The following is a 72,089-nucleotide window of genomic DNA, read 5'->3' as shown; positions in this document are numbered from 1 at the left end:
TATCCGATCCCGTTAACGGATTGGGTATCGAATATTGTTCCCGTCAATAAAAAACAAGGAACAATAAGAATCTGTATCGACTATAGGGATATCAATCGAGCTTGTCCAAAAGACAACTATCCTACGCCTTATATCGATCAAATTATTGATGATTGTGCCGGAAGTGAGATGTTTTCCTTCATGGATGGTTTCTCAGGCTATAATCAAATCAATATTCTACCTGCCGATCAACCAAAAACGGCATTCATTTGTCCATGGGGGACATTTGCTTATTGCAAATTACCTTTTGGACTTAAGAATGCCGGGGCCACTTTTCAACGGGCGATGTCTTATGCATTTCATGACATCAAGCACATTGTGCAACCCTATCTCGATGATTTGCCTGCTCATTCTTTACAACGAGCTGATCACCTTGTCCACCTACGAGCAATCTTTATGAGGTGTAGGCATTATCGAATTCGGTTGAATCCCCACAAGTGTGTTTTCTGTATAGAAACAGGTCGATTGCTGGGATTTGTTGTTTCAAAAGCCGGCATTCGCGTCGATCCCTCGAAAGTCGAGGCTATCATCAAATTGCCTCCTCCTTCGAGTTTGCGCCAACTCCAAAGTTTGCAAGGGAAAGCGAACTTTTTACGCCGATTCATCCCAAACTACGCCGAGGTCACTAAAGGTTTTACACGGTTGTTGAAACAGAACGCACAATTCTTTTGGGACGAGATTGCCCAACAATCTTTTGATGCATTAAAACACGCGTTGACCCATGCACCGTTATTGCATCCTCCCAACTACAACCAGGACTACTTCTTATACCTCGCAGCTTCGCATTCCACCATTGGAATGGTGTTAGTTCAAGAAGATGAATTCAAAGCAGAGCATGTGATATATTATCTTAGTAGAACCTTAAATCCCACTGAGTTAAAATATTCGCATGTGGAGAAATTGGCCCTGGCAGCCGTTCAAGCTGTCCAGCGTTTTCGTCACTACATTCTTCTCCGCAAGACTACAGTTATTTCGGATTGCAACCCTATGATTTATATTTTGACAAAACAACTGCTAGGGGGCAAGTACTCTAAATGGATTGTTATCCTGCAAGAGTTCGACTTGGAGTTCGAGAAGTCCAAGTCTAAGAAATCTTTAGTTTTTGCGGAATTGATGTGTGATTTCCCGAGTGCTGACACAGAGACTGTGGCAGAGGAGTCCATTGCGGACGAATCTTTGTTTCTTATTAGCACTTTAGATCCGTGGTATGGGGATATAATCATCTATCTCCAAACCCAAACCTTTCGGCCTGAAGCTTCCAAGGAAGACCGTCGAAAAATTCGGTTTCGATCCCAGCAATACAGAATTATTGGAGATACACTTTATCGCCGGGGGGCAGACTTAGTTTTTCGACGTTGTTTAACTCACGAAGAGGCTGAGAGAGTTTTGAATGATTGTCACTCTGGAGCATGTGGCGGTCATATGTCTGGGTATGCCACAGCTCAGAAGGTGTTGCGCGCTGGCTATTTCTGGCCGTCTATGTTTAAAGATTGTATCCTTGCTGTCAGAACATGCCACAACTGTCAAGTGTTTGATCGAAAGATGCGCGCTCCACCTGCTCCTCTCCACCCTATAATTGCCGCTGGTCCATTCGCCAAATGGGGCATTGACTTTATTACTTGTAACCCTCACTCGGCCGGGGGGCATGCGTATATCATCCTCGCGGTTGATTATTTTACAAAATGGGCCGAGGCGATGCCTACATTCGACGCAAGCGGCAAGACAGCTGCAGTTTTCGTATTCAATCATATCATAACTAGGTTTGGTGTCCCACAAGCAATCATTACTGACCATGGGAGCCATTTTCGAAACGTCATGATGACTGAGCTTACAAGCCAGCTTGGTTTGCGCCACGATAGCTCTACTCCTTATTATCCGCAAGCCAACGGTTTGGTTGAGTCAATCAACAAAGTTCTAGTCATCATGATTCGACGGATCATTGGTATCCATCGAACGAATTGGCATAACATGTTATTTTCGGCGCTATGGGCATATCGAACTTCAGTGAAAAATTCAACAGGTTTCACCCCTTTCCAGCTAGTTTATGGCTTAGAAGCTGTGTTACCTATTGAATGCGAAATCCCATCACTTCAAATGGCTGTCGAATTACTTCCAGCTACTTCCGAAGAGGAGAAACGGTTATTATACTTGGCTAAATTAGATGAGACTCGACGTGACGCTACTTTAGCTATCGAGACTCACGCGAAACGAATGAAAGCTCAGTACGATAAAAATGTAACCCCTCGAAGTTTTTCGGAAGGAGACCTAGTACTATTATATGATCAAGCTAACGATAAGCTAGGTGCCGGAAAATTCGTTCCCATGTGGCATGGGCCCTACATTGTAAAGCGAAAGCTAGCAAAAGGGGCTTATGAGTTAGTTGATTTTGATGGGGACTCTTTGGGTAAACCCAGAAATGGACTTTACCTAAAGAGGTATTATGCTTAAAATGATGGGTATGGAGAAATTTTTAGATAGGTTAGATTTCCTTTCTAGCTAGCAAGTGTGTTAGTTTAGTCAGTGTGCTTAGCTTAGCGAGTGTGGTTTTTCGTCATTATTCTGGCTTATCTTGGTTTTACTCTTGATATTGTAGATGTCGACGCCTCTCCAAACATACATTGGATTTGCTGATGGTGCTTGTCGTAATACACGGAATATCTCTTCCGCAGCTTGGGTTATCTATTCGCCCTCTGACGAGTTAGTTTCTATGCATGGGGTAAGCCTCGGTCAAACAACGAATAACATTGCAGAATACAGTGCAGTGGTTGAATTATTATCCGAATCTATTTCATTTGGAATTCGACGTTTGATAGTGAGGTTAGATTCTGAACTTGTTGTATTACAGCTTAATAGAGTTTATGCCATTAGAAATCCTGTGTTATTAAGGTTGTTTTTGAGAGTGCGTCTCTTGGAACGTGAATTTGATTACATTGAATATCAACATATTCCAAGGTCTTTGAATACATTAGCAGATGCAATTGCTTCTCGAATGTTGGACAGACATTTACGATAATCATGCAAGTAAATTTAAAAACATTTCATCACATATGTTAAACAAGATAAGCCGGTAATAGTGATATATATAGATAGAAGTGTGTCAAAAAATATATACATCGTCTTCGATCATAGGTTTAAAACACCTTATGATCGGCAAAATGATAGTACAAAAAGTCAAAAATGTCACATGTGACTACAAAAGTGACTAGTCAATCACTGGTGGTGCTCTCTGTACGACACCACTGCGCGGGCTACCTTACGCAAAAATCTCCTAAACGGTCCAGGGACCGCGACTACGAAGCGCTGAAGCCTGATAGGAATGTCGTCCATAGTAGTCTCAGGTATATCTGCCGTGAGACGCTCTAGATCATGCTCCAACTCAGCTAGTACTTCTGCTGTCGCATCCTGTGGGGCCGGTACCGGTGCAGCTGGATGTAGTCTATCATAAGGCCGGAGGTTGGCTGGACGCTGTGGACCAACATCTGCATTTTGAAAAAGTTTACTATTAGTTTTGAGACGATATATATAAAAAATACAAAAAATACATAACTAGAAAACTTGTGAAAATAAAAAGTACCTCTGTCGTCCCATTGTTCTCCCTGTGGAAGAACCATGTCCGGATCACCTCTGAAATCCATTCCGGCATACGGAAAGTCCTGTATCACAAAAAGCTGGCCCTCTAACCAGTCAAAATAACTATCTGAGAATCGAACTACTGTCGCGCCCTCGTCAGGATGCCGGGCCATCACCGCAACCCATCGTATCAGCTTTGGCTGCCGAGGACCCAAGATATCAACAGTGAGTTGCTGAGGGATCAGCATTGGAATTCTCTCCAAGGCAAAGCTCACGACTATAGGCCCATATCCAAAAGTCTTTAGTCGTCCGTTCTTTGCCTTGGTCAGTTGGCTCTTCATATGAGCCGACACAGCTTCACACCAGTTGAAAATGGTGCCTTGGTAACAGTCAATTGCCATCCGCATTTGGGATCCGGAAGCAATGTGTAAAGCGGCCGCGCCGCAAATTCTGGTAACCGTGAACGCTATGACTTTGAGTTCCGGTAGAGTGATGTGTTTTATCTCTATGCCTTTTGAATGGTGAGCCCCACGTGTGCACCAATCCTCGCGGAGACTATCAAGGGATTGGCCACCCGGCCTAGTCCCCGCAAGACTGAGTTGCTCACCTCTGTTTGGCAAGCCAGTGAGAAAGTATACATCCGAGGGCTCTATCTCGAGCTGGTGCCCTCCTATGTAAAAGCATTGTTCTTGTACGTTCCATCGCTCAACCAGCCATTCCAAGAATCTTACCTGGCCCCTCATGCCCGGTATGGTCCAATATTTGTATAATCCGCATGCTCTTAGGGCATCCAGGGAAGGTTGATGATTTATTGCAGCTTCATCTTCCTCTACATGCTCTCTTTCTCTCCAGTCTAACATGATTAATGCCCTGCATATCAAAAATAGCAATTAGAAATTGATTTGGGAATTTTTGGTGGTTTTTTGAGAGAGTTGGGGTTTTGAAATGCGCGTTTCTCGGAGGACGCACCCCGGCTTTGTAGCACAGGGCGCCCGGACGCAGCTGGCCTGAAGGCGGGCTGCGTCTTCCGACCGTTTTCCCGTATGAGAAAAAGTCGGGGGACGCAGGTCACCCGAAGGGCACCTGCGTCCGCCGAGAGGCGCATTCCAAAACCAAAACCCCCCAAAAAATGAAACTAAGACCTAAAAATTAATTCTAAACGGATAGAAATGCAGAGTAGGATGTGTAAAATACCTGGATGAGACGGCGTTCGATTCCGACGGTCAGATTTTCCGCAGCGACCACGGGAAGTTTCTTGTCAAAAGCTCCTTTTTCAACCTCAACAGTGAAACGGTAAAAATGACATGGTAAAAGGTCTTTTTATAGGTTTTTTGGATGAATTAGTTCATTTTTTACCATGAAAAGATGTTTTTGAATGTATTTTTGCCTATTTTAAACAGGTATGAGTAATGTGTTGCTTTTGTGCAGGACAAAGGGATTTCGAGGGAAATTGTAATTTTTCACAAACAAAAATATCAGAGTCATCTTTTAAGCCCTTTTCTGACTCCTAAAACATGAAAAGATCGCCGAGTGTTTCTTTTTCACTCGTTAAAACGGAATTAAAAGACGGTCCCCTTTTAGCTCTTTTCTGACCGCAAAATCAGGAAAAGATTGCCGGGTTTTTGTCGTTTCGAACTCGATAAGGAAATAAAACGACGTGTCCTTGATCGCTTTTTACTTTTCAGGTCAACGACACTATTATGAAAGTACTCCTTGGTCGCAAGATCAAGCGGTTCCCCCAGGTATTATTTTATACTTTTTCGGGCTTGAGGGACACAAATATACGAAAAAGTTCAACGTGGAGTCTCCTTTAGTTTTTTCAGACTCTCTAAAATTGAAAAACGCCGAGTTTCTCCTATACTGGGCTCGTTAAACTTTTACAGTAGAGGACCTGTTCAATTACAAACAGGAACGAACCACTCCTTCCTAGGGTTCGAATTTAAACTAGGTTGGACTCGTCCGAAGGATGAGCTTATAATCAAGCATATGTTATCCTCCTCAAGCTTGTTAAAAATAAAGAGGTACTTGCCAGAAATGGTGGGGGAAAAGAGAGAAGAATGAACCTGTTTGTCACCTTTTGTCTCAGAAGAAACTTTATTACCACTCTTGAACACGACACTTTTCATTCACCTGGGTTGGGAAATCTTTTACCTCACAGTTGACCAAATCACTTTGAAAGTCTTTAACCGGGTTTCGGGGATTAACTTTGAGTTATTCGTCACCAAGCCATCTGTTGTGTCGTTATGTGTTCAAGAGGTCTGCAAGCAAAACTTTCATCTGCAAAATACTTGTCATCCATTTGACCATCCCTGAGTCAGTCCTTACAGCAACATTTCTTCAACTTGAACAATGATTTCGTGTTGCGGGCTTGCCTGCAACGGGTCGCTTTCTATCGACATCGACACATTATCTAGAAAGATGACTTAGGAATCGACAGTACCTTGAAGTCTGCATGCATCAATGGCAGGTTTCTCGCCTTTGACGTCAGTTTACATCATTGACTTTCGATCAAAGGATTCCGTGAAGTGTTCGACATCAAAACATCTATTCACATTTCACGGGTTGTGCTTGGTACTTTGAGAACCATTGACATTACTGGTGGTCTCTCTCACGCTTGTTAACAGTTTACATCATCGACTGGTAATCAAGTGGTTTCTAACATGTTCGACATCGAATCATTTAATCACATGGCTAGAATCGTACCAATTCGGGAAGTAGAAGTGAAGACCCTGGATCTAGTTTCTACCATCCAGGCTGCGAGGAGTTTTGTATTCATTATCTATGTAGACTAATCATAAACAGATGGCTGCGTCCATACTGTGTCTACAAAAGTCTATAAAAATGATGTACTGCAAGATCATTCCTGTATCAGAATAGTTAGTCCATTAGTTAAAGTTTTGAATCTGAGTATGGGAATGCCTACCTCAGTGATGATATAATCTTATCCATGTATTTTGTGTTGAAAATTGCAGGTTCCAACCAGGCCATCCACAAGACAATCCTTGAAATGATAAAGCGCTTCACCCTTCCTAGAATTACAAAACCCTATTCTATTCCAGGCTTCGCACTTTAGGGGGCAATCTGTTACACTAAAAAATGTCACCTTGACTACTTACAGTTAGTATGGCTCAAATCAACAGTCATGCTACCCTCTTAGGCAAGTCTCATGCCTCTGTTATCCATCTCAAACTCAAAGAAGAGAGAAAGTCTTGTAAAAACTATGTTTATCTCTGGGGTCGCAGGTTCTCTCTAGCCTTACCTGCGGGGACGCTGACCATGTTCACAAAATCTGCGTCCATGGACGCTCTGTATGTTAAGGGACAGGTGCGTCCCTCTGTAAAAGGCAAAATGCGCGAGTTTTATCTTGAAAAAGTTACTTGTGGTTACTTCTAGAACATTCTAGAGGTCGGTTTGATGAAATGGATGCGCCTCCAGTTGGTTCATGTATCTCTATTAAGGGGGAACTTATCCCATCAATAAGGGAGCTATCCCACCCAAAGAGGGGGATGATCCCATTGATAGTGGACCTGAATAACCTCTTTACAGCACTATAAATAAAGGCATTGAGCCAGAAGGAGAGGAGGTTGGAGCTATACATTTTCTTTGGGTAAATGCTGCAGGATTTAGGTCTTCCATTAGAGCCTTTGTGAGGAGAGATTGTCTTCACTTGATTCTACTTGGGAGAGGGTGAGCTTTGTCAAAGTAGAGGAAAACCCTTGATGGACCCTGGGAGGAACTTGCACAACACCAAGGCCAGGTTGTAAGAGTTTCTTTGTTTCGTTATTAATACAAACTGGTTTATTTTTCTCAATAGCTTGTGTTAATGAGTTATTTCATGTGTTCCTTGGTCTGCATGTTGAATATATGTTTTATTATATGAAATGCAAGTGCTTGGTAATTGTTTGATTGTTTGTGGTTGCAGGAATTGACTTGAAGGAGGAGCTCATCCGGATCGTCAAGAACGGACTTCAACAACAGCGTTTTGGAATAAGGTAAGCCTAAACACTTGTAGTTTTCATGTTGTAAAAGGTGTATTTAGAGAAAGATCACTCCATTTTGTCTTGTTTGTCATTAGAATGTCTTAGACTTCTAGGAAGGTCAGTCGTGTCCGCACCCTTGACAAATTCCGTGTGACAAGCCTCAACGTGTATTATGTCCATACAGTGTTGGAGATCGCTTGGTTCTCCTTCGCTAAATCAATCCCCGACGATTCTAAAGGCCTTTGATGGCCATGGATTTCATCCTTTTGGCATTCTACAGGATTTGCCTATAGGGGTTGAAGGAAAAACCGTTAATATAGATATGGAGGTGGTTGATGCCCCTCTAGATTACAACCTTCTCTTGGGTCGAAGTTGGTCTTACGCTATGACAGCAGTCGTTTCATCGGTCTTTCGGGTTATAAAGTTCCCTCATAATGAAAAGATTGTAACAATAGACTAGCTGGCTTACTTTTCATCCGACCCAGCCTCTTCTGAAACTATTCAACATGTCGGAAAAACGACTATCCCGTATAAGGATGTTGGAGTAGGACTAGTTAAAGATGCCAGTTTACTGGGAACTTTTCCTTTTCCTCCGATCAACGCATCGTCTTCATTTGCAACCATTCATATGATTACGTCAGACACCATTGTTTATGATGATCCTTGGATCATTCCTTCTGAATTTGAGATAGACTCATCTGGTGATGTCATGCCTTTGAGTCCGTATGAAATTGCGTATGAGGCCGTGCAATCGTTTACCGACCCATTTTCAACCGAAATTGACTTCATGAATGTGGTCCGTGAGGAATCACTTTTCACATCAAGCTTGGATTTAATCATGTTTTCTGAACTTGTTCACTCTGATGAGCAAATTCGTGAAATCCTATGTGTAGATGATTTACCATGGGAAGATCTTCATCACAGATCTTCGTTTTTACCCGAGAATGAGCATTTTGAAAATGATTTCTCATCAATTTTTATGACTAAATATGTCAAGGAACCTCAGAATCCACTAAAACATCCATATTCAGAGTTAAATTTGGGAAACATCTCTCGAACTATTCTTATTGACATTTTGGTTAAGCCTGGAATTGTTGAGAACATTCATATAGGTGCCTCGTGTACAGATGACGAAATTCAAATATATAAGGCCCTATTTCAAGAATTCCGCGACGTGTTTGCCTAGTCCTATGAAGAAATGCCAGGAATTGATCCCGCGATTGTTGTTCAGGAGATCAAGACTTACCCGGACGCTAAACTCGTCCGGCAACCTTTGCGCCAGATTCACCCAAGAAAAGCTGCTGCAATTAAAGCAGAAGTTAAAAAATTACTCAAAGCAGGTTTCATTTATCTAATCCCGTTAATGAATTGGGTATCGAATATTGTTCCGGTTAACAAAAAATAGGGAACAATAAAAATATGCATCGATTATAGGGACATCAATCGAGCCTGTCCAAAGGACAATTACCCAACTCCCTATATCGATCAAATCATTGATGTGCCAGCAGCAAAATATTCTCCTTCATGGATGGTTTTTCTGGATACAATCAAATCAATATTCTACCTGCCGATCAACCAAAAAAGGCTTTCATTTGTCCATGGGGGACATTTGCTTATTGCAAATTACCTTTTGGGCTCAAGAATTTCGGAGCAACTTTTCAAAGGGCCATGTCTTATGTGTTTCATGACATCAAGCACATTGTGCAACCCTATCTCGATGACTTGCCTGCTCATTCATTACATCGAGCTGATCACCTTGTCCATTTATGAGCAATCTTTATGAGGTGTAGGCATTATCGGATTTGGTTGAACCCGCGCAAATGTGTCTTTTGTATAGAAATGGGTCGATTGTTGGGGTTTGTAGTTTCGAAAGTTGGCATTTGCGTCGATCCCTCGAAGGTTGAAGCTATTGTCAAATTGCCTCCTCCTTCGAGTCTTCGCCAACTCCAAAGTTTGCAAGGGAAAGCAAACTTTTTACGACGATTCATTCCTAACTATGCCGAGGTTACAAAGGGTTTTACCCGATTGTTGAAACAGAATACTCCATTCTATTGGGATGAGATAGCTTAGAAATCTTTTGATGCACTCAAACACGCGTTGACCCATGCACCGTTATTGCATCCTCCCAACTTCAACCAGGATTACTTCTTGTATCTCGTCGCCTATCATTCCACCATTGGAATGGTCTTAGTTCAGGAAGATGAATTCGGAACTGAGCATGTGATATATTACCTTAGTCGAACCTCAAATCCAACTGAGCTAAAATACTCACATGTGGAGAAATTGGCATTGGCAACTATTCAAGCTGTCCAATGTTTTCGTCACTACATTTTACTGCGTAAGACTACAGTAATTTCAGATTGCAACCCTATGATCTACATTTTGACCAAGAAATTGCTAGGGGGAAAGTACTCTAAATGGATTGTTATCCTGCAGGAGTTCGACTTGGAATTTGAGAAATCTAAGTCTAAGAAATCTTTAGTCTTTGCAGAGTTAATGTGTGATTTCCCGCGTATTGATATGGAAACTGTGGCAGAGGAAACCATTGCGGACGAATCCTTGTTTCTAATCAGTACTTTAGATCTGTGGTATGGGGATATCATCGTTTATCTCCAGACCCAATCCTTTTGGCCAGAGATATCAAGGTCAGAACGTCGGAAAATACGATTCCAGTCCCAACAATACACGATTATTGGAGATACTCTTTATCGCCGTGGGGCGGCCTCTATTTTTCAACGTTGCTTAACTCATGAGGAAGCTGAAAGGTTCTAAATGACTGTCACTATGGAGCGTGTGGCGGTCATATGTCTGGGTATATCACAGCCCAAAAGATATTGCGTGCTGGCTACTTCTGGCCGTCTTTGTTTAAAGATTGTATTATTGCGGTCCGAAAATGCCACAACTGCCAAATTTTTGATCGAAAGATGCGCGCTCCGCCTGCTCCTCTCCACCCTATAATTGCCGTTGGTCCTTTTTACAAATGAGGTATCGATTTTATTACATGTAACCCTCACTCGGTCGGGGGGCATGCGTATATCATCCTTGCGGTAGATTATTTTACCAAGTGGGCCGAGGCGATGCCTACATTTGAGGCAGATGGCAAGACAACTGCAATTTTCGTGTTCAATCATATAATTGCTAGGTTTGGTGTCCCACAAGCGATAATCACTGATCATGGGCGTCATTTTTGAAACGTTATGATGACCGAACTTACAGGCCAACTTGGTTTGCGTCACAATAGTTCAACCCCTTATTATCCACAAGCTAATGGTCTAGTTGAATCCATCAACAAAGTTTTAGTCATCATCATCCGACGAATCATTGGGATTCATCGGTCGAATTGGCATAACATGCTATTTTTAGCGCTTTGGGTGTACCGAACTTGAGTAAAAACATCAACAGGGTTCACTCCTTTCCAACTAGTCTATGGTCTGGAAGCTGTGTTACCCATTGAATGCGAAATCCCGTCACTGCAAATGGCCATCGAGTTACTTCCAGCCACTTCCGAAGAGGAAAATTGTTTGTTATACTTGGCACAATTAGATGAGAATCAACGTGATGCTGCATTGGCGATCGAGACTCATGCAAAACGTATGAAAGCTCAGTATGATCGAAATGTGACCCCTCGAAATTTTTCGGAAGGAGATCTAGTCTTAGTTTACGATCAAGCTAATGATAAATTAGGTGCTGGAAAATTCGTTCCTATGTGGCATGGTCCCTATGTTGTCAAGCGAAAGCTAGCAAAAGGGGCCTATGATTTGGTAGACTTTGACAGGGACTCTTTGGGTAAACCCAGAAATGGTCTTTACCTGAAGAGGTATCATGCTTAAAGAATGGGTCTGGAGATTTTTAGTTAGGACAACTTTTCTTTCTAGCTGGTGTGTTTTAGTTTAAAAAGTGTGCTTAGCTTAGAAAGTGTTTTTTTTTTGTCATTATTCCTGCTTATCTTGGTTTTACTCTTGATATTGCAGATGTCGATGCCTCTCCAAACATACATTGGTTTCGCTGATGGTGCTTGTCGTAATACACAGAAAATTTCTTTCGCAGCTTGGGTTATCTATTCGCCCTCTGACGAGTTAGTATCTATGCATGGGGTAAGCCTCGGTCAAACAACAAACAACATTGTCGAGTATAGTGCAGTGATTGAGTTATTATCTGAATCTATTTCATTTGGGATTCGGAGTTTGATAGTGAGGTTAGATTTTGAACTCATTGTATTACAGCTTAATAGAGTGTATGCCATTAGAAATCCAGTGTTATTAAGATTATTTTTGAGAGTGCGTCTCTTGGAATGTGAATTTGATTATATTGAATATAAGCATATTCCAAGATCTTTAAATACATTAGCAGATGCAATTGCTTCTCGAATGTTAAGTAGACATTTGCAATAATCATACATGTAAATTTAAAACCATTCCATAACATGATTTACAAGATAAGCCGGTTATAGTGATATATATATATATATATATATATATATATATATATATATATATATATATATAATATATATATCTATATATATATATATATATATATATATATATATATATATATATATAGATATATATATATATATGAGTGTGTCAAAAAATACATCGTCCTCGATCATAGGTTGAAAAACACCTTATGATTGGCAAAAATGATAAGTACAAAAAACAAAAATGTCATATGTGCCCACAATAGGCGATCATCCTATCACTGGTGATGATCTTGATAAGAAACCACTGCACGGGCCACCTTGCAAAGGAACCTCCTAAAAGGTCCTGGGACCCCACTCACATAGCGCTGAAGTCGACGAGGAATTTCATCTATAGTGGTCTCTGGAATATCTCCTGTCAAGCGCTCGATATGGTCCTCCAACTCGGCCAAAACCTCTGCTGATTCGTCCTGTGGGGCTGGCGCAGCTGCAACTGGTTGTTTCCTCTCATAAGGCCGGAGAGCGGCTGGTCGCTGTGGACCCACATCTGCATTTGAAACTTTTGCTATCAGTTTTGAGACGATGGAAAAATAATAAAAAAATTAAAATAAGGAAAATGTTGAAAATGATTTTACTTGAGTCATCCCACTACTCTCCTGGTGGAAGAGCCATGTCTGGGTTGCCACGAAAATCTACCCCAGCATAAGGGAAGTCCTGAATAGAAAAGACCTGGTTTTCCAACCATTGGAAATACTCAGGTTTGAATCGAGCAACCTCTGTCCTCTCGTCCGGGTGACGGGCCATAACTGTGACCCATCGCATCAGTTTGGGCTCTCAAGGAAGCCCAGCTCCAATAGTAAGGTGTTGCAGGATCAACATGGGAACCCTCTCCATACCAAAACTCACAACCAAAGCCCCATAACCAAAGGTCTTTAGTTGTCCGTTCTTGGCCCTGGTCAGTTGGCCTTTCACATTGGCCAACACAGCATCGCACCAGTTGAAGATGGTGCCTCGAAAGCAATCAACTGCCATACGCATCTGGGATCCAATGGCAATGTGTAATGCCGCACTCCCGCAAAGTCTGGTGACAGTAAACACGATCACCATGAGTTCAGGACGGGATATGGTTTTTATGTCTATCCCTTTGTCTCTAGCATGGCTGTTGCAGAACTCTAGCCGGAGGCTATCGACAGACTGGCCACCTAGCCTAGCCCCAAACAGAGTCAAGTCTTCGCCTCTCTTAGGCAAACCAGTCAAGAAATATATGTCCGTCGGCTCGATTTCGAGCTGGTGGCCACCAATGAAGAAGCAATGGTCCTGTATGCTCCATCTGTCAACCAGCCACTATAAGAAATCCACCTGAGCCCTCATGCCAGGTGTTGTGGGGAAAAATGCCTATTTAGGACGATCCTATCCACCTAAGGTGTGATAGCGCCTTAGCAACAAACGAATGCAGCTATCATGATTTCTTCCTTTATGAAATATGAAAGAGAGGAGATCGGCAGACTTACCGTTATCTTCCAGTTGTCCCTCGAACTAGATCCTCTTCTCTTTGTGTGTCCACAGCTACTTGCCTCCTCGCTCGATCAAGAGGACAGCTACTTGAATCCCAAGAGATCACAAGAGAACAGCTACCTGTGACAAGAGAACAGCTACTTGCAACAAGAGAAGAACACAATACAAAGGCAAATATACATATTCATAAATGATTCAGGATTAGAAGTAAATCAAATATACTAATGCAATTACACAAAATACACCAGCATATAGGAAAGAATCAAGATAGCTTTATTGAAATTAACAGTGTTCAGGAAGAGATACAACCCATAGGGCTCCAACCCAGCATCTCCTTCCCAGCAGAATGGACTTCCTTCTTCAGCTCCTTTCAAAGCATAACACACCCAATATTTCTAGCCACAAACCAACAGCAATTCTTTGCAAATACCAAATTCCAGCCCCCCTAGACCTCATGAGAAAGATCTATATATAGGGATATTGGAGAAAGGATGAGTCAGCTTGATGCTGGTATGAAGCTGACTAGTGTCCTCTCCCACTTCAGTTCTTGAGTCCACTTGGAGGTTCTTGCTTCCACTTGGAGATTTGGAACCTCTTACTCATCACCAGTCGAATTCCTTGATCCAAGTGTCATTTTGGAAGCTTCCTGGGCATTGACACCTTGAGGAATGACTCTGCCACATGTCCAAACTCGCCCAGCGCAGGTAGCCTTCTTTGCAGTTGACATTCAACGCAGGTAGACCGTGGAGCACTTGACATTCAGCGCAGATGCTCAGTGGAGCAGTTGACATGATCCAGAATTTCCTTGTTTTTGAGTGTTTTCAGGTGGAGAACTTTTGTTCAGTGCTGTGGTTTGCTGGCCTTGTTCCTCTACGGGTAGGAACAACATGTTTAGGGACTTTGGATCCCTTGATTATTTACATTTCATGCTCAGTGATGCAAGGCACAAAAATGTCTATAACAGTTGCCCCCTAAAGTATGAGGCCGTTTATCGGGTGAAATGCTTTATCTAGGAGGGTCCGAAGTTCATCCATCTGCTGGGAGGAGACCTGTAATGAAATACAATACAATACATTATGATTCATTCTGCTTTCATGATCTAGCTGAGGCGGGAATTCCCATGCTCAGCTTTATAAATTCATTTTTGTACATAGAACAGACGGTCGTCTGATGGTAGACTGATAATTTTGGTGAAAATTATCATCCTTTTAGTAGGATGATCATCTGCTGCAATGATGTACATGTCAAATGTCTTTATTTTTCCTGAATATATATCGCAGCCCGGATGGATTAAACTAGATCCGGGGTCTTCAAACTCGTTCGATCTTCACTCTAAGTACAAGTCGATCCATGTGAGAATTGTGCTGAAGTCGAACATGGAAAGACATCGCTTGATTACCGGTCAATGATGCAAACCGTTAACAAGCGCGAGAGGAATCACAGATAATGATAATGACCCTCAAGGTACTGCAGTAAAATTCACGTGGTGTAAATAAAGGACTTGGCGTCGAACACCACGCAAAATCTTCTGGTCGAAGGTCATTGATGTATACCTGTCACTGGAAGTGAGAAACTTGCCATTGAGGCATGCAAGCTTCAAAGTACTGAAGGGGGTGTTCCTAGATCAACTCCTTGGATAATGAGCTGATGTCGACAAGGAGCGATCCGTCAAAGGAGGGCCTTAATGAATCCCACATCAGTGACACGGAACGGAGCTAATGATTTTAATGGGGGTGAAAACAATCTGTGACATATGATTCAGGGTGGCGGTCATGAACGGATGAAGGATAATGTATGGCAGTGGATGGGACCCGGTTGACTCTTTCTGAATTACTTTTCTTGAACATATGGCGACACTGATGCGATGGATCGGTAGCATTACCCCAAATATGGATGGTATGGCAAGACCATGGTGATGTGACCGGTGAATGAAACAACCCAACCCGAATGTGATACGGAGGAAAAGTGTCATGCTCAAGAGCGACCTGCTACCATCAAAGTTTTCTTGATCTTTCCCAATTTTTCCCCAGTCATTGCTGACCAGTACCTCTTTATTTTTGTCATGCTTGAGGAGGATAACATATGCTTGTTCTATAACCTGCCCTTCGGGCAAGTCCATCGCTACGTTTTAACGAGCTTAGCGATAGTGAAACTCGTTCTCGTCTAAAGACAAGTTTGTCACTATTTAATCATTTTAACGAGTCTAACGACAAGGATAACTCGGTCCTTTTCATTCTTAGAGAGTCTGAAAAGATACATAAAGTTAACTCCAAAATTCCTTTTTCGTCATCTAATCCCTTAAGTTCGAAAAAGTATAAAACAATACAGAAGGGATGAGTTTTCGATAACTTTAACGAGCCGAATAAAACAAGCGCTCGACCTTTTTGTGCAATAATCCCTCAGGTCCAAAAAGATTAAAATCTAGAGGAGGGATAGCTTTTCCTGTCCTTTTAATGAGCTGGAAGGCCAAAACTCGGCAATCTTTTCATATTTTATGAGTTAGATGAAAAGAGCTTAAAGAAGACTCGTCTTTTGAGGAACGAGTGATAAACAGGGATAGCAACTGATTCGAGGTACAGGTTGGAATTTTCCAATCACGGCAGTGTCACAAGGGTGGCTAGGTGAAATCACTCTTCGCAGCTGTTCCTCAAAATGGGTAAACAATCATATGGAGGTGAACGATCGGCCAAGTGAAAATGGAGGTGGCAGGTGCAAACACGACCAAGGATTTTATGGCTGATAAATTTACGATCACAGCGGTTATTTACCGGGATAGGTTCATTTTTTAGTTAAAAATGAGCTTAAACTCTAGAGGAAACATTGCTCACTGCTTATATTTATTTTTTAACGGGCATGAAGACCGTGTTAAAACTGCTCAGATCTTGCATTTATTTTTTAACGAGCATGAACTTTATGCTAAAACTGCTCGATCTTATGTTTATTTTTTAACGAGCATGAACTATGTGCTAAAACTGCTTGATTACATAGTCAAATTTTGATTTTTTACCATAAATAGCTTTTCTCTTTTCAAGGATAGTACTACATTCTCAATTGCTGCAACAAACTTTGTTAGAAATGAATAATATTTGCATGAAAATGAGATTATAACCCTAATATTCCGCTTTGAACTACGTAAAAAGCCATTAAAAGGTGTTTTAACCTCTCATTTTACCATTTCATTTGCACTTAGTTTGTTGGAGCTTTGGAGGTGCCTCTTCCCCCTCGATTTTCACCAGCTGATTTCGGGAGATTGTGTGGATGATTCTCGGCGCCGTCTGGACCAGGTAGGAGCTAAACCCTAGCTCTTTCTTTTCATGGTTTCATTTTTCTATTCTGTGCCCGTTTCCCAGCTTTTCTGAGCCTCAGGGGTTTTGCCAGGGCACCCTAACTTCAGCGCAGGTTTCCCATTCGAAACCTGCGTTGAATGTCAAGCTGCCTTAAGGCAGCCTGACCTTCAAAGCAGGTAGGACACTCTCTGCCTACGTTGGGCTCAGAAAACTGAGTTTTTAGCTCATTTTTTGATGAATTTTTGCTAGTTTCTCATCAAACTCAGGAACTTACTCCTTCTCTTGTTTGTTTTGCAGGGATTCTTGAACAAAATGTCCCTTACATGGCGAGAACGAGAACATGAAGAGGAGGACATGATTGCCCTCCATGACCCTGTCACGGTGAACGCGCTGCGGAACTGTGGCCTGCTGAAGTTTTTCCGTATCTCTAGCATGAGAGCACAGATCACTTTGCTGCAGTATATGCTTGATGCTTGGGATCCCATTAACCAAGTATTCCATATTAGGGGAAAATCCATCCCCTTGACCATAGAGGACATTTACTTCCTGACTGGATTGTCAAGGCGAGGTGCCCCCATTTCCTTGTCAGGTTCGGCCTGGGGAACTGACTCCGTGAGAGATTATGTCCGCCAGTATTGCAGGGAAGGTTCCCAGCCGAGCAGAGACGGCAAGGTTGTTATCCGTGAGATTACTGACAGGTCTCTCAGGTCCATTCTGTATACCATTGGTAGGATGGCCGGTAGCGCAGCTCTACATGTTGCCAACAAATCTTATGTGCAGCACGCCTTGGAGTGTCTCCAACCGAAAGTATTCAACTGGTGTGATGCAGTACTTGTTCAGATGAAAAGTCAGTTGACCAAGGTAAAGGACGGGAAGCTGAAGAACTTTGGATTTGGTTCTATTCTGACTGCCTTCGCCTTGGAGAAAATCCCACTGATGCAGCCTCAGTATATTATACTCGACTTGCCTTCTCCGACCGAGCCACGCATGCAGAGGTGGGTCGATCACATGTCTAGGCATGCTGGTCAACCTCATATTACTTTCACTGATGCCTTCTTCAGGTGGTTCGAGCGCCAAGAGATGGTCTTTTCCGAGTATCCATATGTGGGTATGGATTTCCGAGGTGATCCGGATTTGGTGTTACCGGATGGCGAACAGTGGGGCGCTATTGGTAAACTCTTTGACCATATCACTGTTTACTATTTTTATTCATAATGTTTCTGTGCTTTATTCTATCAAGACTTTTAATCATACTCTTGGATGCATGCAGATGTTGGTCCTATTCGTCCAGCAGTTCGTCCGAGACCTCCAGTTGCTGCCCCGACAGTGGAGCCTGCTGGGAGAGTTATTCTTCGCGACCTTGACGATACTGAGACCCTTATAGCTGTGCAGGAGCAGGTTGAGAGCCTTACTCTCGGTATTCCGGATGTATGGATCGATGAGTTACCTTTACAGTTGCAGCGGCATACTACTGGCGTGCCTAGACGATGGACTCGTCTCTTGCGCATGATTGCACAGGCCGTGACGTGCTATCATGAGCACCACTAGGCTAGGGTGCCCCCTAGCACTTTTGAGTTTTTGGGTCATATGACCGATTTTGTCTTGGTTACAGAACATTATGTATGAACGATAAACAGCTTATATATATTTTGATTTTCGAGTTTTATTCTGGTTGAGTTATATGATCCATATGTACAATCATTGATGATGTATCCCTTTTTTACAAATGTCGCAAATGTCTATCTAACACATAATTTGCTAATGAGTCGGTTAATGTGTTTAAGTTTCTGGAAATATGCTGGTATCGAATTGAATCAAATTGTCTTTCCAAAATCTTAACCCTTAGGAACATGCGATAAATAGATGGATTGCGAACGGAATATATACCATTGAGTTGTAGTATTACGAGCTGTGAGTCTAGCCTGACAATTAGTCGGCATATGCCACGTGTGATGGCATCAGAGAGTAGTTCTATCAACGCGCTATACTCAGCGATGTTATTCGTTGATTGCCCAATACACACACCTCTGAAACTTACTAACTCACCACTTGGATCAAAAATGGCCCAGGCCGCGGAGGATAGGTTCCGCGAACTACGACTCGCTCCGTCGGCATATCCAACACATGTCTCTAGAAGGTTCGACATCTGCAACAAATGAAAAAGGTGGATCACTCGACCAGAACAAATACTTTAGCGAAAACAAAATACAACAAAAGCATGCAGGTTACTATTTAAGCATAGTAACGCTTGAGGTACAACCCGTTACGGGGCTGCGCCAGTGGAATTCTGTCATAATCCATTAACTCGTAGGCTCCTTTTGCTAACACCCTTTTAACAATATAGGGGCCCATCCATAAGGATTTGAATTTACCTGCTCCCAATTTATCGGATTCTTGGTCATAAAGCAAGACCAAATCACCTTCTGAGAAGATACGGGGTTTGACATTTTTGTCGAACTGAGCCTTGACTCGTTTCTTATGGGCCTCGTTAGCCAAAGCGGCGTCACGACGGGTTTCGTCCAACTGGATTAATTCCAAGAAACGAGCCTCTTCTTCTGAAGTTCCGGGGAGGAGATCAATTGCGAGTTTAAGTGACGAAATTTCGCATTGGATCGGCAAGACTGCTTCCAGGCCATACACCAGTTGAAAAGGTGTGAACCCGGTCGCGTTCTTTACCGACGTTCGGTAAGCCCACAAAGCTGAGTACAGGATTAGGTGCCACCTTCTTTTATGAACTCCGATCATCCTTTGCAACATACGCTTCAGGACCTTGTTGATTGCTTCAACTTGTCCATTGGCTTGCGGATAATACGGGGTAGAGCTGTCGTGAGATAGCCCTAGCTTGGCAGCTAATTCGACCATCATGTGATTGCGGAAATGCGATCCATGATCTGTAACTATAGCCTGTGGTACGCCGAACCTGGTGACTACATGATTGAAAAAGAAAAGGGCAGCTGTTTCACCAGTGTTATCCAATGTAGGCATCGCCTCGGCCCATTTGGTAAAATAGTCAACAGCGACTATAATATACCCATGCCCCCCGGTCAAGGTGGGGTTACATTGCATGAAATCGATGCCCCATTTGGCGAAAGGCCCAACAGCGACTATTGGTTGTAAAGGTGCGGGTGGTCTTCTGGTTTTGCTATCAAAAATTTGACAAGCGTGGCAACTTCTGACTGCGATTATGCAATCTTTGAACATGGTTGGCCAGAAGTATCCTGCTCGTAAGATTTTTGGTGTTGTTGCATATCCAGATTGATGCCCCCCACACGCACTTGAATGACACTCATTCAGGGCTTTTTCGGCCTCCTCATGGGTAAGGCACCTCCTCAGAACTGTATCGATACCACGACGGTAAAGCGTATCACCAACGATCATGTAGTCTCTTGCTTGGTATCGTATATGTTTCTGTTCAGAGTGAGAGGTGTTAGGCCTGAATTTTTGGGTTTGGAGATAAACTATGATATCTCCATACCACTCATCGCTTGTAGATATCAGAAACAAACTTTCGTCCACGATTGACTCTTCTGATGTTTCATTGTTGGACGACAATGGGAGATCACACAATAATTCTACGAAAACTAGAGCTTTCTTTGATTTGGATTTTAAAAATTCCAGATCAAACTCTTGAAGGATCGCTATCCATTTTGAATATTTGCTCCCCAGCAACTGTCGCGACAGTATATAAGTCATGGGGTTGCAATCTGAAAAAATGGTAGTTTTCCGAAAGAGGACATAATGTCGAAACCTTTGAATCGCTTGAATAGCTGCAAGCGCTAGTTTTTCAACATAAGAATATTTACTTTCTGTATCATTTAAGTTTTTACTTAAATAATATATAGGATGTTCAATTCCATCGACTTCTTGAACTAAAACCATCGCAATGGTCGTATCCGCTGTAGCCAGATACAGGTTAAAGTCTCTTTGATAGTCTGGGGCGTACATTAATGATGCTTTTACTAGACAATCTTTCAGAGCATCAAAGGAAGCTTGCGCCACCTGGTCCCAGACGAAAGGTACATCCTTTTTCAAAAGACGAGTATAACCTTTAGCAAGTTCTGCATAATTTGGAATGAACCTCCTCAGAAAGTTTGCTTTCCCTTGGAGTTTCTGAATCTGAAGCAAATTTGAAGGTGGAGGAAAATTAATGATTGCCTGAACCTTGCAGGGGTCGAGACGAATCCCATCCTTAGAGACTACAAAGCCAAGTAAATGACCAGAATCGACACAAAACACACATTTGTGTGGATTGAGTCTTATCTTGTAGTGTCGGCAACGTAGAAATATCGCTCTTAAATGTTGCGGATGATCAGTACGCTTTCGCGAATGAGCCGGAAGGTCGTCGAGATAAGGTTGAACGATGTTCTTGATGTCATGGAAGGCATAATTCATTGCCCTCTGAAACGTCGCCCCTGCGTTCTTCAAACCAAAGGGTAATTTTCGATAAGCAAATGTGCCCCACGGACAAATAAATGCAGTCTTTGACTGGTCCTGTGGGCAGATATTTATTTGATTATACCCGGAAAATCCATCCATGAATGAAAAGATTTCACATCCGGCGCATTCATCAATTATCTGGTCGATGAAGGGTGTAGGGTAGTTGTCTTTTGGACAAGCTTGGTTTACATCCCTATAATCGACACACACTCTAATCGTCCCTTGTTTTTTCATAACAGGGACAATATTCGATACCCAATCGGTTAGAGGAACTGGGTAGATGAATCCAGCATGGAGAAGTTTTTCAGCTTCCGCCTTAATGGCAGCGACTTTCTTGGGGTGCACCTGCCGAAGCCGTTGTCTTACTGGTTTGACATCAGGATACATTTTAATTTCATGTTCAACGATACTCGAGTCAATGCCTGGCATTTCATCATATGACCAAGCAAAGACATCTCTAAATTCGCGAAAAAGAGCATTATATATTTCCAGTTCTGAAGGGGAACAACCTTTGCCGACATAAATATTCTCTACAACATTTGTTTTAGTCGAGATATTTATGGCTATAGTCTCTTCAATATTGGATAAGTTTCGCTCGGAATCCACCGTATTTACAGTATTTGTTAGGAATTCAAAAACTGAAGGGTGATAAAGGTCATGTTGAGTATCTTCTTCATATTCCGGAAGAAGGGAACGATGGCGGTGATCATTCCATGGTGTCCCCTCAATCAACATTGATTGTAAGATTCCTTCGTTAGTCCCATGTACTTTCGACCAAGGATCTAATGGGGTACCATATTCTCTAGACCTATCTACCCAAACGCTTAACGAGCGTTGATTTGGGTTCGCCTCCCATGCATGAAACATTGATTGCTACAATATTTCTAAAGGGCTTGGGGGCGAAACAATTGCATGATCCATGTCGACTTTGTCTTTTGCGACCTTCGTGGAAGATATCATGTTGCAGGTTGCTACAAACGGTATATTTCCTATGTAAATAGGAGGTGGTAGCGCGAAAGTTCCCATTAATGTGGGGTCTTTCAATAATCCTACTCTGATATCCTGAAGCGAATGGTTGCTCTCATGGATCATGGGAATGCTTCCTGTAACTTGTGAACCATTAGGGAGGAAGTTCTGTTGGTCGACAACCGTAATCCCTCCTTCAAACATGAATGCGATCTTCCTAAAATAAGTCGATACAACAGCTGCCATGGCATAGATCCATGGTCTTCCCAGTAGGATGTTGTAGTCAAGATTCCCATCGATGACCTCAACATCAATTTCCACTGTTTTTCCTCCTAGTTCAACCTTCAAGTTATTAAGGATACCGTACGGGGTATAAGTCCTTCCGTCGAAATCTTTTAAGGTCGTCGATGATCGCGACAAGGTTGGAGATCCTAAAGTCTTCCAGCAACTCATCGACATAATACATGTAGATGATCCCTCATCAATAATTGTTCTGTGAACAGTTTTGTTGAGGGCTTTCACTTGAATAAGGAAAGCTAGTTGAGATGGTAACTGAGGATCGTATCCTTTGTGATCAAAAGATACAAGATTGGAATCCTTAGGATCAACTCCACCAATAGCTGATAACAAAGCCTGCCTTTGGGATGGGCAATTTTGTAGTACTTCAAGAGTCGACATAGCGGATGGCGATTGGGCTAAATCTTCCACTATGTTATAATGTTGCGCCGCCCTGGCGCGAGGATTAAATGTCGACTTGTGTACTACTCCCTTTGGCGGTTTTATTGTTAATTGAGGAATGATGGGTGGTACAACTTCTGTCGAAGTTGTTGTCGAACTACTTGGTTGATCTTTACCTTTGTCGTTCGACAGCTGAGGATTCCCGTAATCTTTGTTCCTTGTCGAAATCAAAGCATCATTCTGTTGTTTTGAAACTGACAACATAAGTACTTGAGATGGGGAAGCATTTCCACTATCAACCATATTTTGACCTGGGTTGGGAAATGGACCAGTTAACACAGCTGAGGTTTGGGAAATTTTAAAGAACCTCTTTAATTCAGCTTTGAATGGACATTTGTTTGTGTAATGATCCTCCTCGTCACATATTTGACATCGATAATTTGGTTTCCCTTTCCCAGGAGGGTTCGAAGAATTTTTTCCAGGGGATGACTCTCCCTGTTTCTTCTTTTTCCCTTTGTTTTGCTTCTTCTTGCTTCCTGGTTGATTGGTTTCTTTGCCTTTATCTGCTGATACGACATTTACTTCCAAAGCAATAATTTTCTCTTTTGCATTTTGATCCGAATTCTTACGGGCTTTCTTAGACGAAGCCTTTATCGATTTCGCGTTTGCCGTGCCAATCACGCCATCACCGGCATGAGAGTCACTATTGGATTTTGGAGGGGGAGGAATTGAAAATTCCGGTCTAGGGGCGTCAGGTATTTTGTCATAGAGCGTGCCAGACTGAGTATAAACTAAGTCTAGATATTGTGCACGAGCGATAACTTGCTCCTCTGTTACGACCCCCCCCTTCGCCACATCTTCCGTTATAGCCAGAAGTAATGACTTTATAAACCATTCAGCCAACAGCTGATCGGGAACGTATGTTTTAACCATTCTACAGCGACGACGCCATTCATGTATATGATCAGATATATGAGTGGCAGTTGTCTGCTTGAAGTTGGTTAATATTTCTGTTCCCGTTTCATACCTTATCGGTAATTGAAAATGGGTTAAGAAAGTCGTGGCTAGGGAGCTAAAATTGTCGAAAGAGGCTCTAGGTAATTCAATATACCATTTAGCCGCTGGACCTGTCAATGTCCTCTGAAAAAGGTGAAGCCTTATCGAATCATCGTTCAGGGTGTTCGACGAGCACCACAGATGAAAAGTCATCACGTGATTCGACGGGTCTTCACCTGGATTTCCATTGAATTTAGTAATGTCAGATGGAAGTTTGTGAGGAATTGCTGGCCACCAAGGGCATAAGCATTCGGATCGTTGGTTAACCGGTGTAAATCGGGTAACTCTAAAGTTGCCACGAATGGTAACTGTTGATTCAGGTTAGGTGAAGCATAACCAGGGTACGATGGAATCGCTTGAGCAGTGGGCCTTTGCATACCAGCATAATGTAATTGATATTGGTATGACTAATACGGTTGGTGGACTTGACCACTGTAAAACGGTTGGTTTTGACCGTTTTTGATATACGGTTGTCCACTGTTCGCAAAGATCTGCTGCTCAGAACCTTGGTACACCTGCTGGAATTGTGGTTGTTGGTATTGCACTAGCCATGGTTGTGAAGCCATGTTCTGTTGTGCTATGCTAACCGTTGGACCAAGGTGTGGGGTAATTGTACCCGTTTGGACCTGTGTTTCCCCACCAGTTGGCGATTGTGGTTGTGACCCATGGTCAAGGGGCTGTTGCATTACAACCTAAGAAATCTGAGGTTGACATGCAACAGGCATCGCTTGAACTTGCGACACTGTTACAATAGCCGGTGTGGTTGGGATGTTCGTCATAGGTACACACTGTTGCATAGAATATACAACCCTTGGTTGTTGAGGTAGCATAGGTACCCAACTACTTGATGTAATTCCAGTATAACCTGAATACAGTTGAGAACTGCCGTATGGATATCCTCCTGGAGGAGGTAATGAAAGGGCATACTGCCCCCCATACGGTAGCAATCCGGAACTCAAAGGGATTGTTTGCCCTTGGGGACTGGATGGCCCAAATTGACCTCCATGAGGATCAATCTGTCGAGTCTCAACATAAGAGTTGCCGGATATTATTCTGGATGAACAAACTGGAACAGACCACACTGTCGAAATAGTCCCTTGGTGGACTCCTTCTAGTGGTTGCGAGCTAGTCGGGACAGATGGTATGCCGGCAAACATTGTCGGAGTGACGGCAGGGGCTTCTGCTGTCGCTGTGTCATTTGACACAGTCCTAGATGATGACGGTTGTTCAGACATTTTAAGTCTATCCAATAGATTGCCTAGCGATTCTACAGGAACTTCCACTTGTGGTGGATTAACTTCTGATGAAGGAAATAGAGTGACCCCTACTCCAAAATGAGTTGGAGTACTTGCTTGCGGATCCTCTGCAATTTCCTCTATCGCAATCAAACCCGGTGGAAGAGGAAGACCATCGGGTCCGTAAAATATTTCTGGTGCCGAAGAAGTGGTTGTTTCGACAGCGACAGTTGTTTGAGGAACAAAACTTTCTGGACCGGTTACAGATGGAACTGGTTCAATTATACAAGTATTTGCCCCCAGACTAGGATCAGTATTACTGTCCTTCTGTGGCTGTTGAACTTCTTCTATAGAGGCAGGGTTTCCAGAAATGTTTGGAGTAACCGGAATCTCAGATGTAGTTGGAACACTTGTTCTAACTTTGATAGGAGATTTCGAACCGGTTATACGAGTTCACTTTGTCCGTACTGTTTTCGATTCCGGAGACAAAGACGGTTGACTCGTAAGCCTCCGCGAACGACGGGGTTTCAATTGACTTTCTTCCACGATTGCGGATTACTCGATCAACCAAAATATTAAAAGGGGAAATTTGTGTTTCCGAACTGAATGAATTTTATTAGACGCTTTTAGACACAACTTGCTTTTTCAGTTTTAAAGAGTCGAGAAAAAGCTAAAGATGACTCTAGTCTCCTTCGATGTTTTAACGAGCCCGAAGTGACAAATGCTCAGATGGACTTTTTCTGTTATAGAGTCTGAAAAAGGCCAAAAGGAACTGCTCTGGAGATCTAGGCAGAGGGTGTGCCAAACTTTTCGCAAAACCACAGAATACATACGTTTTACGGTACGGGTGGTCGATCTTCGTGAATGCTGTGTTCACTGCATTGCGATCAGTAGGGCGGCCGACACGGCTTCCTAAGGATAAAAGATATACGCCTATAGGGGTCTCCCAATATATACGCGACGGTACGTGGGAGCACAATCCGTATTAGTGTCACCGACTCTCAGGAGGAATCACCGACCTTCTTCGAGATCGATAGTCACTATGTTTAACGACGCCGGAACACGTCTCTAGCCTAGACCTCTATGTTGTGCGTTATGTTACAAAGCGTTGTTAGGTTCATTCAGTTTATTTTAGGTTGATCTTTTTAAAGTTTTCCTTTCAAGGTTCACCACGAGATGTATGATACAAATTCCTAAATGCAGTCTAAGATGATAAGCAAGCTTTACAATCTTTCAACTTTGAAAATCCTAGCTACTAAGGGAAAAGAGAGCGACTATCTTTTCTCAAAGAGCAACCAGCACACTCTAATGCACTTCTCCTAAATCCAACATGCAAACTTATCAAATGCAAAATGCACAATGCAGGTGTTTTTTTTCACTTTCTTAGTATAAATGCCTACAAAGAAAGCTTTTTGCACAACTTTGAATTTGCTTTTACAATGATCAAAATAAACGAGTTCACTTTCTTCGAAATCAACAAGGGTAGAAGAGATTACAATCAATTTGTGATTTTCGAAATAAAGACTCGTTTTTTATACTTTGAAAGAGACAAACTCAAACCAATAAGCAAAAGTAAAACTATGATCGATCTGAACAAACAGCCAATGAACTCTCTTCTAAGACCAATCTCAATCAGATCTGAAACAAAGGCTACAGAAAGACCACTTTACTCATGCAAAGGAAGACTGTAAATGACGCCACAAACACATAAAAACATTTACAATCTTTTTGTACAAAAATGGGGCGGAATTCAGGCAAAGAAAAGGGTTATCAGGCTAGCACCTATGCTGGTTAAAGGCTGCAAAAGCAGAGATCAAAACAGGGCAATAAAGGACAAAGAACCCCAGCTGCACAAGGCCACACTGGTTCAGCGCAGGTAGAACACTGTCAGTTTGACATTCAGCGCAGGTAGCCCCTTCGGGACCTGCGATGAATTGCAGACTGCCTTCACAGTGCCTGCAATGAAAAGAGAAGCTCTCGTTTCTCTTGGTTTCTGGGTCACAAAATGCTCAAAAATCAACTGTTTCAGGCCAAATCAGAAACACAAGCAAGGTATAAATAGAGGGATGCTTTGATAGGGTACTAAAGACTATCACAAGGATCAATCAAATCATTTGTGGATCTAGTTTAAATCATAGACAAGTCCAACATACTGGATCAAAGCAGCAACTTTTACTTTGCATCCGGGAAAGATGCAGTTCAAGAATTGCTGTCAAGTCTATGAGGTAAACAAATGACGGAAACACAAATGAAATGAATAAACAAGCTCTTCCCCAGTGGAGTCTCCAATTTATTGTGGGGAAAAATGCCTATTTAGGACGATCCTATCCACCTAAGGTGTGATAGCGCCTTAGCAACAAATGAATGCAGCTATCATGATTTCTTCCTTTATGAAATATGAAAGAGAGGAGATCGGCAGACTTACCGTTATCTTCCGGTTGTCCCTCGAACTAGATCCTCTTCTCTTTGTGTATCCATAGCTACTTGCCTCCTCGCTCGATCAAGAGGACAGCTACTTGAATCCCGAGAGATCACAAGAGAACAGCTACCTGTGACAAGAGAACAGCTACTTGCAACAAGAGAAGAACACAATACAAAGGAAAATATACATATTCATAAATGATTCAGGATTAGAAGTAAATCAAATATACTAATGCAATTACACAAAATACACCAGCATATAGGAAAGAATCAAGATAGCTTTATTGAAAGTAACAGTGTTCAGGAAGAGATACAACCCATAGGGCTCCAACCCAGCATCTCCTTCCCAGCAGAATGGACTTCCTTCTTCAGCTCCTTTCAAAGCATAACACACCCAATATTTCTAGCCACAAACCAACAGCAATTCTTTGCAAATACCAAATTCCAGCCCCCCTAGACCTCATGAGAGAGATCTATATATAGGGATATTGGAGAAAGGATGAGTCAGCTTGATGCTGGTATGAAGCTGACTAGTGTCCTCTCCCACTTCAGTTCTTGAGTCCACTTGGAGGTTCTTGCTCCCACTTGGAGATTTGGAACCTCTTACTCATCACCAGTCGAATTCCTTGATCCAAGTGTCATTTTGGAAGCTTCTTGGGCATTGACACCTTGAGGAATGACTCTGCCACATGTCCAAACTCACCCAGCGCAGGTAGCCTTCTTTGCAGTTGACATTCAACGCAGGTAGACAGTGGAGCACTTGACATTCAGCGCAGATGCTCAGTGGAGCAGTTGACATGATCCAGAATTGCCTTGTTTTTTAGTGTTTTCAGGTGGAGAACTTTTGTTCAGTGCTGTGGTTTGCTGGCCTTGTTCCTCTAGGGGTAGGAACAACATGTTTAGGGACTTTGGATCCCTTGATTATTGACATTTCATGCTCAGTGATGCAAGGCACAAAAATGTCTATAACACCAGGAATGGCCCAGAATTTGTATAAGCTGCATGCCCTCAAAGCATCAAGTGAAGGTTGATGGTTCCATGCGGCAGCATCCACGTCCTCATGCTCTCGTTCACGCCAATCTAGCATCATGTACTCTTTGCATCAAGTAAAAAGATTAATTAAAATGCTAGAAATTATTTTGTTTGGTCCAATTTTGAGAAATTTTGGGTTAAAAACCCTTGCGGTGGGGACCGCACCCTCCAGACTAGACACAGTGCGTGGGACCGCACCTTGTCTACATGGAAGGTGCAGACCCCTGACTTTTTCCCAATGGAGAAAAAGTCGGGGTCCGCAGGCCAGCAGTGTTACACCTGCGGGCCCCCGCACTCGAGTTTTAAGCCTAAAAGCGCTCCAAAAAATGAAATGAATGCCTAAAACAAAAAATTTAACGGTTAAAAATGAAGAGTAGGATGATGTGGATTACCTGGAGAAGACGGTGTTCGATTCCGACGGTTGGATTTTCCGCAATCTTCACGGGAAGTTTTCTGGACAAAAGCACTGTTTTCTCACCCAAAACTTAAACGGTAAAAATGAATTGACGAAGGCCCTTTTTATAAGTTTTTTGAGTAAATACATTGCAAATTTGTTTATGTTTCACTTTGAAAAGGTTTTTTTTTTGCGACATTTTTATCCATTTCAAACAGGTATGAGTAATGTTTGCGTTTTGTTCAGGATAACGGATTATTCAGACGAAATCTATCATTTTCGACGAAAAAATATTTAGAGTCACCTTTAAGCTCTTTTCTAACTCCTGAAACATGAAAAGATTGCTGAGTTTTTCTTCTAAACTCGTTAAAACGGAATTAAAAGACGGTCCACTTACAACTCTTTTCTGACCGTAAAAACATGAAAAGATTGCCGGATTTTTGTCATTTCAAATTCGATATTGGTTATAAAACGACGTGACATTGATCGCTTTTTTACTTTTTTGGGTCAAGGGCACTAATGACGAAAATTACTCCTTGGTCGTAAAAGATCAAGCGGTTCTCTCAAGTATTATTTTATACTTTTTCGGGCTTGGGAGACACAAATTTATGAAAAAGGTCAACCCTGTGTTAGAAAATTATATATTACGGAGCAATGGAACACATAAAATATTGCAGACATATAAACACAGAGAACACATAAAACAAGAGAGACAGATATACGTGGTTCACCCAGTTTGGGCTATGTCCACCCCGAATAGCCAGTCCTTCCTTTCTATTATCCAGCAAAATGAAGAGATACAACCTACAACAAATCCGCTGTAATATCCTCTGTTTTCTCTCACAGTCTCACCTCACAGTTTCTCGCTCACAGAATACACATCTATATCTCAGCCTCCAATACAATGCCCTCATACAAAGAGAGGGGTTGCCTTCTAGGGCAAAAAACCCTAAACTAAACATAAGTTCTATCATCAGATCATCTGCCTAATGAACGACCCAGATTGACTAGAAATTACTATACTTTTACAAGGCAATTTTACATTTGTTTTTAGCTTCAGGGGCGCTGCCCCCGAGCCCCCGTCGGGGGACCGCTGGCCCCCGGACCCCCCAGCCGGGGGGGATCGGCCCCCCTGGACCCCCGCGGGGGGGACAAGTCCCCCTCGCACCCCCCCGCGTGGAGGTGTGTACAAATTTCCTGGGGTATACATCCGCTTGAAACAAAGACCTCTGAACAATCATGCTCCACACACAACACCCTGGAGTTTTCTTAAGTCTTTTCAGACTCTCTAAAATTGAAAAACGCCGAGTTTCTCCTATACTGGACTCATCAAAATTTCACAGTAAAGGACTTGTTCGATTACAAACAGTAATGAACCACTCCTTCTTAGGGTTTGAATTTAAACTAAGTTGGACTCATCCGAAGGATGAGCTTATAATCAAGCAAATGTTATCCTCCTCAAGCTTGTCAAAAATAAAGAGGTACTTGCCAGAAATGGTGGGGGAAAAGAGAGAAAAATGAGCCTGTTTGTCATACTTTGTAACCACTCTTGAACACGACACTTTTATTCACCTGGGTTGGGAAATCCTTTGCCTAACAATTGATCAAACCACATTGAAAGTCTTCAGCCAGTTTCTGGGTATTAACTTTGGGTCAATTGTCACCAAGCCATCTGTCGTGTGGTTATGTGTTCAAGAGGTCACTGCCAATAAGCCATTCATCTGCAAAATATCTGTCATCCATCTTGACCATCCCTGAGTCAGCCCTTGCAACCAAATTTCTTCAACTTGATCTATGATTTCATGTTGTGGGCTTGCCTGCGACGGATCGCTTTTTATCGACTTCAGCTCATTATCTAGAAAGATGATCTAGAAATTGTCAGTACCTTGGGATCTGCATGCCTCAATGGCAGGTTTCTCGCCTTTGACGACAGGTTGCATCATTGACCTTCGATCAAAGGATTCCGTGACATGTTCGACATCAACACATTTATTCACATCTCATGGATTGTACTGGGTACTTTGAGAACCATTGACATCACTGGTGGTTTCTCTCACACTTGTTAACATTTTACATCATTGACTAGTAATCAAGTGGTTTCTACCATGTTCGACATCAATACATTCATTCGCATGGATAGAATCGTACTGTTTCGGGAAGTAGAAATGAAGACCCTGGATCTAGTTTCCACAATCCAGGTTGCGAGGAATTTTGTATTCATTATATAATGGACTATTCATAAACAGATGGCTGCGTCCATATTGTGTCCACATGATTCTATACTTGTGATGTTTTACAAGATCATTCCTGTATCAGAGCAATAGTTAGTTTTTAAGTCAGTTTTGATCTGAGTATGGGAATTCCTACCTCAGCGATGATATGATCTCATATATATATCTTGCATTGAATGTTTTTACAGGTACCAACCGGGCTCTCCACAAGATGATCCTCGAAATGATAAAGTACTTCACTCTTCCTAAATGATAAATGAAATCCTCATCTACTAAAGACTTCGCACTTTAGGGGGAAATCTGTTACACAAAAATATCGTCACCATGATTATTTGCAGTCAGTATGGGTCTATCATCACTTGTACTATCCTCCTAAGCAAGTCTCAAACCTCAGCTCTTCAAGTAAAGCTTTGAAAATAAGAGAAAGACATTAAAAATCAATGAAACTCTGGTTCCGCACTTTCTCTCACTGTTACCTGTGGTCTCGCACCTTTTGTTTACAAAAACTGCGGACCTGCCTGCTCTATCCCTAAAGGTGTGGGTGCGGACCCCTGTGAAAGTCAAAAAGGCGCAAGTTTATTCTAAAAAACTCACTTTGGGTTAATTCTAGATGATTCTAGAAGGAATTTTGACGTGGATTTTCCGCTCTTAGGTGGTTCATGCATCCCAAAAGAGAAGTAGCTAATCCCTTGATGAGAGGAGCTATCCCTTTGAAGGAGGGCTTTATCCCTTTGAATGAGGACCTAGTAACTTCCCTCCATTGCACTATAAATTCAGGCATTGGGCTGGTTGCTAAGGAGGTTAGAAGTTGAACATTTTTTAGGGTAAATGCTGGTGAAATTAAGACTTCCTAGTTGAGCTTAGGAGGAGAGATCACATACCTTTTTGGCTTTATTGGGAAGTGAGTGAAACTTGTCAAAGTAGAGGAGACTTCTTGCTGGACCCTGGGAGGAGCTTGTATAGCGTCAAGGCACAGTTGTAAAGTTCTTCTTCTTTTGAATTAATACAATCAAACTCATTTTTCTCGACAAGTATCTCATGTTATTTGTTTCATGAACTCCTTGACTTTCATGTTAAATATGTTTTATGATATTGGCTTTTCAGGTGCTATTTAATTTGTTTGCTTGTTTATGTTTGCATATTTGCGACAAAGGAGCTCATTGGGATCGAAGGAGCGAGGGCATCCACAAACTTGTGTTGGACCTAAGGTAGGCCCTAAAACACTTGTTTGACTTTGTTTATAAAAGCATATTTAGAGAAAGATAGTGTCTGGTTGGTTTGCTTGTCATTAGGTCTTCTTTAGATTCTAGGAAGGTCTATCTTGTCCGCAAGATCAACTTATTCTGTGTGACAGTACCCCAAGAGGATTGGGTGAACTCTTTATTAAATTGTTGTGTTTTTGCATTTTCTTGTTGTGTTTTTCTTACTGTTTTCTAATGCCTGTGTATTTTGCAATCTTATCGATCGGTTGCTTAAAATAACATAGGCACAGCAACACATGAGTCTGTAATACCTACATTAATTAACTAAAATCATACATAAGTAATTTTCAGATCAATGGGTGTTGATTAGGGCCATGGGATTTGATTGTTCAGCTCTGATGAAAAAAAGGTTCATTTTTCTCTTTGGCCAATATTTCTTTCATGTATGCAGCCCTTGACTTCTCATGGTTCATCAATGAGGCCAAAGGATCTCCTAGCTCTACATTAGGATCCCAAATATTCATGTATGTGAGGGCCATCTGGTGCAAGTAAAACTCATCCATTTTTGCCCTATCCTCTAGTGCACTTTGATCACAAATATCAATAAACTACCTGCAGTCCTGAAATGGCATGGTGCCCCTTTGTGCTTGTGTTTTAATCTGAAATTGCAGTCATTTTTCTCTTAGGTAAAGAGCATAGGATTTAGTTGGCATCCTACACTGGATGGCCTCCAAGGAGAGGCTGGCCATACATGCTAGTTGGTTTTCATTTTCCTCCAATTTTCCTCTCAGCCATGCATTTTCCCTCTCAAGTTGATCTCTCATTATTACTTCTCTGTCCCTTGGTGTAGGGAAATCTTCAATCTCAATAGGGATTTTTGTTGATATTTGTGTCTTCCCTTGTTTGATTCTTGTGCTCTTTCCTGTTCTGAAATGTATAGGGGTTTTCCTCCTTATTTTCCCTTTTTGCTTGACTGATGTGCTGAGAGCAGTGATGGCAGTTGTTGCCTCCCCCTCAGGGACCTCTAGAGACACCCTAGGTGACTCCTCCTTTTTTTCTTCCCCTTCTGTGTCAATGCCTTCTTCCTCTCTGTTTTTCTTATCTTCTTCCTTTTGTTGTTCTTTCTCATCTCCATCAATTTCTTCCTTCATTTCCTCCTCTGTTTCAGCATCATCCTCCTTGTGTTCTATTTCATCATGTTCCTCTGTATTAGTTTCTTCTTCATCCATCTCATCCCCATTTAGCTTTACATTTTCTTTTTCTTGTTTTGCCTCCTCCTAACTGACAGAAGGACTAACATAATGGATGAGGGTTTTGATGTCATCCTCTAATGGTAAGTTTATGAAGATTGACCATGTTATAGGGATCCTGAGGGTTTGGAGGGCATCCTTAATGAGAACCTTGATCAACCCATGGTGAGCCAACTGTTGGGAATTCCCTTCCTTTACTTTGCTGCTAGAGTCTATGAGTGATTGCATCAATAAATAAGGTATGTTGAGTCTTTGGTGAACTGGTGTTTCTACCCCAAGTCTTAATTCTTCAAGCATTCTAAAATGATTTCCATAACAACACTATATCTATGGAATGATAGATGAGGTGACAGGGTATGGTGAATGAGGTGCACGGTAATGAAAGAGGGTGGCGGATGATGTGGAGGAGATGAGATGGAGTGGAGCGATGGTGGTAGCCCGCTGCGGTGGTAGGGAGTGTACAAGATGGTCATTAGGCTTGAACCCCCGCAACAATCTCAGGCCATAAATCTCACTCAAACATCGTGACGTCATGGTCAACTGGGGGGGGGGGGGGGGGGGGGTTGAGCCTGAGTTATAACTGGTGCTCGTTCTCTCGCGTAGAGCACTTTATCTGCCTCTCAAACCCTTGTTTACTTAAACCTTGTGCTACCACTTGAACTTTAATATGGGTCGGGGCCCCACCTTACGACATTGTTTTCGGACTCTTGCATTCTCTTCTGACTTATTAAAGAATTTCCTTTTTGCCACCTTTTCACTTATAAACCAAATACCTCGTACCCTTTACAACTTTTGATCAAATGATGTATATGAGTGAGTGAGCGGGATACTTACCTATGGTCTTGATGCCACAATGCAATTGTCGAAGATCAGAGGTGCTATTGATAGTCATTCTTCTTCCTCCTCTTCTGTCTGCTGATGCTTCATTGGCTTTTGCAGGTGTCTGTGACTGAAGATCTGTTGCTGTTGTGGAGCTCCTAGATCATCCTAGTGAAGACCTGTAGCTGATGATTGATATTCTATGGGATAGGCTGCCACAGGATTTCCTACAGGATGTCCTGTAGCTGATGTCCTGTTGTTGGCTGGGGCTGTGAGGATGCTGAAATGAATGGACAGAGGGAGTAGGAGTGTGTTTGGATGTAGGGATGATGGTAATGGATGAGTTGAGGGGTTAGATCATGTATATAATGAATTTTGGGGACCTAATCAATCTACCATTCAGGGGATCCTGTAGAAAACACAATCTTCAACTTAAATTGAAGCAATGAAGTAAAAAAAAAAACAATGGAATTGATGGAGGGATGCATGGTAACGAGTGGAGGAGATGAATATATGTGAGGCAGGGTTCCTTTTGGATCTTCTCTTTTCTCCTTTGTTGTCTTTCTCACCCACCTACAAATAACAATTATGTCTTTTTTCTGTTTTTTTTTTTCCTTTTATTATTTTTTTTTTTAAACACCTAGGCTACCTTAGAGAGGTTTTCACCCTAGATATTTTCCTTGGGTGCCTCAAGGAAGGTTTTCACCCAGGGATCTTCTTATTCTTTTAATTTTTCTCATCCTTGGGCCACCTCACGAGGCATCCTTGGGACTCAGGCACCTCATGGAGATTTTCACCTAAATCCTTATTCTTTTTTCTCTTTTTCAGTGACCTAATGAGGGAGGAGCTGGAACTTTCTCCACCATCATCATTATCTTATTGATATTGTCAATGAACTCTTATTTTGATAAATTCCTCTTGTTAATTTTCAATCGATGTCCATTAACTAGCAATGGAATGGCTTCTTCATCTATAGTTCTGATTTGCACTGAACCATTGTCATGGCATCTTTCCACCACATAAGGTCTGAGCCATCTTGTCCTTAGCTTGCCCTTGAAGTCTTTATACCTAGAATCATATAACAATGCCCAGTCTCCCTCTTGAAATTGCTTCTCCTTAATATGTTTTTCATGCCAGATCTTCCTCTAAAGCTGAACTATGTTGGCATTATGATTCAAGTGTTGTCCTTGATGGCAACTCACTCAGAGGATGGTACAGGTGCTCAGAGGTTGGTACAAGTGATGACATCTTAATCAGAAGACAGATCTCAGTACAGCATGCCAAGGAAGCTCATACACGCCGTTTCGTTAAGCCCAAGTCGCGTGTACACGCGAGTTCGATTCATAAAAAGCGCGTGTATGTGGAAAGGTTCCTTTGGTCCATGGTGGTTAGTCCTTGGAAGTTGTGCCTATGATTTCGGACCATTGTGTCTCGACGGGCGTGTCGATCCCTAGTTTTGAAGTTGATGGTATTGTGTTACTATGGTTTTGGCTCTTGGTATTGAGCTAGGCCTAAGACTATATAAGGAGAAGAAGATCATTAGGCAAGATCATCTTTCGACAAGGGCTTGAATATCTAAGAGTGAAAGAGATCTGATTTGCAGGTGCTGGGTTGCTTGATCTAAGCCAAGGAGAGATCACATTGGTTGATGGAAGACTAGATCTAAGGATAGATCGGGATCTAATGGTTGGATTCGGTAAAAGTGCGTGTATACGCGGGTTTGGCTCCTTGAAGTAGCGTATATCTTTTGAAGCTTGTTTTTGGGTTTACAGTGGGGTCTGACAGTTATTGCAGAGTTCTGTAGTCTGCTCTGTGTTCTGGTAACTGGTGATTGACAGGGTTCAGTGGTTCAGTGATTCAGAGTTTGGTTGTTTTATGCTTCAATGATCTGTTGTGGAAATTGAATGAATTGTGGTCTTCAGATTGTAATGTTGTGCTTCAGGAATATTCAAGTCTGAAAATGTATGAAAGGTGATACCTGAAGAAAAGAAGATTGTAGGTCAGCACCTACGTACTAGTATCTTGGCTAGTACAAGAACAAAGGGGGTTGGAGCTCCCTTCCAAGGAAGTTTGGAGAACGAGAGAAGGTTGTAGCCTTCTGCAGGTTGTAGCCTACGTACTGGTATAAGGCTGCACCAGTACAAAAGATTGTAAACTGAAGTTTCTTAAAGAAAGATAGAGATAACTTGCAGCAGGTGGTTTTCACCCACATTGGGTTTCCACCTTATATCTTGGTGTTCATGTGTGTGGCTTTTTGATCCGTTCTGTTATACTGCATCTGCTTACTGTTAATGTGCTGAATAATGTCCTGATGAACTTAACTGAAGAATAAACTAACTAAGTTATGAGTTTTCTGCTTATACGCTGTTTTATTTAGTCACAGTAGCGTGTACACGCTGTTTTACTTAACTGAAGTAGCGTATATGTTTCTGAGCATTGAAAAGGTTTGATTGATCTGATAATACTGATTCACCCCCCCCTCTCAGTATTATTTCCAACAATTGGTATCAGAGCAGGTCCTTCAGGGAAGCTTGATCGCTTGAAGGTAGATCATTCATCATGAGCAACTACGAGAAAGAAGCATCAATCAGGCCACCGGTTTTTGATGGAACAAATTTCAATTATTGGAAGGTAAGAGTTACTGCATATCTTCAATCTCTTGGTACAGAAGTTTGGAACATTGTAGAAACAGGCTATGCTTTTCCTTCAGCTACTCCTACAGATCCAGCTGAGAAAAAGACATATGAAACAAATGCAAAAGCAGTCAGTACTCTATTAGGAAGTATATCCCAAACAGAATTCATGAAGGTCATGCACTTCAAATCAGCAAAAGAGATATGGGACAAAATGATCACTAGCTATGAAGGAGATGAACAGGTAAAGGAAGCTAAACTTCAAACTCTCAGGATTCAATATGAGACTCTCAAGATGTATAATGATGAAAGTGTGGCAAATTATTTTCTTCGGGTAGACGAGATTGTTAATTGTATGAAAAATTTGGGTGAAGAAATAAAAGAGACTATAGTAGTTTCAAAGATTCTAAGATCATTATCCCCCAAGTTTGAATCTAAAGTATCTGCAATAGAAGAAAAGGAAAATCTCAAAGTTCTCACTATGTCTCAGTTACATGGAATTCTAACTGCTTATGAAATGAGAAAGGGGGTCCATCAGACAGAAGGGAAGCTGCTTTTAAGGCATCAGGAAAAGAAGATTACTATGAGGCAAGCCATGTTCCAGAAGAAGAGGAAGAAGAATCAAATTTTGTCAGAAATCTTCAAAGGGGTGCTGGAAGGTTCAGAGGTAAGCTACCTTTCAAATGCTTTGCTTGTGGAAGAGTAGGTCATTATGCTGCAAAATGTCCTAATAAAGATAAAGGAAAAGAACCTGCTAGATGGAATAAGAAACAAAGTGCAAATAAGAAAAGCTACTACACCCATGAAGATAGTGATGGCTTATCAAACAGTGATGAAGATGAACAAGGTAATAAATATAAGCTATTAATGGCATTTGAAGATGATGATTATGAGGATGCTGTAGATGTGGATAATCTCTATAATGAAATTACTAGACTCAAGAGATGCATAGAAGAAAAGAGTGTGATCATTGATACTTTGCAATTTCAAATTGATGAAAAGGAAAAACATCTTGAAAAACTAGAAGGTGAAATTGTTGGTCTCAGAAAAGAAATTGAGAAAACAAAAGCTATTAATCTTAAGTTTGTCAAAGGATCTGAAACTTTGGATGAGATTATCAATGTGCAGCGGTCTCCTCTAAACAAGACAGGTTTGGGCTATAATGGAGAAACCTCTAAAGCATCCACCTCAAAGAGTTATCTTGATGCAGCAAGAAGAAATGAGCAGAAGAACAATGAAGATAATCAGGTAAAGCAGGGACGAATTACAAACAGAAACTATCAGGGACAATCCTTCTTAAGGGTGAACAAAAGCTACAACCAACCACAGGTAAAATCTTCTCAGTTTGGCACAAGAATAGATGAAAATAGAAATTACAATCAGTTGGCTGGTAGATTCAATAACCGCAGAAGCTTCTTCAATGGACAATGCTTTTCTTGCCATAACTTTGGTCACAAAGCAGCTCAATGTGTTGCATATAAAACAATCATGACTAGGGAAGCTCAAAAACAAAGAAGTATGACAGGGATTACAAAGAGGACCTATAACAACTTTTCGGTTCTTGAAAATGAAGTTGAATGTTCTATTTGCAATAATTTTGGTCATAAAGAATCTGAATGCAGGAGCAGGTTTCAGGAGAAAAAGGAACAAGCCACGAGCACCAAAAAATGGAGAATAAAAGAACCTCAGACAGAAAGATGTGGGATAGCGTTTTATGCAGAAGGACAGGAAAATCTATGGTACATTGACAGTGGATGTTCGAAACATATGACAGGTGATAAAGAAAAACTTGAATCTTATTCTACTTTAGAAAAGGGAAAGAAAGTTTCTTTTGGAAATGATACTCCTGCAACTATAAAAGGAAAAGGTATTGCTCCTTTGAAAGAAAAGGTCAAGGCTGGAAATGTTTTGTATGTTGATGGATTGAAGCATAATCTTCTAAGTGTCAGTCAGATGTGTGATCAAAAAACCGAGGTTATTTTCAGATCGAATGGATGTCTTGTTCGTGATCTTGATACAGGTAAAACAGTTCTCAAAGGCAAAAGAACTCCAAATAATCTGTACATATTTGAAGAAGGACAACAACAATGCTATCTTAGCAAGGATGAAGAGCACTGGATATGGCATCGAAGGTTGGGACATCTAAGCTTCTCACAAATAAGAAAAGCATGCAAATATCAGGCAGTTCGCGATCTTCCAGATATCAAAATTCCAGACAACACTATATGCAAATCTTGTCAGTTTGGAAAGCAAACCAGAACTAACTTTCCAGAAAAGGAAGGATCAGCTAGCTTGCCTCTTGAGCTAGTCCATACAGATGTATGTGGTCCATTTAGGAAAAGGACACCTCGAGGAGAAGAATATCTGATATTATTCATTGATGATTTCTCAAGGTTTGTTTGGTTAGGGCTTATGAAGCACAAAGATGAAGCATTCGAAAAATTCAAATCCTTCAAAGCATTGGCTGAAAATGAATCAGGACACAAAATTAAGTGCCTCAGATCTGACAGAGGTGGGGAGTTCACATCAAATGAATTTTTCGATTTCTGCGATGAACATGGGATAAGAAGAGAATTCTCTACAGCTAGAACTCCTCAGCAAAATGGGGTTGTGGAAAGAATGAACAGAACTATCCAACAAATGGCTCGTGCTATGCTCGATGAATCAGGTACTCCTGCAACCTTCTGGGGTGAAGCTGCACATGCTGCTGTTATCATTCTTAACAAAACAAATGTCCGAGTAAACAGCACTCAAACACCTCATGAGCTTTGGAGTGGTAAAACTCCTTCCGTGAAGCATTTCAAAATCTTTGGGAGCAAATGTTATATTAAGAATACTGATGAGCAACTTGGCAAACTTGAACCTAGAGCAGATGAGGGCATTCTTCTTGGTTATTCTCCACATAGCAAAGCATACAAGTGCTACAATAAAAGACTTGGCAGAATTGTTGACAGTATTGATATAGTGGTTGATGAGAAGGGATATATTCCTAGGCAAGTTCATCATGAAGACATTGAAGAAGATGAAGGTTACTCTCAAAGGCGAAATGATGAAGAAGAAGAACCTCAAGAAGAAGAAGAATCTCAAGAAGAACCAGAGGAGCAGACAAGAATAGAAGAGAAGACTCCATCCAGATATGTCCAAAAGAATCATCCAGAAACTCAGATTGTGGGGCAGAAAGAAGCAGGAGTACAAACAAGAAGGACACTTGCAGAAGCTTCAAGCTACTTGGCTCTACTCTCCTCCATTGAACCACAAAATGTGAAAGAAGCATGCAAAGATGAATGTTGGGTCAAAGCAATGGATGAAGAACTTGAGCAAATCGAAAGGAACAACACTTGGGAATTAGTTCCTAGACCAAAAGATAAGAATGTAATAGGAACAAAATGGGTCTTCAAGAATAAGTTAAATGAAAATGGAGAAGTAATTAGAAACAAGGCCAGACTTGTTTGTAAAGGGTATGCACAGCAAGAAGGAATAGATTTTGAAGAGACCTTTGCTCCTGTGGCAAGACTAGAGGCCATCCGAATGTTCCTTGCTCTCTCAAGCTTTCAAAACTTCAAGGTATTTCAAATGGACGTGAAATCAGCCTTCCTAAATGGAGACTTAGAAGAAGAAGTATATATTGAGCAGCCAGATGGGTTCATTCTTGGAAATGATCCAAACCTTGTATGCAGATTGAAAAAGGCACTCTATGGGCTCAAACAAGCTCCAAGGGCTTGGTACTATCGGTTGGACAAATATCTTCACCAACAAGGCTTTTCAAAAGGATCAGCAGATAGCAATCTCTATATAAAAGTTGAAAATAACAAATTGCTAATCCTTGTTGTTTATGTAGATGATATTATTTTTGGCAGCAATGAAGAGACCATGAGTCAAAACTTTGCCTTGGTTATGCAGAAAGAATTCGAAATGTCACTTCTTGGAGAATTGACATATTTTCTTGGATTGCAAATCCAACAAAATGAAGGAGGTATCTTCTTGTCTCAAACCAAATACCTCAAGCAGATCTTGAAGAAGTATGGCATGGAAGAGTCAAAGCCAGTATGTACACCCATGGTTACAGGATGCAGCCTCAGTGCAAATGATGAATCAGCAGCAGTTCACCAACCCACTTATAGATCCATGATTGGGAGTTTGCTTTATTTGACAGGTACTCGACCAGATATTACACATGCAGTAGGAATGGTTGGAAGATTTCAAGCCAACCCAAAGGAAACTCATCTTCAGGCAGTCAAAAGAATCTTCAAATATCTTCAAGGGACCCAAAACTATGGCTTATGGTATCCTAGAAATACTGATCTCACTCTTCATGCTTACACAGATGCAGATTGGGCTGGAAGTGTGGATGATAGGAAAAGCACAAGTGGAGGTGCTTTCTTCATGGGTTCCAGATTAGTATCTTGGTTCAGCAAGAAACAAAGTTCGATTGCCTTATCTACAGCTGAAGCAGAATATGTGGCTGCAGCATCTTGTTGCACACAACTTCTTTGGATGATGCAGACCTTGCAGGACTTTCAAATCACTTGCACTCCACCTGTCTCTATCTTATGTGATAATACAAGTGCAATCAGCATTTCAAAGAATCCTGTCATGCACTCAAAGACCAAGCACATACCAATCAAGTACCATTTTCTTCGGGAACAAGTGCTTGAGCAGAAGGTCAAGTTGGAGTATGTTCCTTCTAAGGAGCAAGTTGCTGATATTCTCACAAAACCACTGCCCAGGGAAACTTTTGAATATCTCAGACAAAAGCTGGGAGTAGTTGATGCCTCATCCTGTTGTTGAAGATTGTTTGTTCTACAGAAAAATTGGTATACGCAGGTTACGGAAGGGATATGAGCGTATACACGCGGATTCATGTCGGGTAAGTCGCGTGTATTCTGGACGCTTGTTGCAGAAAGAATATCCGCGTACATACGCTGTTTTATACAGGATAAAACGCGTATATGAAGTTCTGAACAGCAAGGGAAAACTCTGAAGTTCTGAACAGCAATAGGAATGTCAGAATTCTTCACGCACAGTTTCAGGGAGTGCAACAGGCACAGGTTCAGGGGGAGCAGCTCAAAAGTCTCATAAAGCATTGTTGGCATTCAGATGTTTTGGTTGTTGGTTTCAGGAGAAGGAGCTCAGAAAGAAATTCTGGTTGCTGATCTAACAAGCTGTTTATCTGATGCTGCTGGTGTCTTTCCTAAGTCAGATCTGTTGTCTCTATGTCATGTATCTCTCTTGTCATATCTCTTTTATGGTGTCAAGGTCATGTAACGGCCTATGTTGGTTTCCCCACTATGCCTGGGATGAATGCTGTAATATAATTGGTTGTTTCTGATATGTCCCCTCTTGGTAGGGAGTATGGATGTATGTATTGAGTCTTTTGGTGATAGGAAGGTCCCTTATGGTGTATAAATCTTGGTTCTTGTTGAAAAACATCTTTTTCAGATCTGGCCTACTGTCAGGGGGAGCACGAGTCAGCACAGCCAAGCAGAGGTATCAGCATGTCCTCAGGGGGAGCACAGCCCTTTGCTCTTGATGTCAAAGGGGGAGAGTGACTTGGTGTGGTGGTTTCCATCAAGTCCAAAGGGGGAGATTGTTGGCATTATGATTCAAGTGTTGTCCTTGATGGCAACTCACTCAGAGGATGGTACAGGTGCTCAGAGGTTGGTACAAGTGATGACATCTTAATCAGAAGACAGATCTCAGTACAGCATGCCAAGGAAGCTCATACACGCCGTTTCGTTAAGCCCAAGTCGCGTGTACACGCGAGTTCGATTCATAAAAAGCGCGTGTATGTGGAAAGGTTCCTTTGGTCCATGGTGGTTAGTCCTTGGAAGTTGTGCCTATGATTTCGGACCATTGTGTCTCGACGGGCGTGTCGATCCCTAGTTTTGAAGTTGATGGTATTGTGTTACTATGGTTTTGGCTCTTGGTATTGAGCTAGGCCTAAGACTATATAAGGAGAAGAAGATCATTAGGCAAGATCATCTTTCGACAAGGGCTTGAATATCTAAGAGTGAAAGAGATCTGATTTGCAGGTGCTGGGTTGCTTGATCTAAGCCAAGGAGAGATCACATTGGTTGATGGAAGACTAGATCTAAGGATAGATCGGGATCTAATGGTTGGATTCGGTAAAAGTGCGTGTATACGCGGGTTTGGCTCCTTGAAGTAGCGTATATCTTTTGAAGCTTGTTTTTGGGTTTACAGTGGGGTCTGACAGTTATTGCAGAGTTCTGTAGTCTGCTCTGTGTTCTGGTAACTGGTGATTGACAGGGTTCAGTGGTTCAGTGATTCAGAGTTTGGTTGTTTTATGCTTCAATGATCTGTTGTGGAAATTGAATGAATTGTGGTCTTCAGATTGTAATGTTGTGCTTCAGGAATATTCAAGTCTGAAAATGTATGAAAGGTGATACCTGAAGAAAAGAAGATTGTAGGTCAGCACCTACGTACTAGTATCTTGGCTAGTACAAGAACAAAGGGGGTTGGAGCTCCCTTCCAAGGAAGTTTGGAGAACGAGAGAAGGTTGTAGCCTTCTGCAGGTTGTAGCCTGCGTACTGGTATAAGGCTGCACCAGTACAAAAGATTGTAAACTGAAGTTTCTTAAAGAAAGATAGAGATAACTTGCAGCAGGTGGTTTTCACCCACATTGGGTTTCCACCTTATATCTTGGTGTTCATGTGTGTGGCTTTTTGATCCGTTCTGTTATACTGCATCTGCTTACTGTTAATGTGCTGAATAATGTCCTGATGAACTTAACTGAAGAATAAACTAACTAAGTTATGAGTTTTCTGCTTATACGCTGTTTTATTTAGTCACAGTAGCGTGTACACGCTGTTTTACTTAACTGAAGTAGCGTATATGTTTCTGAGCATTGAAAAGGTTTGATTGATCTGATAATACTGATTCACCCCCCCCTCTCAGTATTATTTCCAACAAACTATCTCTATATGCAGGAGGGCCTGCATCTTGAATTCATCCAAGCCATTCAAATGGAACAATATTTCTTTCTATGCATGACCAAGATCCAAATCTAGTTGGTCTACCATCCTCAATGTGTTATATTCAAACTCAATGGACAACAACTCCTTTTTCCCATAGACCATCTCATAGGGTGTAAATCCAGTGGTGGTCTTCCATGTTGTATTATAGGCCCAGGTGGCCTCAACTAGTCTCTCTACCCAATCCTTCCTGCTGTTGCTCACTACCTTCGTCAAGATGCTCTCCAGTGCCATGTTGGTCACCTCCACTTGCCCATTAGATTTTGGATGATAAGGAGTGGAGGTCCTATGCTTGATTTTGTGATGGTTGGGCAGTTCTTCAATCATGTTGGAGGTAAATTGGTTGCCTTGGTCTGTGACTAGCTCTCTACGTTACCCAAATTTGTAAAATACATTCTCCCTTAGGAATGCAGCCACATTCTCTTATGTTGCTTCCTTAATTGCCTTGGTTTCAGCCCACTTAGTCAAATAATCAATGCACAAAATAATGTATTGATTTTGCTTTGAATGACGGTTGATAGGCCCAATGAAGTCCATGCCCCACTTGTCAAACGGCTCGAAAGTCACTTGAGGTTGTAGGGGCATTTCATCTCTTGGAGTAGGCTTTCCCATCCTCTAGCACTGATCACACTGAATAATGTACTTTTTCACATCCTGATGAAGAATAGGCCAATAATAGCCTACTTGCAACACTTTGAATGTTGTCCTCTTTGCTGCAAAGTGACCTCCACAAGGCCCATCATGACAGGTCAGAAGGATATCAAAGACTTTCTCTTCCCTTACATAGCTTCTCAAGATTTGATCTAGGCCAAGTTTGAACAGATTGCCCCCAATCTAGGTGAAGGGGGCGCTTTTCCTGACTATATTTCTCTTTTCTTTGGAGGGAAAGTTTGGTGGGAACTGTGTTGATACCAAATAGTTTTCTATATCATCAAACCATGGGGAGAGAACTAAAACGGCAAACAAATGCTCATCATAACTGGTCATCCACCATTCGTTCTTCACCTGCAGGTAGATTCATCCTAGATAGAAACTCTGCAACAACATTTTTCTTACCAGGCTCATCAACAATAGTTAGATCAAACTGTTGTAATAAAAACAACCATCTTATAATTCTAGCATTCACATCTGGTTTGTTCATTAAATATTTGATTGCAGCATGGTCAGTATGCACAAATGTTTGATAGCCTGTAATGTAATGCCTAAATTTGTTCAATGAATGCACAACATCCAGGAGTTCATTTTCGGTCACAGTATAATTTAGCTCAGCCTTTGACAGTTTCTTACTGGTAAAACAGATGTCATAGGGCAATTTATCCTCTTCCTGACCTAAGGTTGCTCCTATGGATTTGCGTGAGGCATGATGAGCCCAAAATTTGGTAACATTTTGGGTTCATTTGGCCTAACTACCTTTGCTCAATCCTTCATTTTTCATAACTTATGCATCATTTTTTAGTATGTTTATGTCATTTGTACGAATAAGGGCAGTCACTATTCCTAGGTGGCTAACACGTTCTCATTTCAGGTTTTTTGACACATGATTGGAACAAACCTGAGCAGATAAGGACCAGGAGACAGCCAAGATGGGGTTGAGGATTCGTAGGAGGGTTGTCCACAGCATTAAATGGCCTTCCTCGGGATCTTAACCCCCAGCTCCGAGCTCTAGCATCCACCACAACCGGATTTAAAGACAGCCAAACGGATTTTGAGGAAGCAGCAATTCACTCCTAGTTTGGTCAGCCAAGCCCCACTGATTTAGGAGGCCAGCTTGGGGCCTCGTGATGTATAAATGATAGGGATTTATCCTTCTAAAAGGACTTTTGAAACATTGTTGCACATTCTGCATTACGAGCTGCTAGCTTAGTTTTGCTTTTGTAGCCATTATTGGCATGCTATTTGACTTATGATCATTATTTTTTAATGGAAGGCAGTCGGATTTGATCTCAGTTCTGAGATTTTAAAGGAGCCATAGCTCTCGGGGTTGGGCCCAACCTGAGAGCCTAAGGCCTCCTTCTTCTATATTCTTATCTTTTCTTTCAGCATTATGGTTTTTATTTACATGCATTTGAAACGCAGTTTGTTGAGTTAGATTTCTTGGTGTGGTTAGGTAGGTCATTGGTAGAAGATAGAGTTGCTTCAGCTATTTAGAATAAATTGAAGAGATTGGAGTTGATAAAATTTCCAGAAAAGGGTTGCTTGCACACTCATTTTCACCTCTTTCTAGAGGCTGGAATTGCAGACAGTGCTACCCACCAAAAGCATTGGTTTACGAGTACATGCAATTTGTGGTGCAATATTTTTGTTTGTAGAAGTTGTCCATGCGTTCAGACCTCTTGGAATGTTCTTTGCTTCAGTACCACACATGGTTTTTCCTTAAGAATAACGTTGCTATTCATTAGTTCCATTAAATAGTTAGGAATGTTTTGATTAGATGCAAGACGTGGATGATTTGATTCAGTTTGCACTGTGCAGTACTACTCCCTCACCTTCTCATCCTTCTAAGCCTTGCCCAGGCCAACTACTCATCTCCCAATTAGACCCCTTGTCTCTCAGCTACACTATTGCCCACATTATCCTCCCTCTTCGGCCTTCCATTCCATCTACCCTCCTTTAGACAACCTAGCTTAGCACATCCCCTCATCATCCCATCTCTCAGTCACTAAGGCAGTACAAACCCCTCTCCTACCTCCCTATCCACCCATGCAGCCTCGTCCACTCACCCATCACCCAAGGTCCGATTGTAGAACATCCTGTAGGAATTACTGAACATCCTGTAGAAATTCTGAAACATCCTGTAGAACCCCTGCAGACTTCCTGTAGAAGCTCATAAACACGGTTTCTTGGGAGCCAAAATTTGTGAGACTCTTTGGAAGGGTGTTAGGGACCCCTTAGACCCTATCTAAACTCTCCCAAACTTTTTCAAGCCTTCCTCTTCCTTGATCCACCTTTGCACAAGTAAAAAACTAGTTAAAAGCACATGCATGATAATTCTAATAATTGAAACAAAAATACAAAAAGTGTTTTCTTCAGATAGAGGTAGTCTAAACCCCTGCATTTCACCTTCATAGAAGTAATGGCATAGCTTTCAGTAGTTTGCATCCCCATCTCTGCATCAGTAAGACTAGCTGGTAGAATTAGGGTTTGCTAGGGTTTGCGTTTCTTGTTGGCTTTCAGTTCCTTTTTGCAAATAGATTAGCTTCTTTTGAGACTAGCTTTCGTCCATCAGTTCAAAAGCTTCTTCTAAGAGCTCATAGAACTTGGCTTGAGCCCCTAGCAGACTTGTGCCAGCTGAACAAGTGACCGCTGCGACAAGAGCTAGTACTTGTGCATACAGCACCGTCGCTTCCAAGTTTGTTACTAACTACCGGGTTGATAAAACTAAAGAAGGAAGCTCCAGGAGTTGTAGCATTATTGCTACGATACTGGAGCCCACCATATTTTTGGCGTCGTTGCCAGGGAAGCGTGAGAGTATTGGTGATTGTTGCTTTTCTTCTACTTTCCTACTCTTGCCTTCTGCTAAGTAGTATTTCATTTCCATTCTGCAATTTCCTTTCTGCAAGAGTAGCATAGACATTTCCTGCTTTCATAGATTAACATTTCAATTCCACAATTTCCTTTCTGCAAGCGTAGACTAGCATTTCAATTCTGCAAGCATAGCTTAGCATTTCATTTCTGTAATTTCATTTGAGCAAAGTAGATTAGTTCTTTCATGCTTTCATTTCAATTCCGCATTTCCATTTCAGCAAGATAGTTAGCTGCAATTCAATCTGTTTTAGTTTTGTAGGTACTAGAAAAAACAAAAGCAATCAGAATTCTTTTCATTTCATGCCTCGTAGAAACCGAGATAAAACAGGAAAATTCTTACCAAACACCCCCACCACATCACTAAGTCACCCTTCTCTCTTCTTTGGTGACAGTGATCCAGAAGAACCTATACGCGAACCTCCTGAGATATACGAAGATCCTATAGCAGAAGAATAGTTAGAGAACACTCCATCTGAAGCTATGGCTGACAATAGGGGAGAAGATGAGAGAATTGAAGGTGCCTTCCCCATCCGAGAGACCAATGGAGACATGAAAATGAAGAACATCAGCCCCTCCGCTTTACCTCACTTCCATGGACTGACTACTGAAGACCCTGATACCTTCCTATTTGAGTTTGCCATCCTTTGTCGAACCTATGACTATACCGAGGATGAGCAAAAACTGAAACTCTTCCCCTCTACCCTTAAGGATGCAGCATTACGCTGGTTCATGGGCTTACCTGGGAACAGTATCACCACTTGGGCCCAGATGCAGCAAGCCTTCAATACCAAATATCGGGACTACTGTAGGTCCAAGGAAACCAAGGGAGAAATCTTTCGGATGACCATGGGGAATGATGAGTCTTTAGAAGATTACGAGGAAAGGTTCCAACTTAGCTATAAACGGGCCAGGTGCACACTTGACCCTGAATCTCTTAAGTTGGTCCTGCTCCGAGGAGTCCCGGAAGACCTCTTAGATACCCTTCATATGCTAGCTGGAGGAGATATTTACCAACTGCCTTATGAGGACATAAAGACTGTGTTTAGAAACCACTCTAGTGCAGCCCGGAAAAGAGGTAGAGGGAACTCCTTCTCAGCTGGTATTCCTTTCTCCAAACATGAGTTTGCAAATCAATTAGAGGACCTCAAGAGTGAGGTGAGGCAGACCATCGCCATGCAACTTGATACATTCCGAATCCAGCAGAAGAAAGAGGAAGCTGAGAGGGCTTTGGCTATCTTCTGCCCTAGGTGTACAAGGAAACACCCTAAGAATGAGTGCCCATTACATTCGGGTGAGGTATGTTTTGTCTGTGAGGAGGACCACCCCACAAACCAATGTCCAATCTTACCTGGGCTTAAAGCCATGTATCAAGGGACAGAAGCGCCCACTGAACCTCTCTATTTCCTCAACCAAAGAAGGCCACATGGACCTAGACCTTACCAACAGGGGATGCAAGGGACACCCCAATCCTATTACAGCCCCAACCAATCCACTCCTATGCCTTCCTGGGGACCCCCTGTTCATCCTTCCTGGTCTATACCTCCTCCATGGTCTTACCCACCTCAGTACCATACTCAGCCTACTACTCCTTCGTTTCACTCACATGCCCAGCCACAACCTCAGTTGAATGCACCTCAATCGGGGTGGAGGCCCCAGTACAATACCCCTCCTGCCATTTTGCCTCCACCACCGGCTCAACCACACCATTACCTCCTGCTCCTCCAAGGCACCCCCAAATTCCTACTCAACCGAACCCGAACCCCAACAACAGACAGGCCCAGCAGGTATATACTGAGGAAACATCATGCCCTACCTATGATGTGGAGATCCAGGAGATCAATATGCGATCTGGAAAGACTCTTCCGGATCGCCAACCTCCTCCCCCAGAGGACGAGGAAGATAAACAGGAAAGTGAACCAAAGGCCATTCCACCCTTTCCTGAGATACTAACAGCCACCACACAACCCAACCCAGAGGAGGATGAGCTTCTGGAAGAACTCAAATAGCTGTGTGTGAGAATACCACTTCTCCAAGCCATCAAAGATGTACCAATATACAACAAATTGGTTAAGGAAAAGTGTTTCAGACACCCAGGCAGGCGAAAAAGAGATGCTTCGACCATCAATGTCATAGGACAATTGTCTGATCTTATGTTGGGGCAGGCCATCTGCCCAAAGTATCTGGATCCTGGGAGTCCTATAGTGGATGTCCAAATCAATGGCACCATCATACCTCACACATTGATTGATCTGGGGGATGCCATTAATGTGATGACCAGAGATGCCATGCTCAAACTCAACCTTCAGGGTTCCCTGAGAAAGACCTCGACAGTCCTACAACTAGCAGATCGCTCCACTGTGACTCCCAAAGGGATTGTAGAGGATGTCTTGGTCTTTGTCGACGCTTGGGAGTACCCTGCAGAATTCTTGGTTCTGCAACCAAAGGCAAAGCTTACTGGATACCCTCTCATTTTGGGAAGGCCTTGGTTAGCCACTGCAGATGCTTACATAAGCTGCCGTGCAGGAAACATGACCATCAAAAATGGTCCTATGTCCAAGCAGCTAGTCCTGTACCCTCCTGCCCAACCCTTATTAGAGCATGACTTACCACTTTGGTTGGAGGAAGGAGAAGAGGATGAGGTGTACTCAACACCTTTGTGCACCCTAGACACCACTAGGGGAGGCCTCCCAACAGAGGATGATTTGATTGAGACCTTGATCCAGACTCCACCTCCCAGTGCATTGTCCTTAGAGGAATTGGTGGAGGATGCCCAAGCCAGCACCTTAGTGGACCTTTGTGTGACCGACTCTGTCACTCCCAGAGTCAAAAATGTGGAGTTCGGTCCTGAGAGAACGTTAAAGATCAGCTCCTCCCTATCTCCTTCCCAGGAAAAGGAGCTGTGTAGTCTGTTGGTCAGTCATCTAGATGCTTTTGCTTGGAACTATAAGGAGATGAAAGGAGTCCATCCTTCGGTCTGTGCCCATCACATCTACATCAAAGAAGACTGTAAACCGGTTAGGCAACCCCAAAGGAGAATGAATCCAGCCCTTAAGGACATCGTCAAGGAGGAATTACAAAAACTGTTGGATGCCGGATTCATTTACCCCATCTCGGATAGCGAATGGGTGTCCCTTTGGTGTTGGTTCCCAAGAAAAACGGGAAGTGGAGAATCTGTGTGGACTACCGAGAACTGAACAAGGCCACCAAGAAAGACCATTTTCCTCTACCCTTCATAGACCAAGTGTTGAATGGACTGGCAGGAAAGAAGTTTTTCACTTTCCTGGATGGGTTTAGCGGGTATAACTAGATCCAAATCAGCCCGGAAGACCAAGATAAGACCACCTTCACTTGTCCTTGGGGTACCTTTGCTTACCGAGTTCTTCCCTTTGGACTATGCAATGCTCCTACCACCTTCCAGAGAGTTGTCTTGAGCATCGTTTCTGAGCTGGTCCATGATTCGGTGGAAATCTATATGGATGACTTCACTCCTTATGGGTCCAACTTCCAGGAAGCATTGTCCAATCTGGGAAAAGTCCTAACCAAGTGCATTGAGATGAACCTGTCCCTTAGTCCTAAAAAGTGTGAATTCTTGATGACTGAAGGGACCGTGCTAGGCCATACCATTTCTTGCCAAGGGTTACAGGTGGATCCTAACAAAATTGCTCTCATCAAGAAGGTTCCACCTCCTCAGAAGGTAAGAGATGTTCGAAGTTTCTTAGGATTAGCAGAGTATTATAGGAGATTCATTAAAGACTTCAGCAAGCTAGCCTCGCCATTGTTTAGCCTCTTGGCAAAGGATGTCGAGTTTAAATGGACTGACGATTGTCAGAAGGCTCTGAATGAATTAAAGGAAAAGTTGGTGTCTGCCCCAATCTTGAGAGGTCCAAACTGGGCCCTACCTTTCCACATCCACACTGATGCCTCAAGCAAAGCCATAGGGGAAGCCTTAGGACAAGTTGAACAAAAACTTCCATATGCCATCTACTTTGTCAGCAAAAACTTATCCAAGGCAGAACTGAATTACACTGTAACTGAGAAAGAATTCTTGGCCATGGTCCATGCACTGAACAAATTCCGACATTATATCACTGGATATCAAACATTTCTACATACTGATCATGCTGCAATTAGATATTTAATGAATAAACCAGATGTGAATGCTCGTATTATTAGATGGTTGCTTTTGTTGCAGCAATTTGATCTGACTATCGTTGACAAACCAGGTAAAGAAAATGTTGTTGCTGAATTTTTGTCTAGATTGGAATTACCTGCAGGAGAGGATGGAACAGTGGATGACCAGATGCCAGATGAACATCTGTTTGCTATCTCAATACTCTCTCCATGGTTTGCTGATATAGCAAACTACCTTGTCTCAGCACAGTTTCCTCAGCACCTATCCTCAAGAGAGAAGAGCAGGATCATACGGAAGAGTGCCTCATTCACTTGGATCGGGGGCAACCTGTTCAAGCTTGGCCCTGATCAGATCTTAAGGCATTGTGTAAGGGAGGAGGAAGTCTTTGATATCCTCCTAACCTGTCATGACGGGCCTTGTGGGGGACATTTTGCAGCCAAAAGGACTACCTTCAAAATCCTGCAGGCAGGGTACTATTGGCCCACGCTTCATTAAGATGTCAGAAGGTATATTATCAATGTGACCGATGCCAAAGAATGGGGAAACCGACTCCAAGGGATGAAATGCGTCTCCAACCTCAAGTGACTCTTAAGCCATTTGAGAAGTGGGGTATGGATTTTGTGGGTCCAATCAACCCTCCTTCGAGGAAAAGGTCTTACATCATTGTGTGCACAGACTACCTGACAAAGTGGGCAGAAACCAAGGCAATCAAAGCAGCGACAGAAGAAAAGGTGGCTGAGTTATTAAGAGAGAACATCTTCTACAAATTTCTCTACCCAAGAGAGCTAGTCACCAATCAAGGAAGCCAGCTCACCTCTAACTTAATTGAAGACCTACTTGCTCATCACAAAATCAAGCATAGGACTTCCACCCCCTATCATCCTCAAGCAAATGGGCAGGTGGAAGTCACCAATAGAGCATTGGAAGGGATCTTGACTAAGGTGGTGAGCAGCAGCAGGAAAGATTGGGCAGATCGCCTGGTTGAGGCCACATGGGCTTACAACACCACTTGGAAGACCACAACCGGCTTCACACCTTATGAGTTGGTCTATGGGAAGAAAGCTTTGCTGTCAATTGAGTTTGAATACAACACCTTGAGGATGGCAGCTCAGCTGGACCTGGATCTCAGCCATGCCCAACAAGAAAGGTTATTGCAGCTGAATTGATTGGATGAGCACCGAATGCAGGCCCTTCTCCACTCAGAAGTGGTTCAACTTCAGAGGAAGGTGTGGCATGACCAACACCTCAATGACAAGCAATTTCAGCCGGGAGATTGGGCGCTGTTGTACGATTCCAGGCATAAGGATTTCAAGGGGAAGCTGAGAACCAGATGGCTGGGACCATATGCAGTGGAAAAATGTAATGACAATGGATCTGTTCTTATTCGGACCATTGATGAGGAAGCCATCCCTATGCTTGTCAATGGGCATCGACTAAAGATCTACAGAAAACCTCTCTCAAGACAAGAATTCATCAAAACTGTGGAAAAATCAGTGCTGGTCATAGATCAAGGTTTTGCCTCTGTTTTGGGCATACCCTGAAGATCTTAAAAAAAAAAAAATAAATAAATAAAGATCCTTGGGTGAAAACCTTTCTGAGGCTCCCAAGGCAGATGGTAGGGGTGAAAACCTCATTGAGGCGTCCCTACTGTCTTTCTGAAAATGTTTGAAAAAAGACCCTTGAGTGAAAACCTCTTTGAGGCACTCAAGGCAGATGGTAAGGGTGAAAACCTCATGGAGGCGCCCCTAGTGTCTTTCCAAAAAAAAAAGAGAAAAAAACAAACAAAAAACAGGGAAAGAAAGTTCACAATGTGGCAATGCATGCAGGTTGCAGGTATTCTATGCAAGAAAAGAGGCCCCTCAACTCAAAGACAAGGGTCCCTACTATGCTACTAGGTGACCTCACCAGCACCCCCTCTGGAAACACTCATCTTCTCCAAGGTCTGGGCACAATTTGATCACAGTTTAGCCTTCTACAGGAAGCTACAGGACTTTCTACAGGAAGTTCTGTATTTCTACAGGAAACTTCCTGTAGAAGTTTTGGACGACCCAGAACTAATTGTGTGGGGAGATCTAATGCCCGAGGTCCGACACGGAGGCATGCAAGCTAATATTTTCTCCATCACGCACTGCTGTCACCTCCTTCTACCACCCCAGTTGCCATGCAATGTAAATACCTGCACAGTCAAAACAGAACATTGAATTATCAAACGAAGCGATTCTCAAATGGAAAAAAAAAGATGCAGAGACACCATGCACTACTTATCAAAGCCATCTGAGAGCCCTGCGATCGTGACTGTGATGCCACCGTCTCCATTGCCTCAGCATGCAGCCGAGGAGGAAAAACTGCTACAGGACATCCTACAGGAATCCCGTAGCAGTTCATCTAGCTAGAGTGTACACCATCAAGGCGCCTGAAACACATAGAGCGGGCACATTCACCACCCGCAGCCGAGTCACAAGCTTCGTCTTCAGCAGCAGTCTGCAAGGAAGGACCCCCGGGCCTGTGCAAATAGCAGCAAGAAGAAAATCCAATCACACTCGTCCCGAAACCTGGAAACAACGTCGCGGCCGCACAGGTAAGTGCCTCGACCTTTTTTTCATCAAATTACATGAATAATACTCTAGAATGTTTGCAAGTGTGGAAATGAACGGGTTGAGCAGTCGGGTAGCCATTCGACTGGCCACCACGACCAGTCAGATGGTCTAGTCAGATTTGGAAAGTGGTGGTCGTGGCAAGCAAAACGGGTAATGGACAGGTGAGAAGCGTCTAGTCGGGGAGAAGCGGCGATTTAACGGAAATGGCGGCGGCAGATCTGCAGGGAATGATGCGGCAGTCAGGGAGATTTGCAGTGAAATGAGTAGGTGACGTCGTCCAATGGTCCGGCAGGGACAGCTCACCCCCGCACCACGAGTTCGACCGAGATTCAAATCCACCGGCTAGATCGTCACTCCACTCATTCATCACCAGCCATTTTGCAGTCGAGTAGCGTCCGAATTTCTCTAAAGCTCATTACTCCAAGTCCTCAGCTCGTTCAGACGTCTGGCGGTGGCACAGAAGGAGCAGAACCACTAACGTGCTCTCCGGAACCTGTGCGCGACTTCTACAGGAAGCTGCGCTACAGGAAGCTCGCCGCTATGAAGGAAATTTGGTCTATTCACGTCAAAGGTGGCGGATTGGAAAAGGTAAGCCTGAACCTGTTCCTCCCATGCAATTGGTTTAAAGGGTGGCGAAGTCGACGTCCTCAAAAATGTAAAACTACAGTCTTCCTTGTGCATGAAAGTTGTCGTCGAAGCATATGCGGGGTTTTCTACAGGATGTGGTGTGTAATCGAGCCCCTGTCAAGGCTCATCTATAGATAGCCCAGAATTCACGAATTGTGTGCGTGACAGAGGCGTAGTTCTACGCTCTGTCCCAAAGAAATCCGAAAGACCATCTCTTGATACGCACCCGCCACCTCCAGCTAACATAGCAAGTTTTCACCATGCCGAGAGGATTCATCAGAAAAGAACCGACAGACTCAAAGAAACTACGGGAGAACCCGGAGGTGGTAGAATTGTTCACTCAGGCGCGATGGATGTTTTTCTGCGACAAACTTCAAGGATATGATGATGAGGTGGTAGAGGAGTTCCTGCGAGCGTTGAAACCAAAATCAAAAACGTTGGCCATTGTTAAATTCAGGGGTTTGAATCTCAGACTCACCCCACAGTTCATCAGCAGAGTCACTGACCTCCCAATGGGGGTACCGTGGGACAAGGAGGAGAGGAAATTAAGCCAAAAGGCTAAAAAGGAGTTCTTCCCACCAGAGGAGCAATTCTCAGAGGATAAGAACGGGGTTCGCAGAGCTAGCTTACAACCACTTTGGAGTGAGGTCAGCCTCCAAATTATGAAATACATCACGTGCGAAGGACGATGCGGCATTGTATATGGGTACCATTTCCAGCTACTCACAGAATTGAGGCACCAAATGGACCTACCTTCAGAAAACAAGCTAAGTATTCCTTACTTCCTCCTGCAGTCTATGACTGAATGTGCCACCAAGTTAAAAGAGGGCACGCCAGACCAGGTAGCCCATCATGGGCTCATTAAGCTCCTCGTGGAGGATGCACTACACACCTACACAGTCCCGCTCTTGTGGGAAACCTTCCGAAATCTGACTAAGGATGGCAATATCAAGATGTTGACCGAGGAGCTCACCACCTCCAGCAGTGAGGAGAAGGAGCCAGTATACACAGAGAAGAAAGGGAAAGGCCAAGAACCCGCGGCCAAGGCACCGAAGAAAGAACAAAAGGGGAGGCAAGAGAAACCCCAGGTTGCCGAAAAGGAGGGTGACAAATCCACATTGACACCCAGAGAGAAAAGGCTACAGAGTAGGATGGAAAGAACTGAACCCATCCACGTCAGTAAAGGCACCTCGAAAGCAGCCTCAACCAAGTCAAAAGGCAAAGCACCCTCAGTCAAACAAGCTAAAACGGTGCCACCTATTTCTACAGGAAAACAAAAAACGGCTTCTACAGGAAGCCAGAAATTGGCTGATATAGGGCCTTCTACAGGAAGCCCTGAGAAAGGAAAACCAAAGGAAAAGAGAGCCGAAATTCTTGCAAGGGAGGCAGCATCCGTGCTGGCCACCCTCAGTAGACCCCTTAAGCCGAAGGAAAAGCGAAAGAGGGAGACCCCTCTGTATTTCAAAGCCAGGAGAAGTGTGAGAATCAAATCAGGCAGGCCTCAACCTCCATCCAACAGCCCAATTACTATAGAAGATACCCCTACCTCACCAAGGGAGAGGTCCCCCTCAAAAATATTGGTCACTTATGAGCGGGGGAGCCCGAAGACAACTACTTGGAAGGAGAGGATGGACAGGTTGGCTTCAAAAGCCTGGCTACAGGATGCTGAGGCCGCTCTACAGGAAACACTAGCCCGGCTTAAGGAGACAGAGAGGATGGAGGGAGAGGCACCCTCATCACCACTTAGGGGAGACGAAGTAGAGCCACTGAGGGAAGAAGAGAAGGAGCATATTCCAGAACCAAGTCCGCAGCCAAGCTTGAGCTCATATTATAACTTTTTGGAGGCTGGGAAAATTATCCCACAAAAATTCACAGTGCCGCTTTTCTTTGCATTGGAGGAAGAAAGGGTGAGAACCCACACGTGGATGAAAATAGCTAAATCAAAAGGAGTGGCAGATATAGGCCCCCTGGAGGAACAACTCAAGGAGGTGAGAAAAGAATTAGCTATCGCTAAACACATGGCAAACTGCCAGCGGGTGTTCCTACAGGAAGAGAACGAGAAACTTAGACTGCAGCTACAGGAGCTGAAGAAGGAAAAGGGCACATCCTTAGGGGACACTACAGCAGAACATCAAGGCAGAGAAGGACTGCAAGTTGGTGTTGGGGAGCCAACCTCGCATCTACAGGAAGGGGAACTGCAAGCACAAATCGAGATACAAGCTCTCAAACAACAGTTGCAGCAAAAAGAGGCACAACTAGCTTGCATGGCCAGTTGGGCCATGGATGCTCTACAATGCAGACAGCCGGCCAAATCCTATGGCCTGTACCTATGAGACCAGTGGCTGCAATATCAGATTAATACATTAGCACAGAGGGATATCTCCCAACTCCAAGACCCCCAACAGTTCACAGCGTTATGCAATAGCAGTTCATCAGAGGATAAGGCCAAACTCTCGGAGTTCTATCTCCATAATTTGGCCCTTCCTAACGTGACTACATGGGATCCCAACACAGTTGTAGGGGATATGCAGTTGATGGCATTTGCCTCATGGTTGAACCATGAAGAAAATAGGGCAGCAGAGGTCAAAGAAGTCATGGACCGAGAATTACATGAGCCACTGCTGATTAGAGCAGAGCCAGGGGATCCCGCTGCATTGATATCGGCCCACCAACACTTAGCCACCAACCCTCAAACTTTATTGAAATACATGGATCAGCAGGCACAGGCCATAGCACATTTCGAGGATATGGAGCGACTGTTAGGGGACAACTGTGTTCATGCTTGCACCCGCCGATGGAACACATTGTCCCACAGCCTTAAAATCAGAGAATATCATACTCCAACTCGAATGAGGGAAGCTCTAGCACGGGTGCCCCTCTACAAGAAGGCCATACAGAACCTCCAAGCCAACTGGATTGGCCTCAAGCTAAGCCCACCTCTGCTATTAGGATTGATGGAAGGCAACACGGAAAAAGAAGAGCATAAGTAGTGGGAAGAGGTGGAAAGGAAGGCTGGGTTCCATGCCAGTGAGGAGGAGACCACTTCAGAAGCCTGGGATGTGAGGGTGGCGGTGAAAGCAATGAAGGACGAGGAGCTAGATTAGTTGCTCAGGGATGAGCAATCATTTTAGCTGGGGGGTGATGATGAGCCCCAAATTTGGTAACATTTTGGGCTCATTTGGCCTAACTACCTTTGCTCAATCCTTCACTTTTCATAACTTATGCATCATTTTTTAGTATGTTTATGTCATTTGTACGAATAAGGGCAGTCACTATTCCTAGGTGGTTAACACGTTCTCATTTCAGGTTTTTTGACACATTATTGGAACAAAACTGAGCAGATAAGGACCAGGAGACAGCCAATATGGGGTTGAGGATTCGTAGGAGGGTTGTCCACAGCATTAAATGGCCTTCCTCGGGATCTTCACCCCCAGCTCCGAGCTCCAGCAGCCACCACAACCGAATTTAAAGACAGCCAAACGGATTTTGAGGAAGCAGCAATTCACTCCTAGTTTGGTCAGCCAAGCCCCACTGATTTAGGAGGCCAGCTTGGGGCCTCGTGATGTATAAATGATAGGCCTTTAGCCTTCGAAAAGGACTTTTGAAACATTGTTGCACATTCTGCATTACGAGCTGCTAGCTTAGTTTTGCTTTTGTAGCCATTATTGGCATGCTATTTGACTTATGATTATTATTTTTTAATGGAAGGCAATCGGATTTGATCTCAGTTCTGAGCTTTTAAAGGAGCCATAGCTCTCGGGGTTGGGCCCAACCTGAGAGCCTAAGGCATCCTTCTTCTGTATTCTTATCTTTTCTTTCAGCATTATGGTTTTTATTTACATGCATTTGAAACGCAGTTTGTTGAGTTAGATTTCTTGGTGTGGTTAGGTAGGTCATTGGTAGAAGATAGAGTTGCTTCAGCTATTTAGAATAAATTGAAGAGATTGGAGTTGATAAAAGTTCCAGAAAAGGGTTGCTTGCACACTCATTTTCACCTCTTTCTAGAGGCTAGAATTACAGACAGTGCTACCCACCAAAAGCATTGGTTTACGAGTACATGCAATTTGTGGTGCAATATTTTTGTTTGTAGAAGTTGTCCATGCGTTCAGACCTCTTGGAATGTTCTTTGCTTCAGTACCACACATGGTTTTTCCTTAAGAATAACGTTGTTGTTCATTAGTTCCATTAAATAGTTAGAAATGTTTTGATTAGATGCAAGACGTGGATGATTTGATTCAGTTTGCACTGTGCAGTACTACTCCCTCACCTTCTCATCCTTCTAAGCCTTGCCCAGGCCAACTACTCATCTCCCAATTAGACCCCTTGTCTCTCAGCTACACTACTGCCCACATTATCCTCCCTCTTCGGCCTTCCATTCCATCTACCCTCCTTCAGACAAACTAGCTTAGCACACCCCCTCATCATCCCATCTCTCGGTCACTAAGGCATTACAAACCCCTCTCCTACCTCCCTATCCACCCATGTAGCCTCTTCCACTCACCCATCACCCAAGGTCCGATTGTAGAACATCCTGTAGGAATTACTGAACATCCGGTAGAAATTCTAAAACATCCCGTAGAACCCCTGCAGACTTCCTGTAGAAGCTCATAAACACGGTTTCTTGGGAGCCAAACTTTGTGAGACTCTTTGGAAGGGTGTTAGGGACCCCTTAGACCCTATCTGAACTCTCCCAACCATTTTCAAGCCTTCCTCTTCCTTGATCCACCTCTGCACAAGTAAAAAACTAGTTAAAAGAACATGCATGATAATTCTAATAATTGAAACAAAAATACAAAAAGTGTTTTCTTCAGATAGAGGCGAACTTGGTGAAGTCCTTTATGAACCTTCGATAGTATCCAGCTAACCCTAAGAAGATCCTGACATCTCTCTGCCTTTGTGGAGGTGGGACCCTTTAGATGATTGCTATTTTGTTTGGGTCCACCTACAGTCCTTGATAAGATATTGAGTGACCTAGCAGAGTCCCTTCAATCATTAAGAATTCACATTTTTCTGGACTGAGAGACAGATTCATTTCAATGCATTTGTGTAATACTTTTCCTAGGTTATTTAGGGCTTCTGGAAAATAACAACCATAAGGTGTAAAATTATCCATATAAATTTCCACCGAATCATGTACTAATTCAGCAAAAATACTCATGACTGCTCTCTGGAAGGTAGCAGGAGCATTGCATAGGCAAAAAGGAAGTACCATATAGGAAAAAGTACCCCAAGTATAGGTGAATGTGTTCTTATCCTGGTCTTCTGGACAGATTTGGATTTGGTTGTACCCAATGAATCCATCTATAAATGAAAAAAAATTCTTCCCTACAAGGCCATCTAGCACTTAGTCAATGAAGGGTAGGGGAAAATGATCCTTCTCTGTGGCTTTGTTCAACTCACTATAATCGACACAAATCCCACACTTACCATTTTTATTGGGAACTAACACTAAAGGAGAGACCCACTCATTGTCTGAGATAGGGTAAATGAATCCTACATCTAGTAGTTTTTGTAGTGCTTCTTTGACTATGTCTTTAAGAGTTAGATTTATCCTCCTTTGTGGTTTCCTGACTGGCTTGCAACCTTCGTTGATGTATATGTGGAGAGTACACACTGAGGGGTGTACTCCCTTCATTTCCTTGTAACTCCAAACGAAGGCTTCTAGGTTTTCTCTCAACATGTTGCATAACTTTTCCTCTTCTAAAGCAGAAAGAGATGGATTAATTTTCAATTTTTTCTCTGGGCCGAATTCTATGGTTTTGACACGGAGTGGGTTGGAATCGGCCAAGAATAATTCAATTGGATGATTTTTCTGGGTTTCCCTTGCCTCCTCTTCTAATGGTAATGAACTAGGAGTTGGACTTTAGAGCAGGTGTTCAATTAAGTCATCCTCATCTTCCTGTCCTCCTCCTATGGTTGCTTCCTATTACACAGTAATTTGTCACCGTCCCTGTTACCCCTTCTCCCACACATTGGAGGACTTATTCCGAGACCTGTGAGAAGTGACATAACCTAAAAACACTTGCATTGTATCCCCTTGAGTATGTACTTCATATGCCCTGAAGACACCTTCTGCAAAATAGCCCTTTTTCCATTGGCGCAGTTCCACTGTGTATCACTCACGCCAATGGGGGAAATCCTCCAAAGAGGGCACACCAGTTGGTGTTCTGTCTCAGAGTCGCACTCGCGCCAACCCAGTTGGGTAAAGTTTTTAACAAACCAACGTGCGAAGGTTCTTCCTAACCCACTCATGAACTGGATCTATATTGAGTTGGGTCAGTTTGGCTTCGAATCTCTATAGAAGGGAAGTAGTTCTCCACCTCTCATGGAAGCTTCTTAGTGATAAAGCCAATCCCATGAATCTTGTGGATGACCGTAACTCCTCCTCTATCTATAAAAGCTTGTCCTTTTTGCCTTTGACAGGCTAGGGAGTGAGAGTCTCCAAGTTCCAAATTCTAAGTCTCAAAGTCTGAGAATTGCCAAGTTCATGCTACAAGGAGCCTTATTCATTCCCATGAGGCTAAATCTTAAGTGAGGAGATTCTTGTCCAAGAAACCAAGGAGAGAGAGGGATGTTCCCCATTCCCAACAAGCTTTGCAAGGCATGTGATGCTGATCACCCAGCCAAAGGAGGATTTGACGTCAGAACTATGGTTGTATTCTTCTTTGTTGTTAATCAATAATAAACGACTATCATTATGGTTCCACTCTTATTGTCTTTGTAATGATGATTGAGTTATATCCTTTCTGACTGATATATAGTTGCATCTATTGGATTTTATGCTTGTATTTGTGTCGTTATTTGCATGTGCAGGTGTCCGTGCACGAGGATCATGGGGACTGTGACCAGCCGGAGCAAAGGAACGGGAGCGTCGACTCTTCTACAAGTACTAGCGTTGGAATCCAGGTAGGCCTTCATCATCGGTCTTTAATTTTCAATTAGGAACCTGCGTGTTAGCGTTGTTTGATTGTTGCTAGACCCTATTTGGACTAGTAGGGATCGCCTCTATCCGCAGAGGGGATTTACCTCCACAACAATTTGGCGACTCCACTGGGGAGTTGGCTTTTTGTCTTGTTGATTGTTTTGCCTTGTTGTTTGATTTGTAAACTTTGGACGGAGCCTGAAGTACGGCCAGGTAGCCTTCGAAACGCTATTTCTCTGCATGAGCAAAGTAGATCAACGCCACTTCAGTCCATCTCCGGTTTGGTTTACAACAATTTGGCGACTCTGCTGGGGAGTAAGCTTTTTGTCATATTGATTGTTTTGTCTTGTTGTTTGATTTGTAAACTTTGGACGGAGCCTGAAGTATGGCCAGGTAGCCTTCGAAACGCTATTGATTTGCATTAGCAAAGTAGATCAATGCCACTTCAGTCCATCTCCGGTTTGGTTTACAAGCTGAACGGCTTGGAACTTGCCTTGTTTCTTGGTTGTTTCTTGGGTTCTCCTACTTGTTTAGCTTTCTGGGTTGAATTCCTGTATTGCTTCTTGCCCCTTGGTGTACCTGGGTACTGTTGACTTAGCTTTGGCTCGTTTGTTTTTATTTTTCCATAGCAAACTTGGCTAGCTCTGTTTTATAGCATTACAGTCGCGCCAGTTGGCGCATGTTGCACATTGACAACCCGCACCAATACCAGAAGGGCGCATTTTTCGGCCTGACAGTCACGCCAGGCCTGGGAAATTTTGAAGTTTGCTTGGCTGTGAGCCCTCTGAGCTTATATTTTGTTCTAGGTACCTTTTTTAGACTATTTGAGTGTGTTGGAGTGTGATTTGACTGGATTTGATCGTTACCCTTTGGGTGTTTGCTTTTTTCCATCGATTTCACATTTCTAGCCCTAGGGCATCTAGTGGCTTTGTGTGTCGAGCCTTCCTCAGGTGTTTTGATCTTCTAGTGGTCCAGTTGATTCTTTTATTATTCCCTTGCACTTGTTTGGTGGTTGTAAATCATTTTGTTGCGTTATTTGGGTGGCTTGCTTTGTCTTCGCTTGAATTACGCTTCGTCTCACTTTGAGCCTAGATTACACGACTCATTGGTGTCTTTGGGATCTTTCTGGTTCTTTGGAGTTTTGATTTGTGTTTTAGGGAACTAAATGTCCTTGTATTTAATAGAATTTGTTTGTCATCATTTCTTAAAGTTTTTTTAATGCACTTTGCCATCAACAAAATAAAAAATCTCTTTTGCCTTGTATTAGTTAATGAGAATTAGAACTTTTCATTTTGATTAGTGAATAGTGATCTTAAAGAAAAATTTTGTTAGTTTCCATTAGCTGCATTAGGGAATTTCTTTGTTGTTTTTTGATCATTTCGTTTGTGTGAAAGCCCTCAAACCCTCTTGTAACTAGCATTCATCGAATGAAATGACATATTTTGGCATATAGTTTGCATTTAGGAATTTTTGAGAGATTACATACGGTAAGGCCTGAAAACCAAAACCTAATACAAGATCAACCTTAAAATGAATTGAATGAACCTAAAAATGCATTGGAACATAACACTCACTGTTTAGAGGGTTAGGCTAGAGACGTGCTCCGGCGTCATTAAACCTAGTCACTTTTGTTTCACTTAAGGTTGGGTGATTCCTCCTTCCATGACGGAATAGTGGTCTAGCACGGATTTGAGCTCCCACGTACCGTTGAGTATATGGGGAGACCCCACTAGGTTATCATCCTTTATCCATAGGAAGTCGTGTCTGCCGCCTTATAAGCCATAACGCACCGAACACAACATTCGGGAAAATTGACTGCCGTAGAGAAAGTCCTTGGTTTTCATATGACTGCCAAGGTGTATATGCAGTTTTACAGATTTTTTTGGTAAACCCTTTGCCTAGTTCTCCAGAGTAGTCACTTTTGATCATTTTCGGACTCCCTAAAAGAAAAGGCTCATCTGAGCATTTGTCACTTCGGGCTCATTAAATATTCGAAGGCGACTAGAGTCATCTTTTTGTCCTTTTCTCGACTCTTAAAAAATGAAAAGGTCAAGTTATGTCCTTGCATCTTAAAACTTATTTCGGCCACGATTCACATCTACCTGGTTAGATCTTGTTTGCGTTAGTTTGAGTAGGGTTTTTTCTCGTTTGTGATGGCAACTTTTCCGGAGTTTACCAACCCAGGCACCCCCTCTGATGGGAATCCTGGTCATTTCCCTCCTTTCGGAAATGTTGGTGCTCCTTACATGGCGACGTTGTCCCTTCCTGGGTTAACTGTTGGGTTGTCTATTTGGTTGTTCTCAACCTCTCTGGTCCCTACTATCTCAACTACTAGTCAATCAGTTCCCCCACCCGAACAACATCATGTTGATTCTAAGGTGGACCTCTCCCCTTCTTCGCCTGTTTCTCCGTCCTCATCTTCTACTTCGCCTGGTGAAAGTCTGGATTCAAGTAACCAGGTGGCTAAGAAGAAGAAGAAGAAGATGAAGAAGAAGAAGTCTTCTAAGGGCGAGGTTAAAAGTACAACTCAAGTCGAGCCACCTTCTGCTCCTCCGTGGAAGGTCAAATTTCCTTGTAGATTATGCAAGGATGACCACCTTCTTCGTGATTGTCCTAGCATTCCCAGGATCTTAGAAGTATGGTCTCACGATCCAGCTCGTCCCTCATCGTCCTCTAAAGCTCATGGCGATGCCACCCTATCAACTGAAAACATTCAGAAGAAAGGGAAGATTTGAATCCCCTGTAGACTATGTGAAGGCAATCATCCCCTTCACCTTTGTCCACTCATGGATAAAGCTTCCGCTGTTTTGGAAAGTCTTACAGCTTCTCCACCCCAACTTCCTGTTGGTTATCAGAGGCTCTCTTCAGACCCTCTCCCTGTTGACAAAGAGATTGACTTAGATTCTTCTCTTGTCCAGGCTCCTCTTCCCGAACCAGGCTATGCCAAGCCTGTTCCAGACCAACCATTGGTCAAAAAGAGTGTCGACTCAAGCTCACCACCCGTCGATCACTCTGTTTCGGAAGAGCATCATGCCCATGTTCTTCTCGTCTCCTCAGATTCCTCTGAGTCCAGAAATTACTCTCCTATCCCAGCTGCCCCCGAAAGTCCTTCTTCGGTTCCTATAGAGCATGGGGGTAATCATACGATCCCCCCACCAAGTAGTTTGGCCATCTCCTTCGACTGGAGTCACCTGACTGCTTTTTGCCTTCCATCCCATGTGACTTTCCAGATTACAGTACTTGCCTATGATAAGGCAGTACCTGGTACTATTTTGGATGAAGGTGCATCGGTTAGTCTTATGTCGTCCACTACTTGGCAAGCTTTAGGTTCCCCGTAGCTTGGGCCAGTCGCACAGAATTTGTTAGCGTTTGACGGGGGAACCAGTCAACCTCTAGGGGTCCTCCCAAAATTTCCTATTACTTTGGGAGGCAAAACCGTCTATATGGACGTGTTGGTTGTCCAAGGTGCTTTAGATTTCAGTCTTCTCCTTGGCCGTGACTATGTTTCTGCCATGGGGACCCTTGTCTCTTCACTTTTCTGTGTAGCTTGTTTTCCACACGAAGGAAGAATTGTGACTATAGATCAATTATCGTTCTTTAGTCCCCCGGTGCCTCCTGCGCAGCTACCGCCCCCTCCTGATTTTTACCCACCGGTTGTGTCTGCCCCACCGCATGTCAACTACGTGCCTACCTATCCCGTGCCTGTATCCCATGATGATGCCATCGTCCATAATGTCCTGGGGGCATTGGGTACTGACTTCCAAGATGTTGTCCTTCCACCGGGAGTGCCATTCTTGGAAGTGACGACTTCCTGTTCATTACGATGAAGTTCGTTCGGAGCATAGTTCACTTTCCTATGTCAAGCTCCTTAAAAAATGAAACTGGGTCTGGTCGGAGCATAGTTCCTTTCCTGTGTCAAGCTCCTTAAAAAATAAAACTAGGTCTGTTCGGAGCATAGTTCACTTTCCTATGTCAAGCCCCTTAAAAAATGAAACTGGGTCTGGTTGGAGCATAGTTCCTTTCCCGTGTCAAGCTCCTTAAAAAATGAAACTGGGTCTGGTCGGAGCATAGTTCCTTTCCTGTGTCAAGCTCCTTAAAAAATGAAACTAGGTCTGGTCGGAGCATAGCTCCTTTCCTGTGTCAAGCTCCTTAACAAATGAAACTAGGTGTCACGAGGATAGTTCTTTAAGTGTGTCAACCTCGTTAAAATAATGAAACCTGAGCTCGTGCAATTCGAGTGCGATCACAATATTGTCAACCTTCACTCCATTTTCAATGGACTAAAGCTTGGGGGGCATGTACCTCGAATTAAGACATCATGCTAGGGGGCATGCCTGTTTCCCTTGTTTTCAAGCATAGTTTTCATGGGTGTGCTTTTAAGCTTGCATAAAAATAAAATCCATTTCCAAGCATAGTTTGCATATGTGTTGTCATGTGTGCTTTTAAGCTTGCGTAAAAATAAAATATGTGATTAAATACATTTCGCATTGGGTCGTTTTTTATGCAACTGATACATTAGATTACATTTGTGTTAGACATCTGCATATCATATAGAAGCATCATCACATGTAAAAGATCCATCCAAAATAGGCATATATATATAGATGTGTCGAAATGTTTTGCACAGCGTGCATCACATAGCTCAAAAAATATACATGTTCGTCTTAATACATCCGGAGACGACATGTCTCTAAAAAAATATGCATGAAAATAAACCCTAGATGTCTAATCCCTGTGGTGCTCATGATCACACGTCACCGCACGCACTAGGCGCTTCAAGAGACAATGGATGCGAGTGGGCACTCCCACTGTATATATCTGGCACGTCGGTGGGACATCTGCCAGCCGGGTATAGTCTGGAATCCCCTGGGCTAGCCCCTCGAGGTTCTGGATCAACTCCCCTCCCTCGACACCCTCTAGCTGAAGCTCAGCTACAGGCTGGTTTGCAGGCTGGTTTCTCCGCGCAATAGGAGACATGCCAGCTGGGCGTGCTGGGCCAACATCTGCATACACAAACAACTGTTGTTAGAACGAACATGTATTAACAAAAAAAACCATAAAACACAAAAACAAAAAGAGGTCATACCTATCTCCTCGTCCCAGTCCTCCCCCTCTGGCAGTGGGAGGTCAGGGTCACCGATGAAGTCTGTCCCTGCATACGACCAGTCCTCCACCACGATCAACTGGCAGCGAAGCCACACAAAAAACGCAGGTCTAAATGACATCTGCTGACCGCCTCCCCCTCTCGGCATCAGTGCTGCCCAACGAGCCAGCCTCGGCTCTCGAGGTCCCAGGTCAGGAACAAGGGCCCCTTGGCCCTGGAAGAGTGGCACACATTCCAAGAAGAATGCCACCAAGATGGATCCGTACCCAAACTGCTGCAGCTTGCCGCGCTTGGCCTTCGTTAGTTGCCTCTTCATATTGGTCGTCACAGCTAACACCCAATTGAAGATCGTCGGACTAAGGCACTCGGTCGCCAAGATCAGGTGGTTCTTCGTAGCTTCGTGGGGCGCCTATGCCCCGCAGCTCGTGTAATGGTGAATAGTACAGCTCTGAGTGTCAAGTCCTCAACAATGGGGATATCCACTTTCGCGCTGCCTAACCCATATTGTGCAGTTGGGTAAACTTGAGCCTTTACCTCTTCCATCTTTTCTCCAGATGGCCTGCTACCAGTCAATCGGTGCACCGGCCCTCGTCGCAACAATCCAGTAAGGATATAGACATCAGATACATCTAATTCAAATGTTTGGTCCCGTATTCAGAACACCTGTTCCTGTTCGTCCCATAAGCTAATCAAGTACTGCAAGAGCTCTGGCTGAGCTCGTAAATAGGACACTAGGAAAAATTTCTTGAGCCCGCAAGCTCTGAGAGCTTCCATGCAGCCCTCATCTACTATGGCCAATTCATCTACCTGGTCATGCTCCCTTTCCTTCCACTGGATTGCCATTCTGATCATTTCTCTGCATTCACAAGGTTCAAACACTGAATTAGATCCTTGGAAAAATTAGAAATGCAGTGAAAATTGCTTGAAAACATTAAAATTTGAACAAAAAACCGCGCGGTCGTTGGTGCGACTGTTTCTAAAACAATTGCGCCAATGGGCGCGTGCCCTTTGGGAAAGTTGCCCCATTGGCGCAAGTCCGTGCCCAGAATCCACGCCAATGGGCGCAACCCTCATTTTTTAAAGTCCCCTCATAAAGGATGAAAAAGCAGTTTAAAACAAAATTGAAACAGACAAAAATGGAGCAAAGGGGGAGGCCTCTTACCTGACAATGACGACGCTCCGAATGATCAACTAAATCTGTCGCAATCAACGCTTGAAGATCGCACACCAAAAGCCCTAATTTCGCTCTCCAAAGGTAAAAGTGAAAAGTAATTTTTTGTTTTACTATTTTCACCCATTCTATAACTTTTCGACCCTCAAAAAGGTTTTATAGGTCATTTTATGAATATTTTAATATATATTTGTGTGGAAAATGGATTTTACGCTGGGTTTTTGTGCAACGACAAGTCTTTGTGCAGCTTAGGCAACAAAACGAGTTGTATTTTATACTTTTTTGGACTCGGTAAATATACGGAAAAGTCACCCTAGAGTCACCTTTCTGCTCTTTTCTGACTCGCTAAACGTGAAAAGAACGCCGAGTTATTCCTCTCGACTCGTTAAATGTAAATGAGAGGCGGTCGTCTTTAAACTCTTTTCCGACCGTGTAAAAACGAAAAGATTGTCAGACCCTTGTCGTTTTAGGTTCGTTAACGGTTCCGAAGCGATGTGGTTTCGATCGCTTTTTTACTTTTTCAGATCAAAATCACTACTTATGAAAAGTACTCCTCGATCGTAATGTTCGAGCAGTTCTTTCGAGCATTGTTTTATACTTTTTCGGGCTCACGAGACACAACTTCACAAAAAAGGACCCCCTGGAGTTTCCTTTTCTATTGTCTTTTCAGACTCTCTAAACAGGAAAATACACCGAGTTCTTCCTTTGTCAGGCTCGTTAAAACTTGATGGCATTGGATAATGTCGAAATGACGCTTTACAAGCATATGATATCCCCGTCAAGCTTGTTGATAAAAATAACTGGGGTACTCACCAGAAATGGTGGGGAAAATGGAACCACAATTATTGTCGTGTCGGCAGTATGTCGCTCTTGAACATGGCACTTTTCTGCATTCGTGTTTGGGTGGGGACATCTCATCTTGTTTTTACACTTGCCTCTGTGGGTTTGGGTTATCATGTTTGACCTATCATCTGCTCATTACCTCATCACCATGACCCTTGATCATTTGATGTTAAGTACTGCCAAGTCCACTGTCGTGCCCTCAATATGTTCAAAAGAAGTTGACCTCTGCAGAATACTCAACCTCCCTCTGATACCTCACACAAAACATTTTATCCTTCTCTGTCTCGTGTCGATGATGTGGGAAACATTATGCCCACCTTCGATCAAGGTCAATTCTTGTCGACTTCATCTCATTATCCAGGAAGTTGATTGAGAGACTCCCTTCAGGTCCTTTGGAGCCTGCATGCCTCAATAGCAGGTTCTTCGTGTTCCATGCGAGGTTTTCATCATTGGCCTCCGATCAAATGATTCTGCGGGTGTTCGACGCCAACTCACTTATTCGCACGTTGTAGATTGTACCTATAGTACCTTGAGGACCATTTTCATTATTAGTGGTACCTCTCACGTCTGTTAACAGTTTTCATCATTGACTGGTAATCAGACGATGTTCTTGCATGTTCGACTTCGACTCCCATATTCGCATGCTTGAACTTGTACTTTGTTCGTGTCGAGATGGATCGCAAGACCCTGGATTTTGTCTGTTGAGATCCAGGTTGCGATTTTGTGGATTATTATGATCATTACATGACTCATTCACTGGATGGTTGTGACCATGCCTGAGTCTACTTATCGATCCTTACTGGATGGTTGTGCCCATACCTTGGATCTGGATTTTTATGTACTCTGCTATGGATGGCTGTGCCCATACCACATACATCATGTACTTGATATATCAGTTGTACTTCTCCATGCAGGTTCTCCGGTGGCAGTGTTTTCAGTTGGCCATGTTCTTTTAAAGCATTTCACCCCTCTCTCTCTCGGACTTCATGCTTTAGGGGGCATCTGTTACACAATAATTTGTCACCGTCCCTGTTACCCCTTCTCCCGCACATTGGAGGACTTATTCCGGGACCTGTGAGAAGTGACATAACCTGAAAACACTTGCATTGTATCCCCTTGAGTATGTACTTCATATGCCCTGAAGACACCTTCTGCAAAATAGCCCTTTTTCCATTGGCGTGGTTCCACTGTGTATCACTCGCGCCAATGGGGGAAATCCTCCAAAGAGGGCGCGCCAGTTGGCACTCTGTCTCAGAGTCGCACTCGCGCCAACCCAGTTGGGTAAAGTTTTTAACAAACCAACGTGCGAAGGTTCTTCCTAACCCACTCATGAACTGGATCTATATTGAGTTGGGTCAGTTTGGCTTCGAATCTCTATAGAAGGGAAGTAGTTCTCCACCTCTCATAGAAGCTTCTTAGTGATAAAGCCAATCCCATGAATCTTGTGGATGACCCTAACTCCTTCTCCTCTATCTATAAAAGCTTGTCCTTTTTGCCTTTGACAGGCTAGGGAGTGAGAGTCTCCAATTTCAAAATTCTAAGTCTCAAAGCCTGAGAATTGCCAAGTTCATGCCACAAGGAGCCTTATTCATTCCCATGAGGCTAAATCTTAAGTGAGGAGATTCTTGTCCAAGTAACCAAGGAGAGAGAGGGTTGTTCCCCATTCCCAACAAGCTTTGCAAGGCATGTGCTGTTGATCACCCAGCCAAAGGAGGATTTGACGTCAGAACTATGGTTGTATTCTTCTTTGTTGTTTATCAATAATAGATGACTATCATTATGGTTCCACTCTTATTGTCTTTGTAATGATGATTGAGTCATATCCTTTCTGACTGATATATAGTTGCATCTATTGGATTTTATGATTGTATTTGTGTCGTTCTTTGCATGTGCAGGTGTTCGTGCACGAGGATCATGGGGACTGTGACCAGTCGGAGCAAAGGAACGGGAGCGTCGACTCTTCTACAAGTACTAGCGTTGGAATCCAAGTAGGCCTTCATCATCGGTATTTAATTTGCAATAAGGAACCTGCGTGTTAGCGTTGTTTGATTGTTGCTAGACCCTATTTGGACTAGTAGGGATCGCCTCTGTCCGCAGAGGGGATTTACCTCCAGAACACTTCCAAAGCATAAAGTTGGGCAGAATAAACCTCATCTTCTTACTCCTCCTCCAACCATAAAGGTAAATCATGCTCTAGGGAAGGTTGAGCAGGAGGGTAGAAGACTAACTGTTTAGACATATGCCCATTATTGATGGTCATATTCCCAGCTCTGCAGCTAATGTAAGAATCAGTTGTGTCTAACCATGGCCTCCTAAGGATGAGAGGGTAACTAGTAAGTGTTGAAAAGTGTGCAACAAGAAATGCTTGTTGAGAGTGCAACAAGATGATGGAGCTTAGTGAAAAGAGTCGCCTTCACTAAGTGGGCCCGCAGGCTATTTTTGGTGCAAGTCTATTTTTAGACTATGTCTATTTTTAGACATATGGATCATGTCTATGGATTGCAGGTTGCTGTTTATGGATGATTGGTCAAGTTGGGAAAAATAGATGGACTTCTATTTTTGATCAAAGTGTGAGTGATCACAGTGTGAGTGATCAAAGTCTATTTTTAGACTGGTTGTCAAAAATAGAAAAGTCAAATATTATTGTCTCATAATAATATTTGGACTATAAACTTGATCTTATTCTCTTGGAGCACTTCAGTTTAATCTATAGTGGTGGAACATGCAGCTGTCAGAAGGAAATACGCTTTTCTTATCTGTCAGTTGAGTTGTTGCATGCATGACTTCAGTTAGAACTCAATCAATTGAGTTTGGTGGAGTTGATTGTGGAGTTGATGGAGTTGTGTTCAGTTTGACTTAGTTAAACTAGTTGTAGTTAGTCTAACTGCAGATAGACTAATGATGAGTTGTTAAACTAATTATTAACTCATAATACAACTATAGAATACATCAGTTAACTCAGTTTCATGTCAGTGCATGTTCAGTTCAACAGGGACAAGTGTTAGAGAATC

Source organism: Pinus tabuliformis, chromosome X (assembly GCF_031772625.1).
Source record: "Pinus tabuliformis cultivar Carrire ecotype Pingquan chromosome X, CPIR1, whole genome shotgun sequence".
Taxonomy (NCBI): domain Eukaryota; kingdom Viridiplantae; phylum Streptophyta; class Pinopsida; order Pinales; family Pinaceae; genus Pinus; species Pinus tabuliformis.
The sequence above is the reverse complement of the archived record's forward strand: the minus strand, read 5'-3'. Positions refer to the sequence as shown.